At 36.1% G+C, this 71,775-nt stretch overlaps 5 protein-coding genes and 1 long non-coding RNA gene across 29 annotated transcripts in view; 3 read left to right on the forward strand and 3 right to left on the reverse strand.

The window, feature by feature from the left end:
• LOC116200931 (B3 domain-containing transcription repressor VAL1) overlaps window positions 1-1,096 on the reverse strand; it is a 6,702-nt gene extending 5,606 nt beyond the window's left edge. The window contains exons 1-2 of one of the 7 annotated variants that reach the window (XM_031531903.1): window positions 599-1,096; window positions 189-372 (exon numbers count right to left, since the gene is read on the reverse strand). In XM_031531903.1, coding sequence (XP_031387763.1) covers window positions 189-301 — 113 coding nt within the window. In that variant the 5' untranslated portion in view covers window positions 302-372; window positions 599-1,096. Of the gene's footprint in view, window positions 1-188 lie in introns of all 7 variants that reach the window. The other 6 variants (XM_031531904.1, XM_031531905.1, XM_031531909.1 and 3 more) reach the window with 6 other exon arrangements.
• A 705-nt stretch (window positions 1,097-1,801) lies between these two features.
• Window positions 1,802-8,864, reverse strand: LOC116200933. 12 transcript variants are annotated; one of them, XM_031531913.1, is made up of 16 exons: window positions 8,481-8,863; window positions 8,145-8,167; window positions 7,828-8,009; window positions 7,546-7,620; window positions 7,375-7,429; window positions 7,011-7,090; window positions 6,718-6,819; window positions 6,275-6,329; window positions 5,866-5,965; window positions 5,421-5,637; window positions 4,600-4,771; window positions 4,462-4,499; window positions 3,889-3,973; window positions 2,827-3,678; window positions 2,640-2,693; window positions 1,802-2,307 (listed from the first exon to the last, which is right to left on the reverse strand). In XM_031531913.1, coding segments are annotated over exons 1-16 (2,133 nt in total). In that variant the 5' UTR covers window positions 8,523-8,863; the 3' UTR covers window positions 1,802-2,306. The 12 variants fall into 12 exon arrangements, with proteins under 12 accessions (XP_031387773.1, XP_031387772.1, XP_031387775.1 ...); XM_031531912.1 differs by having other exon boundaries at window positions 1,802-2,381; window positions 8,145-8,864; XM_031531915.1 differs by having other exon boundaries at window positions 7,840-8,009; window positions 8,145-8,862.
• Window positions 8,865-12,531: 3,667 nt separating this feature from the next.
• LOC116199390 (trans-cinnamate 4-monooxygenase) lies at window positions 12,532-16,585 on the reverse strand. 2 transcript variants are annotated; one of them, XM_031529726.1, is made up of 4 exons: window positions 15,576-16,585; window positions 15,119-15,252; window positions 14,163-14,211; window positions 12,585-13,445 (listed from the first exon to the last, which is right to left on the reverse strand). In XM_031529726.1, the coding sequence occupies exons 1-4, from the start codon at window positions 16,358-16,360 to the stop codon at window positions 13,199-13,201; spliced, it is 1,215 nt and encodes a 404-aa protein (XP_031385586.1). In that variant the 5' UTR covers window positions 16,361-16,585; the 3' UTR covers window positions 12,585-13,198. The 2 variants fall into 2 exon arrangements, with proteins under 2 accessions (XP_031385585.1, XP_031385586.1); XM_031529725.1 differs by lacking the exon at window positions 14,163-14,211 and having other exon boundaries at window positions 12,532-13,445; window positions 15,576-16,360.
• Window positions 16,586-35,206: 18,621 nt separating this feature from the next.
• On the forward strand, window positions 35,207-47,669 carry LOC116199634 (ABC transporter B family member 25, mitochondrial). 3 transcript variants are annotated; one of them, XM_031530082.1, is made up of 22 exons: window positions 35,207-35,468; window positions 35,709-35,815; window positions 36,021-36,328; window positions 36,411-36,632; window positions 36,730-36,916; window positions 37,023-37,084; window positions 37,297-37,340; window positions 38,602-38,704; window positions 38,913-39,020; window positions 39,607-39,690; window positions 39,799-39,859; window positions 40,783-40,928; window positions 41,020-41,136; window positions 41,928-42,013; window positions 43,075-43,163; window positions 43,340-43,395; window positions 44,375-44,455; window positions 44,566-44,631; window positions 44,739-44,831; window positions 46,029-46,093; window positions 46,813-46,948; window positions 47,272-47,669. In XM_031530082.1, exons 3-22 carry the CDS (start codon window positions 36,053-36,055, stop codon window positions 47,407-47,409), a joined length of 2,220 nt encoding a protein of 739 aa, XP_031385942.1. In that variant the 5' UTR covers window positions 35,207-35,468; window positions 35,709-35,815; window positions 36,021-36,052; the 3' UTR covers window positions 47,410-47,669. The 3 variants fall into 3 exon arrangements, with proteins under 3 accessions (XP_031385942.1, XP_031385941.1, XP_031385940.1); XM_031530081.1 differs by having other exon boundaries at window positions 35,208-35,468; window positions 35,948-36,328; window positions 36,423-36,632; XM_031530080.1 differs by having other exon boundaries at window positions 35,210-35,468; window positions 35,948-36,328.
• Window positions 47,670-48,987: 1,318 nt separating this feature from the next.
• LOC116201790 lies at window positions 48,988-56,246 on the forward strand. Its single transcript, XR_004155944.1, has 2 exons — window positions 48,988-49,068; window positions 56,097-56,246. It is a non-coding gene; the product is annotated as an uncharacterized LOC116201790 (long non-coding RNA).
• A 10,774-nt stretch (window positions 56,247-67,020) lies between these two features.
• The window catches only part of LOC116200677, a 5,307-nt gene continuing 552 nt past the window's right edge, over window positions 67,021-71,775 (forward strand). The window contains exons 1-6 of one of the 4 annotated variants that reach the window (XM_031531521.1): window positions 67,021-67,443; window positions 67,847-68,026; window positions 68,506-68,634; window positions 69,664-69,852; window positions 71,367-71,531; window positions 71,712-71,775. The exon at window positions 71,712-71,775 is cut by the window's right edge and continues 552 nt beyond it. In XM_031531521.1, the coding sequence (XP_031387381.1) occupies window positions 67,219-67,443; window positions 67,847-68,026; window positions 68,506-68,634; window positions 69,664-69,852; window positions 71,367-71,531; window positions 71,712-71,775 (952 nt within the window). In that variant the 5' untranslated portion in view covers window positions 67,021-67,218. The remainder of the gene's footprint in view (window positions 67,444-67,846; window positions 68,027-68,505; window positions 68,635-69,663; window positions 69,853-71,366; window positions 71,532-71,711) is intronic. The other 3 variants (XM_031531522.1, XM_031531524.1, XM_031531525.1) reach the window with 3 other exon arrangements.

A 71,775-nucleotide genomic window follows, 5' to 3' on the forward strand; every position in this document is an offset into this window, starting at 1 on the left:
GGCTCTGAAAACACATCCACAAGAATTACATACAGGCGTCTGAGAATGAGAGTCAATTGGCTTACAGTAACAGTAACACTAACACTAACACGAATAAGGCAACAAAATGCAGTTAAATCCAAGAAAGAAAAGAGCAGCTCAGCTCACATCATAGATGAAGTGGAGAGGAGGGAACGAAATGGAGTTACCCGCACTGATCACAGAGATCAACAAATTTGCCGGATTCCAAGGGCCAACCTTTTCGCCATTCATGGACCGATGTCGTCCGACACGACGCATTGACACAAATCTTGGGCTCCATCAACCCTGGCCGGCCGCCTACAAATTCTACCTTTTCTGCGCCTCGCTGATCTTTTTCAATCTCCCGAAGAACTACTAGTATGAGGAATCAAATCAGAAAAAACCCCCCAAAAAAGAAAAGAAAAATCCCCTTTTGACCCGACCAGAAGGAAACCCAAAATAAAAAAGGGAAGAAGAAGAAGAAGAAGAGAAGAGATCCAAAAGGGTTGGCCGACTAAAAACGTGCATGCACATCATTCTATCGTCTTATTGCAGCTGATAAATAAGCGAGCGATCGAGAAGTAAGAAAAGAAGGGACCTAGAATCTTCCAAGGACTCAGCTCCACGAATTGAGAGATGCCCGGCCGCTAAGCTACTCATCAGGACAAGGTTTAGCTACCCTTGTGCGGACATTGTTTTGTACCTCTGCAATCAGCAAAATCGGAATAAGTCGGCTGAGCACTGAACTGGGTCAAACGTACTGGACAGGGGGGTTTTAGCAGGTGCAAAGAGTCCAAGGTGGGGGGCGTAGCGGCGAGCTTGCAGCGGTGGTCTTTTTGGTAGGGGAGGAGGAGGAAGAGTAGAGGAGAGGATGGAGGAGCCTAGTGGGCAGTGCAGACAGACAGACTGCGCAGATACAGATACAGATACAGATACAGGTGTGTATATATTTGCGTGAGAGGGAGGAGGAGAGAGAGAAGAGAGGAGAGGAGAGAGAGTGCATGCAAAGCAAACACAGATGCATAAAATGCATGCACGACACTTCAAGACACGCACACACCGCTCGAGTCTTAACAGGTCCTCCCTCCTTCCTTCCTCTCTTCCTTTTTTTTTTTTTTAATACACAACACTCTTCATTCTCTCTCTCTCTCTCTCTATCCGCTCTCTCATCTCACAGTTTCTTCATTCATATTTTTTCGCTTTTTTATTTTTCTTTGTTTTTTCTTTTTTCTCCCCCTTTTCTTTAGGCAAAGATTACTCGACCGACCGTTTCGCGCACACATTTCTCCGTCGACATCGGCCCATAGTCACTCATTCGATTGATTGGCTCTTCAACGGCCCAATTCTACTTCTTCGTCCAAAAATTTCACCTTCCTACTCAGTGATTGAGCGACCCCAGAGATAGGTAGAGCGAGACCACTTCAGGCAGGGGAGGGTGGGACGGGGATAGAAGTTAAAGCAGGTGCATAGGTGCAATTTGTTTACATCTACTATCAGCCCTGCTGGAGATAAAGGGTCAAATGGAAAAGTTGAAAGGTGATTTATGAGTTTATAAGAGACATGGTCCAACAATCTATTTGACGTAATCTTTTAAATTGCGGATTTACTCAAATACAGATAGCCCGTGGATTTTCCAACAAGCCTAAATTGCCAAATCCCCTCCCCGGGGCAATTATACTCCGACGCAGTTATAGTATTTGTAATAATAAATTATAATAAGCAGTTGCACTCATAAGTTGGTACCACTCATGTTGCACTTGCATGCATGGGACTCTTTAAGGTGAAAGGCACAACCCAAACGTAGGTACAACTCATGTTTCATCGAAATTTGCTCATCAATGCATACATGTTCACATATTAGCGAACCTGTTCAGTATCAATACGGACTAGAGACCAACAGAATGTTGACGAATGTAGCCTAGCCCCTCAAACGAGAGATGCACGAGGATATAGCAAATTATTAACGAAACCTTTTCTGTATCGGAAAAGAACGAAAGCCTGTTTTCTGCTGGATAAACCATTCAAGAGATGAACATTTTTCTAGTGCAAATTAAAACCACTGAAGGTATCCCTTCCTGCATATGGCAGTCGATATTGTGGTTTTGCCCCATCCTGACTGACTCCACCAAATTTACAAAGTGTCCCAAAACATCGCATTGAGACAGGATACAGACAGATGGACGCATAAAACAAGGAAATGCCGGACCCTCTCATACAGGTTCCGGTTAAGAATCTCCATTTGCATCATCATCATCATCATATTTACTTCTTTGGGGAACTCTGCATGGCCGCCTACCTCAATATTTTCTGCACACAAAAGTTGAAGGACACAGCTTTCAAGCATCATCCCCTTGTGGAATGAGCCACTGCCAATTTTGCTTCTACAAATAAAGTGAAATAGAACCCCTCAACTATTATTAAGCGCAAGGAGTGCACTCAAACAGCAAATTCACTAGGAATTTGATTTCAGAGTTAAAGTAACTTTGATTTTGATTTTGATTATGGAAAAGGACAAATGTGATGGTATTATAAATTTGACTTGGGAAACGTGTGTTTTTGTTGTGTAGTGGGTAGAGTTAAAATCAAAATCATGATTCTAAAATCAAACTCTGAAACCAAACGGGCCCTAACATTCATACCAGTTCTCTCCGTGTATATGATGGCCCCGCGGGGTTACTGCAACACCCAGATACCTGGAAAACCACATGGTAACTTCTTCATTGCACAGGTTCATTTCAAATCTTATGACTAAAACTGCCTGGGAAAACAAAGACTAACAGGAAGCCGTGGCCAATGAAAAGTTAAAACAGAGTAAACGAAACATACTTCTTTTGATCAGTGGTCTTGAACTCTCGGGTAGATATTCCTGCAGAAGACATCTTTTCACTGCAGCCTGCGTGACAAGCTGTTTTCACATCCCTCATTGCACCTGAAGCCTCATCTTTCACTTGGTTGATATCAACTGAGACATGATCATCACCTGACTGTCCATTCTCAGTGGACAAGCAATCTTTCGCTCCGAAAGCTTCACTCTTGACTTGAAACTCTTCAAATTGCTCAGGCAGGAAATTTGGTACATTTTCTCCACCAGCTCTCTCCTTCATTGACATCTCTCCACCAGAGCCAGCAACATGAGACAAGTTTGAAGCCATGTAATTTATCTCAGCATAAAGAGAATCAAATGCCGAGTCAGATCCATCTTTGGGAAGACAATGGAAATTGTGGTAGTTAAATTGTTCGAATATCTTGTCACATCCAAATGTGGCAGAAATGAAACGGCTGGAATGCTGACAGCTGACAGAATCTGGATAATGCTCAGACTGATCAAAGGGCAATTGGTCATCTGCACTGAAGTCAATCTCACGATATGCATTGATGGAATCTACATTCCAAGGGCTGACGCATGGGCATGCAGCCCTTTTCTTTCTGGCTCCATGGATGGAGCTAAAATCTGAATCTACAGGAAGAGCTCTTCCTTGCAACCAATTGCTTTCATAGAACAACTTCTTCTTCAGGTGCACACTTGAGTCCAGGTGTGTTTTTGATTTGAATGGAAATGACAGCTCTTCATGATCCGCTAATTTAGGCATGTTAGTTCCAAGCCAAGCAGCGTGGGCAAGTTTGTTACCTGGATGCCTTAAACCGGCGTCGGGGGCAGCAGCATTGGGCATGTTGCCCCTTACTAACACAAGAAGGGAAAGTATCAGTTTTCTTCTCATAAGATATTTCTACTTTGAATGACAGGGATATTTAATACTACTTTGAATAATTAAGATAACCTGCCGTGGAAGAGCATGACTCTTCACATCAAAAACTTAGAGATATTGGAAAAGTTAGTCAACTCAGAAACTGACAGAAGTTATTTGAGAAAAAGAAAGATATTCTTACCTCTTTGAGCTCAAACTATCTTTTGGCTCTTCCATCACTGTGCATGACCGATCTATATCTGCAAAAAATTTACGTGCAGAAGATTCTGACAGCCATTGTAAAAATACAGTTTAGGTCATAAACAGATCTTCAACAAATGCGTCCACGGAGATTCCATTTAAAAGGGGGTTAAAAGAGCATAAACAATTCGCCGCTGGAAAGAAAGTCAGGGAAGCACCACATGATATATTGGATAGGCTTGAGAAGAAACCAATCTCTATTATACAAACCAACTCATCATGACCCCAGAGAGAGAGAGAGAGAGAGAGGGAATAAAAACTTCACCCGTCCAATTATCAGGAATCTAAACATGCACCCAACATGATATTAAGGACACACATATGAATTACGGCCTCCTGGACACCTCTTTTCAACAGTATCCATAGTCTTTTACATAGAAGATAGAAGATAGAAGATGGCAGGTATACTGGCTAATCATCTTATGGAAAGCCCTAAGAAACATTCTATTGTAAGCTAATAAAAGACAAGTAGAAGTTATTTTACTTATATATCAAGAAAGAGACTAGGGAACACCTGGCTTGCTGAAGTTGTCTGTAGCTTTAGGAGTATCCCTGCATTGATTGCAAATTCATCAAATAATGTTCGGAAGGTAAAAAATTTAACTTAGTTTCCACCGAATAAAAAAAAAAGAAATTCACTTCAGCAACCCACCTTTTCTTCAGTAAGTGAACATTATTAAAAGCATGGTCAAATGGTCCCTGATTTCGATGATGTGTTCTTGTATAGTCACCAGATATATTATCCCATTTGAACAGACAGTCTATAGATGATACTTTGCGACTTTTTCCATAAGAGAGATCATCATCAGAGGAGACACGCGGGGCTGGTATTAGAAGCAGATCTTGTCAATCCTCATCAAAGAAAAAGAATGAAAGAGAAAAGGGAAGAATGGTAATAGCCTAATAGCCCAGCAGAACGAGGGTCTCTGTGATACTAATGGCAAGATAATCAAATTTCTTTAGTTTTAGCTTTCGATGCCTATGTTCTTCCTTGCATTCTTTGATCTAGGACTATGGTGATATATTTCCCACGGCTAAAACAACAGCATCCTTATCTACCCATATAATCTGGAATTGTAATCCCATGTTTACAACGAGGAAAATGGAAAATATTTTAAAATGAATCGCCAGAGAAAACTGGATTTTACCATGCATGACCATGGTTAATTGATATTCACTTGCTCCTTTACCTAGATTGTTCAATTATTACCATGCTGGCTTAGAGAGTGTACCCTGATTTTGGTATCACTCAGTTGAGAAAATTTTCTTTCTTATGAAAACCTAATGCTATCAAATAGAATTAGATTAGGACCTTCATTGGATAAGTATGGTTCTTTCAGTAAAACCAACTAGAATCGAATGTCAATGACACTTGTATTATAGAAGTGCGGAAAATCTCTTGCTACGCTCTAGTAAACAAAAGAATACTACTGGGGAATGAAATACAAAATATAAATTTTGATAAAGACTTACCATCCCATATATTTTTGCTGATGTTATCAGTGCCGCCATAGGATTTCCCACAACAAGATGAAAGCTTTTGTCTGCTGACATCCAGATTATGTTCGAAACTATCCAAAAATCCTGATGTCTCCTGCTCAGGAATGCTGAATGAATTCCAAGTTTGTTGTGAAAAGCTAGATCTTGGACTGAGGCTGCAGGCTACATTAACATCTGGAATACTTAAATCCTGCAGGAAAGACATTACAATTGACATCAACTAGTCTCAAATTTCATCACGGAGTCTTATAAATAGAATAATACGGACCTCTGACCAGAATAATCTACTATATAAATTACTGAAAAGGAAAACAAGTAGACTGCAGTTGCAAAACTAGTTGGTATGCATGATGCTAGGTGGTAAACAGCTGAAGCAAATAATCCTGTTAAATGGGAAACGCAGATCAGAAAGCCATACCACTTCACATCTGGATCCATATGGTGCATGACTACCGTCTGCAAAAAAATTGCAATCGCTAGGATTGTTTGATGGTGAGAAAACACTATTGGAAAAAGTTCTGCCGTCAAAGAGATTCTGAATTAGCTGCAAGCAACAATGACTTGCAAAACGAGAAAAATGTATACTTTTTTGTGCTGTTGCACTTGGATTTCTCAAGCAAACAACAAGAGCACATCCTCGGCAATCACCTCAAGCATACACGAGAACATTTTGACAATGGAAATAAATCTAGACTGGGTATAATAAGTAAACAACAATAATCAGTAAGCTGCTCAATAATTCCTCTTAATACATGTTTTCCATATCTCTCCAAATTCTAAGTTAAAATTGAGTGCTTGCATTTGCTCAACATAAGAATCCTTACTACCTGCTTTGGTGGTGCCGTGACTGAATTGGTGTTTCTGTAGCCACTCTACCTAAGCCTGACAATAGAGGAAATATTTGGAATATATTACTAGTACTTTTGAATAATATAGATATATTTCTGTAACATGCTAACCCAAAGCTAGTCCTCAAATGAAAGATGCCGCATTGGCAATACATAAAACTGAAGCATGAGATCTTTTTTTTTTTTTAGTAAGGCATGCATTCCACTACTTAGCTCAGTAATTGTCTTACATCTCATTTCTCGCTGGACAACATACAGTTAGAAAATTCTGCAGCAAATCTTCTCCTAGTTGAAGCAGGCAATAGCGAATTAAATTATGAGCTATATTCTTGGATATTATATGCAGTATCAGGGGTACAATCCAAAGCTATAGCATGCTCTGTCAAGCAAATGAGTAAATTCAGCATTCGAACAAACAGAACCTGTACCATCTACTGAGAAAGCCACGTGATCTTCATTTACTTGCTTGACTTCCGGGTTTTGATTGGACCCATCATCCCCAAGAAGATCCAGGACTGACATATCTGGAAAGGACAAAGTAAAAAGAAAAAACAATTTATTACTATATGCAGGGAGCCCATTTTACTGCGTCATGCATAAGCAAAAAATCTTAAATCTTAACATTGTTCAGCAAAAAGCTAGCGGCACAGGCATTGGAAAAGAAAAGAAAAGAAAAAGGGGGGGAGGAAATCCAAGGGGACAACTAACAACTTACTTGCTTCAGGGAATATCTCCCATCGATCCATCTCTTCACCAATTCTTTTGCCTGGGCCAGCAGGAGCTCCAAAACCAACTCTGTGAGAGATAACATACATTATTCAATTATAGAAAGAAAAGCACATACTTTAAGAAAATCATCATGGCTGTGAAGGTTATGGGGGGCAGCCATTGGAATCTGATACTTCAGAAACAGAGATGAATCAGGAACTTTGACATCATATCATTTGTAAACAAGCACGAGCAATCACCTGTCACCCTTCCCCTTTTGTTGTATTAAGGATGACAAGTTAAGAATGCCTTAGTCGAGCAGGAAAGACAATGTAATTTGATATAATCAGACGCATGAATTTCAAACTCACTTGTTGATATCCTTTTCAGAAAATGCAGTCTCAACATTGTGTGGAGATGCAGGACCTGATTCAACATAAAAAAAGCCCGAGCTAAATAAAGGATTAGAAGAGTAAACGGGATCAACTTAGGAAATAAATTTAATACTTGTGCGTCAAAATTGTGCCAAAACTTCTGTGTACCTGCTCTCTTCAACTCCTTGGAGCATATACGAGCATCCGTACTTGCAATAGTTGGATCATGTGCAGTAGGCATCTCTGTTAAGATGGTAAAAACCTGTATGGTTGAGCATATTGATTTACAGAAGAATGAGCGGAGTACCCAAAAAAAAAAAATCGACTGACTGCAAAGCTATTTTTCGTCAAAAATAGCATGATATGTGATGCTACTACATGACATATACGAGAAAAGAAAATCTGTTTTGCGTCAGCAGGCGTGTGATGTTTCAGATGCTAATTACTAATCATCTGGATGACCTGATCTATGCTGCTGTTGATTAGTTGAAAAATTTAGAAAGCTGAGGATATCCAGTGATCGACAACGCTCTTCCTGCTGTTCGCCATATCTAACCATTCCATCATCGAAGTTGTCCAGACCGGCCGTCTGCTGCTGTCGCCTTTTCTTTTGCTCAAAGTATTGCTTCTGCCTGATTGAAGATTCGTGGCGAATAAACTCACAGCGAATTTGCTGATAAATATGTTACTTACAGCTCCACGAAAGAGCTCTGCAACTATCAACAGAAAGAGAAGAAACAGACAGAGAGAGGACGGAGTTACGGTACCTCTTCTGCGTGGACTTCCTGGACTGTTGTTTTCCCCGGTCAGCACAATCATCGAGAGTGACCATGGGCAGTGGAAATGCACGCGTTTTCAGAACAACACAACAATGACAATTCCGAATATCGGCACAACTGTAATGACTGGATCGATGCTTTAGAACGAAAATAGTGGATCTAATCTACTGGACGGAACTGATGAATATGGTCGATTTTGCACGGAAGGTAATCTCAGGGAAGTTTAGCTAGAGCACACACGGACAGCAGAAGCATCGTAGAGGAACTCTCAAGGAAAGGAAATCTGAAGGAGCGAGGGAGAAGATCACTGATCACAATACATACAGTGGTTACTTTCCGACGCGATCCCCCCATCCACTGCAACATCTCGGCGCTGATCCCGAAGTGGAGTCTGACCGTGCGACTGTGAGTGCGGAATCTCTCATGCCCTCATCTCGCCTCATCTCATTTTAAAAGATCTTCTTTTTCGCCAAAAAGAAAAATAGAAAAAAGAGGGTGGGATGGTGGGCTGCACTGGAGATGGGACTACTGAGGATTCGGTAGTTAGGAGGCCCTTCCTTTCCAGTACCGCAAAATTTTCGGCTGCCGCCAAAAATTGAATGCGACCAATGACCATATGCCCATATATATTTAGATATATAGCCCATAGGTCATCTTTGGTCTCTAGAATATGGCGGATTTCGAAAATCCTAAACTTGTATTTGGTGACGGCAGGATGGGACGGGGGACAATTAGGGAAGGGGTGAATCGGGACAATACTTTGTGCTAAATAACGTTATTGTTCCTAATATGATTTCAAATTTTCGAAACCTACCACTCAACATAAGAACAGGGGAGAGGGATGGCAGCCACCTGACATCAGCCGCCACCACGCCCTAAGGGTTACCAGCAACCTCAGAACTACCACCGACCATGGTCGTCTCTCGGGAGAGAGTGATAGTAAGGAGATCGGGGCCATCACAACTGAATCAAGGTTGCACGTTGATCTTTTATGACTACATGCGGCCTTAATTGAGGCTATGCTGGCTAGATTTGAGCCACTGCAACCCCAATTTTACTTTCTAAAGAGAGATGACTAAAGGTAGTAAGGGTCCGACACGGCGACACCTACCACCGCTGCCCTCCCTTAATATCTAGATTTTGCTATCTTTTTTTTTTCCTTCATGATTTCAAAATTTATTATTTTTTAAAAAGTTAAAAATATTTATTTCAAAGGATAATTTTAATATCCTACTCTTAAATCCAAATACATTTCAAACACTTTATTAGAATATCATAACTCATGGGATTTTTAAAATCTCATTTCACTCCGCCTCGGTAATGGAGGCCCCACGCTGGCCACCATTGCCTCGGTTGAGGTGGCCATATTTTGTAAAGTCAAAATAGGAACAAGGGCATTTACCATTTTTGTTTTTGAGTCAATTAGTTACGGGGCACCAGCTGAGAGTGCTTAAGGGCCCAACCCAGGCCCAGTAGTCTCCCGACTCTCCCTCCCCATCTTTAGTTCTTATCTAATACGAGAAAGGAGGCCCATCGTGCCCGTCGCCCAAATATTCGTCATTTCTTCTACAGTAATCCTGCGCTGATTATATATATATATATATATATTATTTCTTTGGGTGGATTCGCTGATTATATATTTAAACATGTACTGTATATTTAAAAAAACTGTACTGTAACGTAGTCTTCTCTTTTCCTTCCCTACTAGAGAGATGGTCCATATTATGCACGGTCATCAATATCCACTAATTATAGATGATAAAATATAGATGTGAATGATATTATTTAGTTATTATTAAGTAATGGTATGTCATCAAAGTTAGAAATTTATATAATTGATATATACTCATTAAAATAATGATTACATCTTATATTTGAAAAAGGAAGAAATATTTGCTTTATTCATTTGATATTGCTGGTTGATAAGATTGTGCGCTGGCCATCTCAAAATAAGTTAAAAGATGAATTATGTGTGTGTATATGGGTACTACATATATTATATATGCCTCTTCCATTTCATACGAGCAATAATAAATTGTTCTAGTTGTACATTGTTTACATTTCATTATTTTGGTGAGATGTCAAATATTATTCAATTAAAATTTTATTGTTGACTCTATGTGATTTTTTTTTTTGCAGTTGATAGGGGGCCGAAGTCCGAGGACAAAACAGAAAGCAAATATACAAATAACTAAATCGAACAAAAACGGGGTAAGGCAGCCCCAATAATATCTCCAGCAAGTAAAGCTCTAACTTCCGGCGGTGGAATATGTTGAATGTGTAACCCCAAGGGTAGGCTAAGTGACCATCGTGCCATCCAATCCGCTACAGAATTCCCTTCCCGGTACTGATGACTGACTTCAACCTGCCAGTCACGCTCAAGCCACGAACGAATCTCCCGAACTATGGTTCTCAATTGTGGTGCTCTCGGCCCACTACCAACGATGAGACGAGTGACTAATAAAGAGTCAACTTCCAATACAACAAGCTGATAACCGATCTCCCATGCCAGCTCCAATCCTGAAAGCACTCCCCATAACTCCGCCACTACTGCCGTTGCAATCCCAACATTTCTCGCAAAACCCGCGATCCAGACACCATCCTCCTTCCGAAGGACTCCTCCCGCTCCTGCTGGACCCGGATTCCCTTTCGAGGCTCCATCCGTGTTTAACTTGATCCACCCACGTGAAGGTCGATTCCAACCCACGAGTTGCCAGTCTCTAACAGTTCTGCGAACTACAACCTGATCCTGCCATCCTACAGAGAAGGACTCGGCCGCCCGAAGAATGGACACATGCGCATCTTGCGGCCTAGAAAAGGTTTGGTCAAAAATTGACTTATTTCTCCACGACCACATAAGCCAGCAACCCACGCCAAACACCACTGCCCATGAGATACCCTTCTGATTTTTTACCTTAATACTCAAATTTTGCACCAGCCAATTATTCAAAGGCACAGAGAAGAAGGATTGCCACATGGAGCGCGGTATTAGCTGCTTCCAGACCGCACAAGACAAAGAACAATCTCGTAGAACATGGAGAGTATTTTCCATAGCAATATTACAACTAGCACACAGCGAGGATGAAGCTAAATTTCTTTTTACCCGATGTTCATTTGTAAGCAATCGGTCATGCCCGGCGAGCCAGAGGTACGAACGGATCCTTTGTGGTCCATCCCACTGCCATATAATTTTCCACAAATTTTCTGGGTGTAGACTAGATCTCGGGCATAGTAACAAATACGCAGATGAGACTAAAAACGAGCCTGAAGCCTCCTTCGACCAAAACAAGAAGTCAGTCTCCATGCTAGCCTTCGGTGGCACCACCGCTGCTACCTTCAACATCGAAGAGTGATCCAACCAATCCGAGAATACGTTCCAATTCCAGCTGCCACTGACATCTACAAAATCCGCCACTGGTCGGCCTCGCAGATCTGCGGGCACCTCCCTTCGCGACAAATCTAATAACGGTCGACAATTAGGAATCCAACTGTCCTCCCAGAACCAGGCCCTATCACCACGATTGACGGCCCACGTAGCACCTTCCGAAACCTGATTCCAAGCCCGCGCAATTGCTTTCCATAGCCATGAATCTTGGGGCGAAATCTTTAACTTCAAACCCTCATCTACACGCCCCACATACTTCTGTGTAAGTACCCGTACCCAAAAAGCCTCCTTTTCAGTCAATAGACCCCAACCCAATTTAGCCAGAAATGCGTCGTTAGCCTGCCTGAGTCTTCATAGTCCCAAGCCACCTTCGACCACAGGCCGTGTAAGGGTCTCCCAGCCTACCAAGTGAAGCTTCCTTTGATCGGCCAAGTGACCCCATATAAAATTCCTGCAAATACGTTCTAATTCATCACAGATTGATGCTGGGAATATTAGAACCTGCATTGAATAATAAGGGATGGTTTGAATTACTGTTCGGGCAAGAGTGATCCTGCCTGCTAATGACAAAGATCTACTCTCCCATCCTTCTAATCTAGCTCGGACCCTCTTAATCACAGACTCTATGTGATTTTAACTTAATAATTTTTTGAGATCTTGCGCGTGCAACGCGTACTTCTATACTAGTCATTTATAAAAAGTTTGAGTCTTCTCTTCGTGGTTCTCACATAGGTGCACATGCACTCATCGGTCTAGTAGTGTTTTATATATTTTGATTTTTAAATGAAAACAAAAATGTTGGTGCAGTGTAATTGCTGGTTTTTTTTATACTCTCATATTCAAAATCTCATTGGACCCTAACTAATTCAGTTCGAGCCGAGTCTACTCACTATGGATAAATAAGCACCGTAATTTTTGCAAATTAATTTCTCAAACATTTCCATTTTGACATGTCAAAAGAACGAAATAAGTTTGATGCAGTCGAAAGAATTTATTGGCAAATTGCTCAACAACAGGTTTCCTTCTGAAATCACAAGGCACAGTTCGCAAATTTACAAGTTAAATAAAATTCAACCAATTCCAAACAGAGAGTAAAGTAACAGTAACAATGCGGGTGCAACGAAACGATCATCATCATATTGAGATGGGGTTACCGTATGTGACCATCATCATCTCATCGCAGTATCATAAGGTTTTGGGCTCAAAATCCACATTAGGCCACTATATAAAGTACTGATCAACGGTTGGGAATTGAGGAAGCGCATGCAGGCTGATAGATATTATTCGAAGTCGGTCATTTTTTTTTTAGAAGGATCTTGGCTTCAGGACGATGGTGGAGTGCTTCAGTATGTGCAAGCTGAACTGGCCTCCCTTCTCGGCGGTATCAATCTTGGACTGCTCCGGCGGGGGGAGCAACTCGAAGTTCTGGACCAGCCGTCCCAGGGTGATGCCAAGGATGGGGAGAGCGAGGATGATGCCTGGGCAGCTTCTCCTCCCAACGCCGAAGGGGAGGTAACGAAAGTCGTTACCATTGGCGTCCACCTTGGACTCCTCCTCCAGGAACCTCTCAGGGCGGAACTGGTCGGGGTTCTTCCAGTGAGCAGGGTTGTTGGCAAGCCACCACGCATTGACGAGGATTTTGCTCTCAGCGGGGATGTCATAGCCACTGAGCTTGGCATCGTGGAGGTTCATGTGGGGGACAAGCAGCGGGATGGCCATGCGCAGCCTCAGCGTCTCCTTGATCACAGCCTGCAGGTACGGCAGCTTGGGAGTGTCTGGCTCTGTGATCTGCACTCCAGGCCCCAGGACGGTGTCCAGCTCCTGCCTCAGCTTCCTCTGGATCTCCGGGTGGTTCACCAGCTCCGCTATTCCCCACTCTATCGACCACAGCGTTGTCTCTATAGCTGTGTTCATTCATAATCAGTACGTACGTTAGTTAATTCATCAGCCACCCAGCCATCCCATCCCCGGCCATATGTTCAATTCATTCATCAGTAATATAATTCTTTAATTAATTTCACCAATCGATCAACACCTATCAAAACATGCCACGGTCAGTATCAGGTCTTCTAATTAACTTTTTTTGCTTGAACGCAACTAATTAATTATTCTAATATAATGATGCTTCTATTATATAATATTTCATTTACTGCTGTACAGTACTGCACAAGGTAATATATACACATATATATATATATAGAGACGTGGTTCAGGGGTCAGGTGGAGTTTAAAAAGGGAAGGGAGAGGGACCTATGTGTATTTGATTTTAAAATTAAATAGAGTTGAATTTTGATTTTGATTGAATTGTAATGATTGTATTGTTAAATTATGAGAAAAAATATAAAAATATAATAAATTAATGATTATATTATTGAATTGTGAAAAAAGTAATAGATAGTGAGAGAATTTAATATTAAAAATTGAATCGAATTGTTAAAATATTAAAAAAAAGAAAAAATTAATAATTATATTGTTAATTTTTGTTGTATATTGAGTAAAATTAAAATTTTAAAAACGTGATTGTAAAATGAAACGGAGCCACTTTGTGATAGGTTTTGGGTGGATCGGATAGTGATGGTAATGACAATCTTACTCAACCAACAACCGTACGAGATGCCTACCTCTGACCTAACTCGGCAAGAAACATTTCAGGCTTGCGTGGCCTCCTTCCTACCAACAAAAAAATAATAATAAATTCAACAAGAAACGTTACACCTAACCCGCTGGCTTATTATTATTATTTTATCATTATCAGTGCTTTTTTTTTTTGCTGGAATCAATAGTATCAGCGCTTGTGTATTTCTTGTTCTAATTACATTACCGCCATATAAAAGTCTTACCTTAGCTGCCCTAGACCTTGGAGTGGTCTTTATATATACTTATTCAACATGTGGCCGCTTACACGCCCTTACACTTCCATATATCAGGTCTCAAAATTCTCAAACTTATGAGAGGAAGAAAACCACATCTTACGAAAGAGCTAATAAATAAATAGTTACAATTATTCTGTTGCCAGATACGGCGTCTGGATTCTATATATGTGCACATATGACAGATCACATATTTGATCGATACCAAGATGGTATCCAATATTTATTTATTGATCATCTGTTACCTTTTTCTGTATATATCAATAACCATTGCAGCTAATAGAACAAATAAATGGCCCATATGATATAATTGATTAGGCAAAAGGGACCCGATCGAAATGCCTACAAGAAAATTTCAATCTAAACAAGAACCTTCCATGGAAATAGCGATAAGAAATAGATAGGCAGGTAGAGCAACGTCATCCCAACAGTAATTACTTTTCTAACACGTAAGAAAAGCCTACATACGTGTATATATATATATATATATATAGATGGATCCGAAATTTACCCAAAAAAGGAAAAAAAGAAAAAAAAAAGAAGGAAACCTAGGATGTGACAACCAAAAGCATGGACGGGATGCAGAAATTAATTCGATGTGAAAGCATGCAAAGCACGCATGAGGCCGGGTAAATTGAAGTTTCATTTCATTCTGAAGTCAACTTATTAAACTAAACTGGGACCAGCTTATAAGCAGAGGAACTTACCGGCTACGTTGATGTTCTCGACGATGTAAAGGACGTTGTCCTCGTTAATCTCCCCCTTTTGCTGAGCGTCCAGTATATGGTCTATCGCGCACTTCAAGCCTTCGTTGTCCATGCGCTTTGTGCTCGCAAGTTTCCTGTTAGTTTCACCAAATCCATGGCATGTTAATTAATTATCCGCACAGCAGATTGCATGGATCATGCCGGCAGGGAATTTGGGGAAAGTAGGGAAATGTCATGAAATGATGTCGAATTAATGTAGAATTTCCCATTAATATATGATGATGATGGTGAATTGAAGATTGATTGTAGCTACTTAGCAAAAAAAGAAGAAGATTGATTGTAGCTGGGCTGGTAGTGGAAGAAAGGAAATTAATTAAGTAGTTATTTAATTAATTAATAGCTAGGCTAGGCAAGGCAAGGCTGGATTTTAATAATAGTAATAATAATAATTACTTACTTCCTCTCGTCGACGAAGTAGTCCTTGAAGAGCTGCAGCCTTCTCTCCTTGACTTCCTTGCAAATCCTGAGGTAACCCCTGAGGAAGGGCCTGAGGATGGGGATGAAATCGCCATAGTTGTATTCAAAGCTCTGGGCGAGCCTGCTCCTCTCGCCGTTGAGTGCCTTGAGCTTGACGAAGAGAGAGTCATCCTCGCTCTCGAACCGGCGGTCAAACATGATGCGGTACATGTTGTTGTACATCATCAGCTGCAGCCGCCTCCTCAGCACGATCCCCGTGGTGGCAGAGTCCGGGTTTTTCCGGACATCCTCGACCACCCGGGCGGCCTCCTCCTCCCAGCCAAACCGGTATTGCTGGACCACCTTGTTGGTGAAGAAGGGGACGGTCATGATGCGCCTCATCTTCCTCCAGTGCTCCCCATAAACCGTGAACACCATGTCCTGGCCCTTGCCGGTGAAGATGTCAAAGACGACGTTGCGAGTGCGGGAACCGAACTCGACCCCCTGGGTGTGGAGGACATCCTTGGCGAGGTCAGGGGAGGAGACGACCACGAGGTTGCGCTGGCCCATGCGGAGGAGGCATATGTCGCCAAACTTCTTGGCGAGGTCGGTGAGGTTGCGGTGGTTGAGGTCATCCCCGACCTGGAGCCAGTTTCCGAAGATGGGGACAGGGAGGGGGCCAGGAGGCAGCTTGAAGCGCTTACCCCGCAGCTTGGAAACGGTGATGGCAATCACGGCGGCGAAGAAGAGGGCGAGGAGGGTCTTCTCCAGGAGGAGGAGATCCATGATTTGCTTCTCTAATTTAATCACCGGCTATTTGTGCGTGCAATACGATATGGAGATGGACTAATATGGAAGAAATTAATTAAGAGGGGGAGGGGGTGTGGAGCCGTGGAGGTAATTGATTAGAGAAGGACAGGAAGGAAAAGTTAGGAAGAGAAGTGGGTGAGAGTCAGAAATTAAGAAGGCTGTGAGGAAAGGGAATGGATTGGGGGTTTTATAAATAAGCCGACGAGGGAGGGGAAGGAGAGTGGTTGATGTTTGGGCATTTGCTTGATTATTGATGGAATATTATGGAAGCTGGGGCGGGTGGTAGGTGAAGCGTGCATGTGGCTAAGTCAGAGTTGGGAGGAGAGTTGAGTAGTAGAGATCAATACAGACAGACACATATATCGTCCATCTCATCTGATCAATGGTCTATTGGATGGGAACGCAGAGGAGGCCAAAAAAAACTCATATATATATATATATCTTAAATTTGATTGTGCTCGTTAATCTGAGAATGAGACGCAATGCTCGTGTTTATAAATAAATGATAACATATTTGCTAATTAAATCTGTAATTTACCTTATTTGTTGATTCGTATACTTAATTAATAAGGGCATAGCTAGGACAGAAGAACTAATATTGATTAGTTTTCTATTAAATTAAAAATTAAAATAAAAAAGGGGAACGGACATAGACAATCATCATCATATATAATGTATAAGCATGATGAGCAATATATTGTCAAAGCAAGCAAGGTGGAGGTTAGGGACGCACCCGCACCGCCTGCATGTGGAAGTGGAGGAGATGTTTCTAATTTTCCAGGAAAACTTACCTCCCGGGGGTAGGTGAGGTGAGGGCGGGGGTTGGTGAAAGAAGAAAGCAAGCTCCATTCCATACAAATACATACAAGACAAATACGACCCCACCCACTGCACGCATAAAATAATATAATCATAAATTTTCTTTTAATTATCATATATATATATATATATATATATATATATATTTTTTTTTCTTTTCTTTTCTTTTCCTTCTAGCGTACTTCTAGTGATATCTGTCCAAAGGCCCAATTACACGAGAGCCGTCGGCCCCAAGGCTCATCTTTGACAATAACATGGATCCGGTGCATGACAATCGCATCGTATACATTTATATTTACATATGCTTTTTCATAGGCATTGTATATTCATATTATTATACATATACATATATATATTCTCTGTCCTCCATAAATTGTAAATTAATGTACATATAGGGACGTGGTATAAAAATGTTCGTATGGGGACAGGGGAGTGGACCCTTTCAAAGCTAATATTCAAATTCCCGTCAGGCCTGACCTTGCAGTCATTTCCATTTCCCCCCTATAAAAATATTCCATCGGTTTGTGTATATATATAGATGATCATCCCTTGACATTACCAAGCCTTTCATTTTTGGTGAATTAGGGTCCAAATTGCAATAAAAGGATCAAATAAAAAGAAGAATAAGAGAAAACTATCAAAATGGTCATTAAAAAATTTTAAAACTAACAAATTACTACTTGAAAGATTTTTTTGAAATAGAATGATCATTGAAAGACCAGAATTCATAATATTTTGGTACCATCGTCAAAATTCCGTTAGTGTCGGTATGGAAAAATGATATGGACGCTTATGTGGCATCTAGTAGACAAACGACCTTGATTAGCGTTACATTTCATCCAGTACGATGTCATTTTTATCATACCAGTTATAAAAAAAAATAAAAAGCCCAAACTCGTCATCACCAGCATCCTTTCCCACCCCCATCTACAGTCAAAATTATGGCAAGCTATCCTTTATACAAAGCATAGCATTGAACATACGAGTTTGGGCAAGCAGAAAACAATCAAAATTAGGGCAAGCGGACTCAGACCAAACGAACCCGACGTCGCCTCCCATAAGAAGAGTCATCGGCGCCGTCGTGCCGAAGGTCGTGGACACGCGGAACTCCTCTGCTCATTCCCTCTTCTCATCAACCCCTCCCCCCCCCCCCCCCATCGAAATGTTAATGCAATCAAAATTATCAAAATTACGACAAGCTATCAACTTTGAGCAGATCGATAGTAAAAGCAAAACATAATAATGCAACAGGGGACCACAACTTCGAGCAATACCAACCGGTCAAACCTACCATTCATCACCAAATCAAGTGAAAATCGACTAACCTCGAGAGGGCTGATTCGGCTGAAGAGACTGCAGATGAACTCGTCTGGATTGCAATGGAGGCCGCAGATGAACTTCAGCTAGGGCTATAGGAAACCATAAATCGGACTTAAGGCTAGCAAATCAAACTCCAATCGGACTTCAATCAGATAATCTATAGTCGAGAGAAACTTCCGAGACTTACTAATTAGCTCTAATAGCTCATGCTATAAAATCCACCTCCTTGAGACCATCGGAGACGGAGACTCGGTACAGAGTTGCTAGTGGTGTCGAACTCAAGCTCGACGAGTTTGCATGTCCACGAACTTCAGGGCTGCGGCGTCGGCAACTCTTCTGATGGGGGGTTACGTCGGGTTCGATGGGGGGAAGGGGGGAGGGCACGTCGGGTTCGTTGGGTAGAGGATAGCTTGCCTTAATTTTGATTACAGATGAGGGAATGAGGGGATAGGAAGGACAACGACAGTGTCGTTTCGTCCAGATCTCATCTTTCTTTTTTTAAACGAGGGGCCATAAAAGACGTCGTACACGATGATGTGCAACGTTAATCGGGGCCATTTGTCTACTAGATGCCACATAAGCGTCCATGTCATTTTTCCGTAACGGCACTAACGGAATTTTGATGGTGATACCAAAATGTTATGGATTATGGTCTTTCAATGATTATTTGGTTTCAAAAAATCTTTCAAGTAGTAATTTATTAGTTTTAAAATCTTTCAATGACCATTTTAATAGTTTCCTAAAAGTTTGTACTTTAAGACTGATGTTTTTCTATCCTAAGGAAGTTTTTAATATTGAATTATATAAGTTTCATTTTAACTTTTTTTCAGTCCTACAACGTTTGCTTCATTAGACGCTTTTCGTCGTAATCATCATTGTCCATTAACTCTTTGTCCTTGTGGACATGATGTCATTTATTTTTGCACACTAGGATTTAAATCGTATGCGTGGCACATTTTTAATGGCCTGGCAATTTTAAGATAAAAATTTTAAAAACAAATTCTTGATAAAATAAAAAAAGAAATTGAATTTTTTTTAAAAAAGTAATACTATTCATCTTCTTCCCATGTTGCCGGAGCTAAGTAGCTCCAGCGAGCTCGCAGCTAGGTAGCTCCACTAGGCACGCAGCTATTCATGGCTCGTGGAACTCATGGCTGGGTTCACCTTGGACTTGTGAACCGAGCCATCATGTCCAGGATCCCCGATTAGGTGAACCACTATCTACCCGATCGCCTATGTCGTCACCATCGATGAGTGTCACGCCCATCTTCTTCTTCGCCGAATCAGCGGGCAGTCCAATTTGAAAATTTCTATTCAAAATGTCGCCCTCATCTACACTTTCATTGAAACAATCTCTACCTCCCTCCGTTTCTCTCTCTCTCAAGTTCTTATTAGTTTTTTCGATATCTAGGTTTGTTCAATTCTATTTGTTTGATCATGGAGGCGGGATCTGAAGAAGCCTCCAAGAACCAGGGAGCCTAATGAAGGATCGAGCAAGCCCAAGCACCAGATGAACATGCCGTTTCAGCCCGAAACCCCAGTGAAAGCATGTCCTAATACTCACTCTATTGTTGATTTTTTGTGCTTTAATTGATGAAAACTTCCTTTTTGTTTCGGTTTCTGGTATTAGGATTAAGATCGTCGCTTTATTTTTTTTTATAAATTTTGTTGGGTGTAATGGTTGTTGCAATGAGACCTACTCATCTAAAGCAATGTGAGTGTGAGTTGTCGGAGAAATTTGACTCTTAGAATGATAATCACAGAAATGGTTTGATCACAAGAAGTACAAGGACAAAATTTCAGCCGGCGGGGCCATATTTGGGCTCCTTGAGGTTGAATTTGGTTTAGTTGGCTTGAGAACAATCGGGAGAGGGTCGTGATAACCATGGATGTGGATATCCGGCGACGTCAGTGGGGCGACTGCGGAGGGTTAGCGAGGAACTAACGATGGAGTAATGGCTGATTTTGAAAATTAGATGATTAATTAGGGGTAAGTTGGTAAAACTACCCACTTTGTTTCTTTATTTCTTTGAAAGATAAGCCATGTCATTAAACAAAATTGGCCATGAAGATATTGTTTATGACACTTGTAAATTATTTAACTTCGTTACATCCACATCAGCATTCGGTTGACAGACAGTAACAATTAGGACCAAAAGCGTATGACGAAGTAAATGTTATAGGACTTATAAAACCAAAGTGAAACTTATAGAACTTGATGTCAAAGAATTTAAAACTTTTACGACTATTGTTGTATTTCTCCCAATAAAAAAAAGTGAATTATGGTGGTTTCTATAATGTCACCAAACAACAAAAAATCGAGTTCAAACGGGCAATTGCTCAATCTATCAATACCAATAGGCAACAAAAGTGCGTGACTCACTAGCCAGTCTATACATTTGTTCCCTCTATCCCGCTCCAATAGACGTGCTCTACCCCCACTATCCAATCACGTTGAGTAAAGGGGAAATATCCTTGTAATAACCCTTTTTTAATATATATTAGAAACGAGAAATAAAATTGTAAGATTAAAATAAGGGATTGGATAATGAAAGAGGGTACAGTGAAGTACATTTTCGTTTGATAATCAAGATGTTCCAGATTTGATACTTAGTGGGACTGCTTGTACATTTTTATTATTAGTTATTATGAGATTTTTTATTTCTTTGTATTATGTTTATAGATATCGATTGTAACAAAAAAAACAAAGATATATAATCTCTTATCGTAAAAGGTAAATGACCAACTTTTTTTTTTTACCAATGTCACACTTTACTTTTCGACTATAAAGGAGGCCAATAAATTAACACAAGGAAACGGTAAAGCACACAAGTAGTTCTACTTGTCAAATTCGAACCAAGAACCTTATAGTTCTTAAGCGAGAACGAATAAGTATGCCATTGCACTTGTTGGGGTGTCTTGCATTAAGCCCCAAAACTCAAAAACCCGAAACAAGCACAAGTTCAGTCGAAGACAGAAATACAGAATCTCAGATTCTACTAAGATTGTATTTCATGCTTTCTAGATTTCGTGTAATCTGTGAATATACTCAAAAAGAAAATATCTTAGGGAGAGATATCTCTGGAGAATATCAAGTTATATCTTTTAAGGGTATATTTATAGGGGCCTTGTCCGAGAGAGAAAATCGCCTCGGTGCCACGAAGCCTTGGAGGCCACTGGGGCCGATTTGAGAGAGTGGTTAGCCACTTGGGGGGTTGATGGAATAATCTCTTCGAGATTCTCTGAAATGTTTTCTCGGAGACTCTAGGATTCGAGTGAGAAAATGAATGAGAGAATGAGAGATTGTAGACTCTTCTCGGTATGGGCTTGTAAAGGGAGTTGGGTTAGGATCTTTGAGGAATGTAATCTCCTGTTTATCTAGTGGATTTTCCATTTTGTCCGTAGATATTTCCCCCCTTGAGGTTTTTACCACGTATATTTGATATTCGATTTATTATCTTACTTTCGTATCTCACTTTTAGGTATCTTCTTTTCCCTACAGCACTAAATCTCTTTTCTCTGTTTCATATTTTCATTTGGCCATAATATGGAAGAAATGAAAGAGAAGGGCTATCATTGCATTCGGTTGTTTTTGGATCTTGCCAATAAAACACCATCATGTCCATGCCTTAGCCCACCTGGACATTTTTTGGTCGAATTTTGATTCCCTACATTTATTTGAAGCTTATCACAAACTGTTGCCTAGTCCTTATTTTACATTAATAAAGTATTTATTTACCGAAATCAACATGGATTGGTTCAAGCGATCCGCACGCTTATTCCTCCTTAAATAAGGTCTTGAATTTGTATTTTGTAAAGGGGTAAAGTTTTTTAGTAGGTTGACATGGCTAGCGGGGACGGTTGGATTTCAGAATTTCAAAATGCACATTGGAAAAAAGTATTCACTTACTCAAAAAGATAATACAGAATCAATTATAGCATTTATTTTTACCAAATTATACATTTATACAATAAAAGTCTTCTTTTCCCGTGTGTGGTACATGTAATTTTTCTACAAAGATTTGTTAAACCTTTTATTTTAGAAGTGATTATAATTTTATTTCCCGTGGATAATTTTTCTTGCTTTTTAAATTTAACTACAGTATTATTTTGAGTAACTTAATTTTCATAAACTGTTCAAAATCTAGAGTACATATAATTTTATTATTGATTATGCACGTAAATGATTAATTTGTTATATACAATATAAATTTTATTTGCTATAATAAATTTTCCAACATAAATTTAAAATGATAGGAATTTTGTATTGCAATATATCAATAATATATTGAACTTTGTACTTATAAGTTTTACTTCGTTTATGTAAATCGTATAGTTAACCTATTAGTTGGAAATTATTTTTTTTAGAAATAATATTTTCCAAATTGAGGGCAAAAATACTCACACATTAATTCAAGTAAAGTTTATGCATGATCTAAAATACAGATAGTTGTAGTTTTATGCACATAAAATAGTTAAATTGTTATATATAATATAAATTTTATTGGCAATAATTAATTTTCGAACATAAATTTAAAATAATAGGAGATTCGTATTATAATAATCTAATAATATATTGAAATGTGTGGCTATGGAGTTTTAGTTTGTTTATATATTGTACGGTTAACCTACTAATTAAAAATCAATTTTTTACATATAAAAATTTTCAGAATGAGGGCAAAACTACCTGCATAAATTAATTTGAGTATAGTTTCTTTACTAAATTTGTTATTTTCGAGGTAAATTTAATATAATATTAAAATTTATTTATTTAATACTTAATTGATCTTTCTACTCCTGTATCATTAGAAATTTACTTCTATAACCATATTTATTGTAATGGTTACAACTTTATATATATATAGATAGCTATCTGACATTTACCTCCTACCATATATCTATACTATATATAAAAGTATGAGGTGTTTCTCTAATTTTTATTATTCCAAAAATGCATTTGTATCCTCATGACTTTTTCTCTCATCTTTTTCTGATTTTTGGTCGCACACTTTCACTATAGATTTATAGCTCGTTCTATTTATTGCTCATTTTTTACATTTCATTGCCTCTCATCCGTTTCAACCGAGTTAGCCCTTCACCATAGGTACGTTTGTCCTATTTTTCGCACCTTCAACATCTGTTGTCTTGTCATGTTCACCATTTTTGTCTTATCGTTGTGCCTAGTTCTCTATGATGTCATAGATAGAAAATTCCACACATGCCAATATGACTTACCAATAAATCTAAATGATCTTTGACGAGAATTTCTTTATGTAGTTGGTAGGAACAAATTTTTTTTTTTTCAGTGATATGATGCTAAGAACTTTAAATGCTATATATAAAATTACAATCTCCTCTACATTATTTCTCCAACTTTTCTTCCTAAAATACACTCGCCCTTTATTATTTTTTGCCTTTCTATTTTGTAGATTAGTGACTCATGACCTTTCACTAAATATCATTTTCAGACTCATTCCACGCACCATATATAATATGGCTATTTGTCTATAAAATCTTGTCTATCAATTAATTGGTGAACAAAAATTAATTATTTAAATTATCGTTGCTCCTGTCAATGAAAGAATACTTTAATATGTGAATGTCCATACTCAAATATAAGCGTGCAGGTTTTAGTATTGCTTGATTCAAGAATTAATTAATATGTTAATATTTATATATTCTATTGGTTACGTGTAATTCTATTGTTGAAATCATAATTCTCAAAGTATTGAATATATCTTGTTGGTATTGTTCTTTTCTTTTTTCTTATGATCATCCTCCATTAATATGATAAATATAATTTACTCATAAAGCAGAGATATTTTTGTTTTCTTTATTATTTTTCATTTTGATGATTTAAAATTTAATGTGTTCATGAAAGATGTATTCATGTCCCTTGATCGTCTATAGACATGGTTCTTTGAGAGTTTGGTGAATATCTTTTATGAATTCATGATTATGTATCTGCATATTGAAGAGACACGAAGTTCTACAAACTATAAATGTTGATTATCTCATTTCGAATAAACTTTTCGCTACATTATTTGGCGTTCCAATTTCAGAAATTCGTTTCTTGCCTCCCATTGAAATTTTCTATTCAAGTATTATTAGATTCAAGAACTCTATTCCTACTTCTAAATTCCTTCAATAGCATCTGAAGATTTACAAGTTCATCAAAATTTTCATTTGAGTGCACATTAGGAAATTCTCCAATAGTTCGTTAAATCTTGGGAGTTGCAATCATTGAGCTATTTGACCAAGATTGGTGATGAGATTTACTTTGAAGTGAACGTCTTGAACTAATTTCACTTTGAAAACTCATTTATATTTTATTTATAAGTATTGTTGAGTATGCTTTTTTATTTTTTATGTATTATTCGTTGTATTTCCATATGTAGAGAGAAGACACATTTTCTACATCTGGATGACTAGCATATTGTTATGACCCGTGATAATATGTGCATCACGTGATATAACATCACTTAAATATCCACTGGCCTTGAAATGTTTAGCAAAGGAGCAAGAGGAAGAGGAAGATGGGAATGGCCTGGAACAGTTAAGGATATTGTCACAATTATATAGAGTCCCAAACGTGTTCAATTTTGTTTCTTAGAATAGGTGACTAATAAAGGGGAGAGGGAAAGTGGAAGAGAGAAAAAATGATGTTAGTGGATAGGTAGTCATTTTTATAAATTTTATCTTAATTTTGTGGTTTATGTCATTTTAGGTTACGTTAAAAGGATAATCTTGGTAAGTAAAAGTGAGACGAAATGAAGATATCTCTATTTATAATAGCACTAGATGAGGGATTGTACTACACACTGCGATTAAAATTGAAATAATTGAGTGACAAATTAAAATAATAAAAATATATAGCTAAGAAAATACAAGTCCGAAATCGACTCACTAAACTCAAGAAGCCTTCGGGTGATATAAATTTTTTAATTAAGATAATTAGTGATATAGTTAAAATAAAAAATTAAAATAAATAGGATGAGTGAACCGTTGAAGGTAGGATAAGCGAGGGTGGATGAGTAGGAGAGAGAGAAATATGGTAAATTGGGTGATTACTAAAGCAAAATCACCATTTTAACCTTAAATTAAGTGATGTCATTAATTAAAATTATTTCATTCAGGGCAATATAGGAAATTGAAAGTTAGACCAAATCTTTCCTTACTTTGGTAATAGTTTAAATAAATAAATAAATATATAAATAATAGTATAGATATAGATATAATTTTCCTCCTTTTTTTTTGATTGACTATGTGTTGGAAAGTCTAACAAATATTTAAGAATTTGATGAAATGATTTTCGTGATTTTTTAATAAGTAGATATCTATGGAGAAAAAATTATACTCGTACATATTACGTTAAATTTTAAGTTTAATTTAATAAGAAGGATTTAGAATTATAAATATAAGATATACTTTTTGAAAATTTATTTAGTCATATTTGTCGTTTGATAATATCTAATGTAAATGTGGCATGTATATCTTCTTTTGGGATTTTGATTTAATTATTATTTTTATATTTATTATTAAACACATCTACTTAATGGTGTGATAAATTTATTATTATTATTGTTGTCATTATTAATATTATTATTATTAATAATATTATTATTATTATATTTATGTATTTTTTCGACAGGGGTAACTTTCCAATTACATTGATTTTTTTTAGTTTTTAGAAACTGTAATTATGTTTTATTAAAAATAGATTTTTATCAATTGATTTAAATAGTTGGTTAAGTAATTTCATATTTATTAATTTGATGCACTATAATTACTATCCAGTAAGATAATTCATAATATTAGATATAATTATAATTTTCTTATAAAATTTAAATTATATATATTCTTAGCATTTTAGTAGTATGTGTTATAACATGATAAAATAACTCTTCACGTGCAAAGCGCGTGTATATTTACTAGTATAATATATACATATATATATATGTATTGCTAATTAACAGCGTATATTGATTGATATTTCCCTCCCCCACAAGAGCTCCGTTTTGTTTTCCTTTTCTTTACTTTTTAAATTTTTTGCTGACTGTTTTTCGTTTCCTTTGAACATAGAGTTTTTCCCAATATTAGACTTACTTTTTAAACTTATTCCCATACTAGATTTATCTTGAAAATAATTCCCAATGTGGATGATTTTTTTTTAATTCAATCCCTATTTTTTAAACTTTTCTGGAAACACCCTAAAAAATAGTCTCATATTTTTCTAACCAAATATAACTATATTTTCCTATTCGGTTAATCGGCCAACCGAATTTTTTAATAAATATTAAAACCGAGATATAAGTTAATCAATTCAATTACCTTGGATGCAATTGTTAAGAGTCGAACATAGATTTTTGTACCCTTAAAGATACTTTAATACCTTATTTTACCAAATACAGTCATTTTTCGAATTCAATTATCGGTTAATTGAGTTTTTTAGAAATATTAAGACCTAAATAATAATTATTCGGTTCGGATACATTGGAAGCAATTCTTAAGAGTCAAATGTAAAATTGAAGCTGGTTTTTGTACCCTTGATGATACTCCTTTGTTTTATTATTTGATTTTTAAACTATTTTGGTTATTTTAGTGAATTTAATTATAGTTATTTTAATACTTTATATTTTTTAAGCTAATTATAATTAAAGCAGTTCGGATATGTGAGCTATGGCCGACTTGGATTCAGTAAGTCATGAACCAAAATTTTTTTGGCTAAACCCTGAATTAAAGAAGAACTCATCCTCAACCCAAATTCCTTAAATCGCGTTTCAACTTCAATTAGTGCACCATTGTAGCCTCACAAATAATTTCTCATGTGGAGGACCCATTCGATGATATCTTATTTTTGGGTCAAGGAATTAAATAAAACAAATCAAAATATTTTGGGGAATATAAATAGAAAGAAGAATAGTGTTAATTATTTTTTATTGGACTAAAGACTTAAATAAAACAAATCAAAATGATTCGAGATATATCAAATAAATAAAAGAATAATGTAAGTCTATTATGGGAATTCATTTTTTAAAAAATCTATCGGAAAATATATTGCAAAAGAGATCTAAATTGGGCAAAAAGTCGTAAAAATAGTTGTTAGGTGCCGTGGCCTTTTAAATTGGTCAAACAATTGACATTCCAGCCAATTATATTGGGACAGGTGTCTGAAGACGTTTGCTATATCCCCTCGCCCGAAGGGAAAGTGTGTGTATATAAGACTGCATTAGGTTTGGGAGTTGAATTTTGATTTTAATTGATTGGTTTTGATTTTAATTGGGCTGTAATGATTATAGTGTTAAATTATGAGAAAAAGTGAGAAAAAGTAATGAATAGTTAGGAAAATTTAATATTAAAAATTGAATTGAGTATAATGGAATTGTACGTGAGTTTATATATGTGACTCACATTTTTTACTTTGAAGAATTGATTTTTGTTGTATAGTGTCTTGAGTTAAAGTTAGAATTAAAATCTTAAAATTAAACTCTGAAAACAAACGGAGCATAAATATATATATACTATTTTGAGTTTGACCAATCATTATGACTTTATACACGTCTTTTCCTGTGCATGAACGTATTACGCACATCAATTAATCAGAAAAATGTTCCTTTTGCTGAACGCAAATGTATGTTTTCCAAACCATCTATCTATCTATACATACATACATACATATATATATATATATATAAACTTGGATACTTTTTTTTTGACAAATATTTATAAACTTATATATAAACTTGAATACATGTGCATTAAATAGCGCCCTAATTGTAAATGTATACAATTAATTTACATTAACAAAATATTCATCAAAAAAATAAATAAATGATAAAATAAAATAAGTATATATGTTTTGAAAAGACATATACATACGAAATCTATTTTGGTAATTGTTTTAAATTATTATCGGTAGACAAGTGATTGTATATTTGTTTACATATACAAAAGGTTTATGTTTGTTAGTTTATTTGAATTTTTATATTACTAAACTATAATGAAATTTTCACTTCATTTAATTCTACACACTTACTGAAATTATATAATTAATAAATAGATCTGAAAAATGTTCATTTTTAGAGTCAACTATTATAATATAATTTATATAATCATCATAAGATTTAAGAGAATTCATATGATATATCTGAAATATCCTAACATATGTACAAAGTAAGTATAATTTATTAATATTATGTAAATGTAAAAATAATGAAGAATTTCAAATAAATTAAGTATTTTCATATCATATTAAAATTTATATAGTATAAAAAATGTATGTTATATAAATTTGTAACTATAAGACCCACATTAATAAATATTACTAAATTCAATTTTTTATATCATATGCAAATGGAATTTTCTATTGTAAACTTTTGTTTTTGGAGCCTGTGCAAAGCACGAGTCTAAAAACCTTGTATAACTTAAATCTGTATTCTATAAGTAAACTTGACTCTCAAAAACAATTAATAGGGTTATATTTAATAGAGTTAGAATCGTCAATTTGCTTTATCGATAAATAATTCTTGTAAAAATTTCTTATGTTATTATAAAATTTTAAAAAATGCAAAAAAAAGTTTATATATTTTTATTACTTTAGTCACTATATTTGATATAATAAAGATCCGAAATACAAATAATTTGAAACTACTCAAATAATTATAAATTTATAATTTTAATTATAGTATTCATATATCCACACTATGTATAGAGTAAAATACACTATTTAATATCTATAAGAGTAAACTCCTTCAAACTAATATAATTTAGCAACTTAATAAGAAGTGATAATACATGTAGAAAAATCGATTTGTAAAAAGAATTTATTATATATACATATAATTAAGCTAAAATTGATTTATATAAATGACAATGCATAATTTCATAAATATAACAATTTTTAATTAATATCGTTCAAATTATGAACATAACAAGTAATCAACTAAATGACTTAAAAGTAAGTTTGTTTTCAAAGATCTAAATAAATTATCTAACTTTGAGGTAACGATCTAGTGCATTGTAATAGATGGTATATTAAAAGAAATAATTTATTAATTGTTTATGTAATTTTAAAAATAGATTATTGCAAGTCACTAATTAATGATATCAAGGTCATTTTAAAAGTTCAAAATCAATCACAAAATCACTGATTTCATGAACTTATGATTCACAAAAAATAAAATATAAAAACAAGCATTTGAAAATTAAAAAGATCGCAAATTAGTGTATTTAGAGTAAAATAAATTTATCAATTACTAAATGCATGAGCAGAATATCCATGATAAGTCTTTGTAATATATAAATGATTTAATAGATAAATAGTTCCTATTGAATAAGTCAATTACTTGTAACATTATTATTGGATTATTTATATTTAGTCTAATGTTATTTGAAAAATATTGTTTTCATAGGATATAATGAACCTGTGAAATACATAGGATATAACACAAATACAAATTAATTTAGACAAAAATTTTAACGAATTGATGCCGTCGCTCCTTATCGGGACTCTAATTTGGCATGAATTTCAGCATAAAAGTCAAAGGAAAAATAACAAATTACTAAACAGTCTAATAACTTTTTTTTTTCTTGTGAAAGATAGGGAAAAAAATGTAGCTAATGACCGATTCCACCAAAAAAAAAAAGAAAGTTGAACTGCATTGCCAGTACGACAAGTATAGATATATATGAAATGACTTCTTTTTAAGGTGACTCGAATATTACCTCGTACAACATTGTATGACAAACTTTTTCATAGCGCAGTACAAATGGAAATAATTTTATCATATATCACAAAATTTTAAAATATTTATACTACATAGCACGCAGTTATAATTCCATCAAAGAATGAACGGCTTGCTGACGTAGCTTCAATTTTTATGCATTTGTACAGACGCGGACGCTCTGGTGGATGCATGTGTAACCCGCCTCCTCTTTCTGTGAGTGAGCTTTATCTCTTCCCTTCCTCTTTCTCTCACTTCCAGGGATGGATTAGGGGGTCGCCGAGGGTAGTCGCTCCCCTTGAACTCCACAAAAATTACGAAATTTCTATTAAAATGAGTTGAGTTTATCAAAATTTTCAATGAAATTATCCTATTTCACCCACTTAACTTTACGATATAAAGTTCCTTTGAACTTCACCCTCCTTGGACAAAATTTCTAGATCCATTCACGCTTCGCGCGGTTCTATATAAATTTGGAAACTCTTATTTTCTTCGTCAACAAGATCCTCTTATAATAGAATTTGCAATAAAAATGTTATTAAGATTAGTCTTCCAATTATGTAGAAAACTTATTGATCAAAATGTACAAAAAGGTTTTATCGAAAAACGATATGTATAAAAGGGAAATTGAAAAAAAAAATATAAAGTTGGGAACGTGCGAGGGGCAGAGAGAAGGTAGGAGAAAAAAAAAGTGGAGTGTTCAGGGAAAAATGTGGAAGTGGGTGGGTAATTAATAAAGATATAAATTGACACATTTATCCTCAACTTCTATTCAATCAAGTGATTCTATACTTTCTAAAATCATTTACAAAGGTATTTTCGGAAACAAAAGTGAGACCAAAAATTTTCTTCTCCTTTATGTAATGATATAGAAGTGTAGATATAGGTATATAGTTATAGATATAAATATAGATATTTTTGGACAGTTTTGGTGCTGAGAATATATCTTTTCTGTGTCGTTGTTCTTCTCCTTTATGTAATGATATAGAAGTGTAGATATAGGTATATAGTTATAGATATAAATATAGATATTTTTAGACAGTTTTGGTGCTGAGAATATTTCTTTTCTGTGTCGTTGACTTTTTATTCGACGAACGCGGATTGGATTGTTTGACTTAGGATTACAATATGGAATTAGGTTATTATTACTCGTCCGGAATTGAATATGCAGTAAACATGATTGCTTGCGACCATGAATGCCTATCTTTTTTTTTTGAAAAATAGATAAATATTTGAGAAATCCTCCTGATCATCGTCTTTATTGAACAAAGCAACAAGAATAATCGACCACCTATCAAAAAAATAAGGTTGATCGACCTATTGCCAGTATTTAATTCTTATGTACATATGTTTTTAAAGTTTCAATAGACCTATAAGTGATTGGGTATATTGTAACACAAAAGTTAAAAATAATTAAGTGGTGGTATGAAATCTTTTTGTAAATTCATAGTATTATTTGTGTATTTTCCAAGTGGGATGATAGGTTTCTTGATATATATATATATATATATATTATATTTAAAAGGATTCTGAAGACTAAAATACTGTATTAATAAAATGAATGAGAATAGAATACCAATAAAAATATTGATTGATTTAATTATTATATTATAAAAAATTTAATAGGAGTAGTTGTTAGGGGCCTACCTACTACAATGAATAAAGGGGAATTTATCCTATCCCGGCCTATGCTAATCTGGAATCCAAATAAATACAATCGATTGCCAAAAAATATATAATCAATAGCATGCTAAAATCCTTATATCCAATCGACTATATTATATTTTATAATCGTTATTTCAGGATGATACAGTACTGGATCCAATAAAATTCCCAAATAGGAGTGCATATAATCCCACTCCCACCTAACCCTGCCCTCGCTGCATATCTGAAAAAGTCAACGTGCGCAATCCTCATTATTACAATTTTCATTTTCATATATATATAAATATATAAATAAATAAATATATATATATACAAGTTTTGGTTTATCCTTCTACATCCTCTGCCTAATTATCTTGCTAATACTCATGTATAATAAACAATATTAAGATATTGATGAAACTAGTTGATCCCCGCGCGTTGTGTGGTAATATTTTTTTTTATAAAATAAATAATCAACACATGTGACGTACAAATGAATATAGATAAAAATATATAAAAAGGATAGCCACATAAGTAAAATCATGATCACAATAAAAAAAACACATAATTTAGACATATAAAATGAACAATATGTTTATAGAGAGACCGCATTATTGTAATATGTATAAATGCTTAGGAAAAAGTATAACGAATAGAAAGATGATGGATAAAATGAAATTTTGTCGGATATTTATAGAGAATTTAGCACATTGAACTTGAAGTATATTGCGTATTTTGATGAGTTCTTTTCGATTATCGAGAAATTTTTTAATTTTTCAACGACAATATATTATATATTATTACATGCAAATAATATAGATAAATTTTTAACATTCGTTGAATATAATACCAATAAAATATAATATAAATTCATTTAACTAAAATGAAATGTCAATTCAAGTGGAACTGCGGGTTATCAAATGGGATGATTTGAGCAATCGAGATCATTTTACTAGGAGCTGAGGGTTCTCATATAAAGCTTCCACGATTCTATTCTTCCGCTTTTATATATTACACATATATATATATATATATAGATCACAAGGGTTGCCATCGTGAGAAATTATAAGGATAATTAGGAGAATAATTAAGAAAATATAGCACAGATCATGGAAGAATTTTTTTGCTAAATCCTCCTAATTATCCTCCTAACTACTTACAATGGATTGGCAGATTATTAAGCACACTAGAAGAAGTAATAGCTACCACAACCTAATTCGCATGCGCCACATTTCAACTATAATGATTTTTTTCAATACGCTTATGGATAGACTAATTTGGAAGAAGAAAAAAATTAATGGTAAGAAAAAAAATAAGAATTAGAGATAAATTTTAATAAATAATAAATAATTTAATAAAACGTGGGATTAGGATGTTGAGAAGGTAGAGCAAAATAAGGAGAAAATATGTGGGAAGGAAACAAACTGGAGAATAATCAAGTGGATATTATTGTCCTTTAACTCCTCTATTTTATTTTAAATTATATCATATTTAAACTAAAAATATATGGTCTCTTAGACTTTTCAACTATATATATATATATAAACCGGAAGTATTTTAGAAGTTTGCGAGAAGAGTATGTTCGTATTTCATACTCTCGAGTTTCTCTTTTATTTTTTAAGAAAATACTAATAAATTAATGTAAATATAGACATTATTTAACCATAAAGCAAGTAGTAATAATATAATATAATATAATTGTTCTTAATTTAATCTTATAAGTCGATTTATAAAGTATTTAAATAGAAATTGTTACTTATGGAACTTGAATAAGTCAATAATATTATGGATAAAATGCATCAGTATAATATCACAATAAGAGTCGGTCAAATAATACATCATATATTTTAATAAGGATATTGAATTGTCAAAATTTTCAAATGCTTTATAATGATTGTATTAAATTGAAGTAGAATTTAACGATGAAGCAAGTAATATATGTTTTTTATTATATATATATATATTGTGCATGATTTTATTTATTAATTTTCCCATACCAATGATACCATACATTGCATGGGCAACCCTACTAGTATCTTATAAATAATGTCATAGAAGAAAATCGCTTTTTCGCTTCAAGAATTGTAGAAAGTGTATATAAAATATTTAGGAGGTAGCTCTTATCTTTTAATTAATTTAGGTAAAAATACCATTTCACTCCCTAAACTACGAGCCCGGGGCACTTTTGCCCATTAGCCCCCTAAACTATATGGTAAAAAAAAAACCACCCCTACCATTACAAAATTCAGTAAACCCGATGGAGAAATCGCAGCCCGCGATTCACAGGTTTTGTACATGACCAATGAAAAATAATTGAAAATTTTAAAAATTGAAAAGTTTCAAATTCTAGGGGGCCTTTTATGTCTAAAAGATATAAATAAACTCGGATAATAGAAATGTCATTCTACAATTTCGATGTCAAAAGTTAAAAAGTTCTCTTCACAAACCATAAAGAATAAAAAACATGTTAGTTTTGGATAAAATAACTCTATTGTTTTGAATTTACTATTCACATTTGCAAAATGTATAAATTTAGTGCTACTTTGATGTAAATAAAGTACTTTAATAATTGGGAAAAATATTTTAGTAGAAATAACTCATGAGATTTGTAAATGCTATTAATAGGTAGCTTAAAAGTGAGTAAATTCTATGATAATAGACAAATTACCAATTTTTAAGACCAAATTAAATTAAATAATAAATATAGATAATTTTTCTCACGGCTAATAATCAGTACAACAAGCACAGGTGAAGTGGCTAATTGTTATATATATATAATATAATTCAAGTTACCCCATGAGATCCTTCCATGTAGATGTTTTTCTTAAACCCCGAACTCATGGTAAAGCGTCCCTTCACAATCCCGCGTTAAGACATATACACGAATGTCAAGTCAATAATTATCCAATCTCTTTTTATTTTTCTCACTTGTCGTAATGAACTTAAATTTTAACATTTTTATTCTATTTTTTCCCCCTCACTAGACCTGCGCAACGAGAGGGTAAAAAATACTAGTTACATATGTGTAACGTCATAATATATAATCACGCTGGACTGTTCTGGGCCTGGACAGGATAATCCCAAAGTTAAGCGAAATTTAAGTCGTATAAAAATATTTCTCTAAAATCGGCCCAACCCAAACTCTACTAGAGTGACAAGCGGAATAAATATTTCACTAAACGGCAGCAGGCCCATCCCAATGATCCCATCCATCCCCTAACGGATGAGAATGAAAAACACACCCTGGACAGCCCAAACTCTGCCGTGCTGCTCCTCTTAACGGAACGGAACATACTTTGGACAGGAATACTAATGATAAAGTACTGGGACCAAGGACAATTTGCTTTGCTTTGCTGTGCTTTGCTTTCCTTTCCCTGCTCACTCTCTCTCTCTCCGTCCTTACCGGTGCCGGTTCCGGCGGCACTGCCTGCTCCTGCTCCCGCTTCTGCTTCCCTTCTCCTCCTCTGACGCCGCTGCCTAATTCTGTTTTCCCGATTATTTATCGCGTTCTGGTGCGCTGCAGCTGTGGCGTCGCTCTCCTCTATGTCGTCCTCCAGTCTCACTGACTCTGTCCATGAGTGAGTTTATCTATTCTCTGTTCCTTCCTTTCTCCTTCACTCTGGTCTGGAGAATGCATTCGACTCGTTGCTTATCTCCCGTCTGTCTGCGGGCGGGGCGGTTGCTTGCTTTGACGTGTGACTTGGGATCTTCATCTTAACCCCTAGCTCTGTCTATACTCTTGTCAGCTGAGCTAAATTTTTATTGTATTAGGAATTCTATTCTAATTCTGTTCTGTTCTATTTATACATATATTACAGGGAAGCAAGGACGCCTCAGTCAGGGCAGTAGTACAAATAGAATAAAAGTTAGCCCTTGTTCTGTGCCAAACCCTGCCAACAGAACAGAACAGAACAGAACAGAACAGGTATTTATTTATGTTTGTGTTCTTCGCGAAAAAACTCCTCATCCCATTGCCCTGGTGGATTATTTTGTCGCGAAAAACTCCTCATCCCATTGCCATGGTGGATTATTAATCTCATTGCCAAATTTCTTGTAGTTCTCTTCTTCTTTGCGACCTTTCGAGCCAATGGTTCTGGAATAATCCAAAAAGAATTGGATGGGGTTTGTAGGTGCATCGAGGTGTTTGAGAAGTGGACAGGATATGATCCTCCGACGCTACTGTACCTCTCACTGTCCCCCTTTCTTCTCACCCCGCTGCCTTTATTCCCCTTATCATCACTTCAATGGGGGACAGGCTGATCCAGCGTCTGCTACAACCCGCACATCTTGTAGCTTCTGGGGCCGCCGCTTATCCCCAATTAGAAGAGAGTGCGTCAATCCCTGCAATGTCAATCTCAGAGGGAGTGGCAACTTGTTCACCCACCTCAAGGCTTTCATTTCCGATTCTCCTGCCAACCGACCTTCCCTGGATTTACCTGTGAGTGCTCTTGTGTTGTGGGGATCATCATAGTATCATCATCATTACCCATTATAACTTTGATATGCTATGCTTGACTAAGCTCCATAAGCAGCGCTCCATGTCCAATGGCCGCGCGCTTTACTCGACATCGTCGGGAGCTGCGTTCGAAAGGAAACTGTCAGGGCCGCAGAAAGGAAAGGAGGAGGACCAAGTTGCAGACACCAAAATTCTTCGCACTCTTGCCGGTTACCTGTGGATGAAGGACAATCCTGAATTTCGTTTAAGGGTCCTTATGGCTTTGGGTTTTCTAGTTGGTGCTAAGGTGAGTATAGCTAATTAAGCTGCTTCATTATCCCTCCTCTTCTCCCTTCCCATTTCGCTTATTTGCCCTCTTCCTCCTCATTCATTCGTTGCTTTAGGTTCTCAATGTCCAAGTGCCCTTCCTGTTCAAGCTGGCTGTTGACTGGCTGACTACTGCCACGGGCAATGCCGCTGCTCTCGCTTCCTTCACCACTGCTAATTCCAATCTTATAGCCCTCTTTGCCACTCCAGCATCCCTTCTGGTTGGTTATGGAATTGCACGTGCAGGATCTTCTGCCTTCAACGGTACTAATATTACTACTACCATGTACTGGAGTTCTATTTCTTCTAGCCACTCCTGCTTTTTCCCTTGGAAATACTAAAAATTTCATGACATATTGGTTGCCCGCAGAACTGCGTACTGCAGTGTTTTCTAAAGTAGCACTGAGAACAATCCGGTCAGTTTCTAGGAAGGTATGCTCGTCTTTCAATTGTCATCCTCCGTTCAACAGCATGGTTGACGTTCCTTTGGAACCTGCATGGCATGGTTTCTTACACCGTCCCTTTTATGTTGTTAGTGTTGTTATAGTTCTCCTGGCGCATTCTACTGACTGTGAATCCCAGACACCTAAGATGCTCACTTTAACTCTCTTTCGCTGAGTATCCCTGCACTCACGTTCTTGCAGGTATTTTCACATCTGCATGACCTTGACCTTCGTTATCATCTAAGGTTTGCTGCCTGATCCTCATCAACTTTATGCCTTATGTTCTTAGAAGATTTTGTTTCATGGCCCGAAATCGGCTGGAACATTATAAGCTTCTTCAGTTCCATCTGTTTATTTTGATTTTATGGTTTATAACTAATTCAGTGCTACTAATTGGTTGAGCAACTCATGTTCGCTACCATCATAAATTTGATACGGAATAAGAATGCGTGAGGTCCAAAGGTGCTAGTTAATAGCAGCTTACCACTTTCACTTGGATTTTAAGGGCTAATGGCCATTGTAGATGGCTGAGGGAGATAGTCATATTTTCGCAATAGGAGAATGACAGAACAGATATGAAAAAGTGAGATACTGCAATTGTAAAAGGTTTTCATGTTTTGTGTTTTCTGGGATGGTGGATGCGCTCATCACTGTTGTGTTGAGTTATCATGCTTTCTTCGCTTAGCTGTTGGCGAACTTCTTGTTCATACACTCACAATTTTGGAATGCATTGCTCTTTTGTACATGTTCATATTCTGAATCTTGAAATCTGACAGCAGCAATCAAAAACCGTCTTCAGGACCCCTTTAACCTAGCAGTAGTAGGAAAAATGAAGTGCCAGCTTATAGTAGTAGCAGATGGCCATTAGGTTGGCAGCTTCAACGTGGTCCTAAAATGGTTCATGCAAAGATTATTTTTCTTCTAATGTAATTGCGAAACTTGGTGCAACATCAAATATTTTGATTGGCAGTTCTTGGTCAATGTTTCTAAACACTAGAGTGTTGCCAGCGCTACGTGCGTGATTATACATACATATGTGTATATATATCATCAAGCTTTATATTTCATAGACTTTTCATCCATGCTAACTGCGTTTAATTTCCAAATTTTCAATTCTTTTTATTTTTAGTTCTATTTATATAGGTCAATTTGAAGAGAAAATTGAAGTTAAGGGGGTAAAAGTAAAAAAAGAAAAAAAAGGGGGAATATTGCTAGGTTAAGTGTAAGAAATTAATGACCATTTCTTTTCTTGTCTTTTCTTTTTTTTGAAATTAATTAATTAGTTAGTCTTTATAATGTATATGGATTCTTGGGTGTTAATAAGACTCTCTCTAAAAACAAAGGAAGGGCTATCATGTAAATTCACCTCAGGTCTGGTCTCTCTTTACAATATAGATTGATTATAATATCTTGATCATTAAACTCTTTTAATGCAATCTAGTTAGTTTTAATTAGGCATTGATTGAGGGGCAAACTTATGTTGGCTATTTTGCCCATTGCTTTCAGCCGAGAAACAGGCGCATTGAATAGGATAATCGATCGTGGTAGCCGTGCTATAAACTTTATCCTCTCCTCTATGGTGTTCAATGTTGTACCCACTGTATTAGAGGTACGTCTGGACCTGCTTTTCAGCTTGTTGAACTATTAAAGGTGCTTGCTGTTAAAGGATGACATGAGCAAGTTCAAGAATCTGACTCTAACAGTTCACAAATAGAACTTTCTCCAAAACGCATTTCACTGATCCGTTTTCCACCGTATTGAGCTCTGCTTATAACGTTTTTAAACTAAAAGGTCCAGTTTAACATATGCATTTCCAGATATCTATGGTATCAGGTATACTGGCATACAACTTTGGAGCACCTTTTGCATGGATCACATCGCTCTCAGTTGCTGCATATGTTGCCTTTACATTAACTGTGACACAGGTACGAGTTTGTCTAACACATGAATATACAAGACTTCAGCTCAAACTTTGTTGCTGTTCATGTTCTCTTGCTCGCTGAGAGAAACTATCTTCCAGGCAAAACGAAAACTGTGAACTTTGGTCAATATATAACTCTCTCTCTCTCTCGCGAGCACTAGCTGAGTGCCCCTCCTTTAACATTTTCCATTTTTTAATGGAAGTAATTTTATTTTACGAGTATCATCAAGAGTAATCCTTGAACTCTTCCTTATGATTAGGTCATAGACATCCTCCATTGCAACTCTTAGGTTCTGAGGAGAGTTCGGTTATTCAAATGCAGTTGATGTTCTTTTTACTTATTTAGACCCCATAATTTTGTTCCATGTACGGAACTCCCCCCTGCTCCTTGAAGCAGTTCTTTCTTATCCATTTTGAGAGGGATATTCAATCCTGCAATACTCCATATGAGCTTACTTGCTGATTTTTTTTTTGGGCCAAACTGAAACTTTTCATTTTAATTCTGTTTCCGTCCTTATATATAGGTTGGGCTGGGAATATGATACTAGTACTGAAAAAATTTTTATCTTACCATTCGCTGTCTTTCACAGTGGAGGACAAAGTTTAGGAAAGTCATGAATAAAGCTGACAATGATGCAAATACCAGGGCAGTTGATTCACTTATCAATTATGAGGTGAAGAACTGTTGTTTTTTGACTGATTTACCGTACTTTTTTCATAGCCACATTGGATTATTTCATGTTTTGTTTAATATGTAGTGTTAATTTTGCTATTCACTCCAGACTGTCAAATACTTCAACAATGAAGCGTATGAAGCTGAGAAGTATGATGAATTTCTGAAGAGTAAGTTCTCAAGGCATAATGGGCCCGACAAAAGAACAAGAAGAGATTCTTTAGTCATTTGTGTTTGGTTTTAGAGTTGAGTACAGTTGAGTTTTGGTTTTAATTGGTTTGTAATGATTGTGTTATTGAATTATTAGATAAAGTGTGAAAAAGTAATGAATAGTTGAGAGAAAGTAATGATTGTGTTGTTGGATTATGGAAAAAGTAATGAATAGTTTAGAGAATTTAGTATTAAAAATTGAATTGAATGGTTAAAAAAATTGAAGAAAAAGGGAAAAGTAATAATTGTGTTGTTGAATTGAAGATAAGTGGAGTTAAGTGGATTAGAGTTAAAAAATTTTGTGAAACCAAACGGCCCTAGCAAAAGCTGAAAAGAAAGTTTAAATACATGATCTTTTTTTTTTTGGGGCAAATCTACAAATTCAAATTCAAAATCTGTTAAATCTGAAAGGTTCTAATGATTAAGTTGCTTCTCATTTTTAAACTTGGCCATTTATTGTGGACATTGTAGCATGTATCCATCCAGCTATCAAATAATAAGTACAATTTCAATCATGCAGATAACACCCCAGTCGGAATTTATTGTACTTTGTTTAAAGTTCATGTATCCTCTGAAAGATGTGTTTTCTGAGCACTAATTAGGAAGTACACTGCGACTCTCAAGAGCTTTCAATATGTCTCGTCTTAGCAGCATTGAGTTTTTGCTAATTTGTTCTATAACAAAAATTTATAATTGTTTGGGGGTGGCCAATCAAGTTCCTTGTTCATAGTATTGGAGTATCCCAAATCCTTCTTCAAAAGCAAGCAATTCTTGGTTTATATGGAAAGTGGAGCATGCTTTAAGTGAAATTTTACTCTGCTCCAATAGTTATTATTCTCACGAGAATCCTTATTGTTCTTCCCATTCTGATGTTGCTCTTCAGGGTATGAGGATGCTGCATTAAAAACACAACGAAGCCTTGCTTTACTGAACTTCGGTCAAAATGTAATATTTAGCACGGCTCTATCCACAGCGATGGTATTATGTTCTCATGGAATCATGAATGGCAAGATGACAGTTGGTGATTTGGTAGGATTTTCTCATTGTGAGACGCCTTTCTTGATGTATGCATCTATATCAGTTTTTGTCCTCATAGCATTTGTGGAAATTTTGGACACAGGTTATGGTAAATGGACTTCTTTTCCAACTTTCTCTGCCACTAAACTTCCTTGGCAGCGTATATCGGGAAACAATACAAAGTCTTGTTGATATGAAATCTATGTTTCAGTTGTTGGAGGTACTTTCTTGGCGACTGCTCAACCATTACAAGCAATTTTAGATTTTGAGTGTTCAGAAAGAGGAAGGCACTTACTGAGGTTCACTATTGTGGATTGAATCAAGCACTGGCAAATGATAGGGCCTAGGGTATTCTATCTTAAGGCGCCTGCCATCGCACCCATCCTCCTCTTGAACGCCATGTTAAGAAAATCAAGCTTATAAATGGATGCCTAGTATTCTCCCCTCTTCTGCTGGTTGCACATTTAATTAAGGGGTGTTAGATAGTATTGAGTAATATAGGGAGGTAAAACTCTCGTTGTGATGGCATTGAGAGGTTTCTCCAATTATCCAAGCTTATTAGAGGTTCATAGAGGTCTTACAATGTTAATCTTCCCAGAAAGTAAGCAAAAGGGTGGATCGCTATAACTGAAGCATAACTCTTTCTTTGACTGTGAAAATGGTGGGGATGGGCCTACCCAGCTGTACCAAAACGTTAGGCATTTTCTAGGGCCTGAAATTTGTGGTGTGATGGTAGCTGACCTGGGTCAGCTGCCTGACCTTGCTGAGTTCAGCCTATGCATAGGCTACACAAAAGCCTTGCATCTTAGGTGATAAGTCACTTAATTATCAGGAGCAATGGAGCCTCTAGGTGTCAAACTCTTCGTGGTACAGACATATTAATGATTACTAGCAGTGCCAACCCCTTGTGTGCTAAGTTTTCTTTTATTTCTTTTGTTCCTCTCCTTATGTTCTTCCCCCCCAAGCTGTTCAGTTCAATGTACTGATCATGAAAGTTTTCTTTCCACGCAGGAGAGAGCTGACATCAGAGATAAGGATGGGGCGAAGCCCTTGACATTAAAAGGAGGCGGCATTCAGTTTGACAATGTGCATTTCAGGTGCTTAGAAATATCGAACTACTATTTTAAGAGCTACCACGTTCATCTCAGAAGCACACACTTTCAGTTAGTAAATCTTCTTGCCATTTAAATGGACCTTTTGATATGTTACTGGTGCTTAATTAAGCATCATGAAGTGACAAATTGTGAACCATGCTTTCTTCTAGCGAGCTTAAGCTCTTAAAACAGTTTTCCTCTTAAAACAGTTTTCCACTTAAAATTTCACTAGGATTAAATGAAAATTGAAGTCTTTAATTTCATGGAAAATCGTAAAGTTTATTGTGTGCCTTCTTGTAGTGAACATCGTTGCACACAAGTAATATCTTTTACAGAGGACGATATGCAGTTCAAAAACTGCCTAGCTACTGACAGAAAGATGATGGATGGCACTATATCTGTAGTAGTCACCTCTGCGTCCACTATATGATAAATTTTAAATGAGATGTATGTTGATTGATGATATGCGATTCTTTTATGATTCATTTTAAAGAATAGGTTGGAGGACAAAGGGCATAAGCAGTTGTAGGGGGAAAAAATGTAGCCTGCCAAGAGATTGACTTTTCCATTGTTAATGGTATATCGGTTTCTTTCTTCCTCTTTGATCAATAGAGGGTTGTTTTAGCAAAAGCACAAAGGGGGTGCAAACCCATATACAAAGGATATACAAAAATAGAACAGAAAAAAAAGTAAGAGGGAGATTACATAGTGTCAAACAAATATTTAAAAACAGCATCATCCCAATGCTAACATCCATTGATTTGGAAACATTCCGTAGCCTTGTTAATTAATCCGCCAGTGAATTGCTAGATCTGGTCAGTCTTAAGGTTGAAATTCATGAAGCAGCTTGTTGGTTTATAAATGTTCAAATGATATGAAACTTCCAGGATAATGATTGAATATTCTTTTGCTTGGAGAAATGATTAAAGTTCTTTTTTTTAATAGATATATTGAAAGTACTTGTATATGAGTCCACTCATTAATTGATACTGATAAAATTTTGTTTCTTTTCCAATGATATATTTTATCAGTTGTTGAGACACCTTCTTTTCCACTTGCTACAGTTATCTGCCGGAAAGAAAAATCCTTGATGGAGTATCTTTTATAGTTCCAGCTGGAAAAAGTGTAGCCATTGTTGGGACTAGTGGCAGCGGTAAGTTTTGATGTGACTTCTGTCGCTATTATCTTCACAGCTTCATACTCAGATGTTCCGACTCCCAATTTATGGTTACTCATATATTGGATATACATCAATATATCCCTGATATGCTGAAGTGAGTTCTTCCTTTTGACATTACTGATGAATCTAAATCTGAAACTGTGTTGCAGGGAAATCAACCATTCTTAGATTGCTTTTCAGGTTCTTTGATACTCACTCTGGAACTGTAAGAAATGAGCCATTCCGCTATTGGAATATCTTCTCCTCCTATGCCACACATTTTTTTTGCATTCTTAAGCCGATTGATGCCATTATTTTCTCTTTCTTTCTAGTGAAAAAAATTTACTATGAGCACGCCTAACCTAACCCTAGATTTTCGAAAAATCAGGATTTACCTTTCTAGCTATCTCCCCACAGTTGAACCTTTTACATGCCTGTGTGTCTGCATTTGGTGAACACCATTGAATGTTCCGTTCTTATCAGTCACCATCATCTTAAAGGGAGAAAATAAGGGAATTGCATGCTAGCTTCATTCCAGATAGCAATAAGTTTTCTGGCCATCCTGGATATTAATATTATTCTTCCTTTTAAACCACTGCTGTGGTCGTACTATTCCCTCATAATTGTTCCATCTAGTGTCCTATCCTACACCAAGAAGCTTCTTTTAACATTCTTCAAATTGTGACCTGTAATACTTGAACTAATGCGAAGAATGAGATATGATTTCTTCCTTGTAATTCTCTATGCCGTCTCTTGTACTTACCGAGTGAAGGATCCAAACCTTCACATCTAGAAATTTAAGATATGTGAAATCATTGTTGCATCAAAGTTTAGATAGCTATCCACATTAAAGATTGGAAAATCAACTCCAGTTTGCCAATCATGGAGTGTTCGTGCTAAGAGGAGCATTAGGTTCTTTTGGGGTGTTATACAGTCGATGGTGCAATTAATCAGTTATTTTTTCCATCTTTTGTGGTTTCTCTTCTGAAAATGATGTTATACATCTTCTCTTCCTGTCAAGATTTGATCTTGTTCCCTAATTAGTAGTGAATTAATACTGCAGAATAGACTACTGTGGTCTCTCTCTTGTTGATATAAGAGGCAAAATGGACAGCTGTTCTCTCTCTGTAATATCTGCTCAGTGGTGTCATAGTTCTGCTTAAGTTTCCTCCAAATGATTGTGTTAGATATGCCTCTGTCAACAGATAAAGATTGACGGGCAAGACATCCGGAATGTGACACTGGAAAGTTTACGAAACTCTCTTGGTGTGGTGCCTCAGGATACTGTAAGTTTTGATTATGCTTGTTCACACATTTTCTAGAAGTTCTTTGGTTTTATGGAAGTGCATGTGGATTTTTTAACTTTCACTTGCCATGCAAATCACCGATACGCTAGGTCCTTTTCAATGATACGATATTTCACAATATCCATTATGGTCGTCTGTCAGCAACAGAAGCAGAGGTACGCATGTTTCCTACCTCTCTCATTTTTCCATTGAAGGAGTTCTAGTTATGTGTGCAATTTTAATGTTTTACAAGGTTGCATCTTAGTCTATGGTTTCTTTCTAGGTGTATGATGCTGCTACACGCGCTGCAATCCATGACACCATTATGCGGTTCCCTGATAAGTATCGAACTGTGGTAGGAGAGCGGGGCCTTAAGGTGTGAGATTATCTGATAAAATATCTTTTGCCTGATATTTTTGGTGATGTTTGATTGGGCTTGAAAATTTTGTGTCAAATTTTGAAGTACTTAATAAGGTAAGTGCTGAATGATTTAGTAAATATTGTTTGTGTCGAATTTTATGAATGGCATTGTCTTTGCTTAATGGCTCAAAACTTTTACCTTTTAAGACTTTTGGCATACAGTTTTGAAATATTATTATAGAATTTCAGAATAAAATGGAAATTTTGTAAAAATAAAAAGAGGACAGTGAATGACTGAAAGAGAGATGCGGTGGCTTGATTGCCGGCCACCACAGGTAACAAATCCTGGCTGTGGTGGCTCCTCACCAGCCATGACCGTCTCAAGTAAGGTCGTTGCGACCTTTGGGGCCGTCATCGGCCTCATCCTAGGTGTCGTAGCTGCTGATCGAGTCCCTGTCGCTCATAAACCCACACCCACCCAAACCCCATCCCCCATCCCCCAACACCCCTCCACCCCCACCCCCACCCCCCCAACAACCACCCCCACCAAACACCCTCTTTTGTCATTCCATAATATAAGAAAACCAGAGTTCTTTGTAATCACGACAATGACGGTGCTACTCTAAACAAGCAAAATATTTGCCTCCAGCTGAGTGAGAACCCGAACAAAAAAAAAATCAGGTAGATTTCTGGTTTTGTCATTGTGTGTTCTTTTGACTGTAACAGTTAATTTATTTTTGTTTACTAAACTCGGAATTATCAAACACCACTTAGTGGGCGCCCCTTTTTGGGCCTGCAGTGGTGGTACAAAGTTTATGTGCAGCGGTAACCTGGTGTTTATCAGAGCGTATAGTTCAGTCATCCAAAAACTGAAACCACATGAGTAGAGAAACACAGAAGAGCATCTGTATTTTAAGTGTGTCACAACATCAAAACAATCAGTCAATTATTGTTTTGAGATTTTGTGGCTGCCCTGGTCCCCTTTAGCCTGTAGATAAATGCTCTCAGGTTGAGACAAAGCAGGATACAGCCCTAAATTAGTATCAGGTTCTGTAACTATGTTGATGGTTTTTTTGACCTAAATTTGAATTGTCACGTTACTGTGGTACTCAACTCAGCATCAGATCTGATGTGGGTTCACAAGGCTCTTTTTTTTTTTTTTTTTTTTTAAGGACCCCAGCCTCCTAAGGATGTAACTGACTTTTCTGTGCAGTTAAGTGGTGGAGAGAAGCAGCGGGTGGCACTAGCACGTGCTTTCTTGAAAGCTCCCCCGGTCTTGTAAGCAGTCTTATAATCTTCCCACTACGAAGAATTTCCTTGAACTTTATGCGGAAACTTCTCAAGCACCATCATCATAACAATAGTTTATATCGGCACTTTGCTATAACAAAAGTATTTAGGCATAGAGGATGGATCAATTGCAAAAGGCCACCCTGAAATTCTGATCAAGTTTCAGTGTACCCCCTTAAATTTATACATTTGCGACTAGACCCTTAAAATTTCGAGGTTGCTAGGCCATCTGTATTAAGTTTGAGTTTTGACAATCAATCCCCTAATTAGATTGCATGATTTCAAAAGTCACAGCCAAAATCTTTTCTTTCCTTTCCTTTTGGTAATCAAGAAAAGCATTATCTTTTGTAGTCCCTTTACCTCTATATGTCGTGCAACTAGGTCCCTTTTCAAGAGACTGATTTCCTAAGAGGCTTTGACAAAATATGTTTTGGACATGCTCGTGATTCTATAGATGTATGAGTTATTGTGTTCCCAAATGCTATTTCCACTTCCAATGTGGTCATTAGGTCACCACTGTATTTATGCAACTACTTGCTGATAACGGCTTCCTGACAAGCAGCCTGACACTTAAATCATTGCTTAAAATATGCTCAGCATTGTTCAGTCATAAAATTATTCGGGACAATACGCTGCACTTCATATTCCCAGTGCTGCCTATAATGAACTTTGCCTTTTTGGGCTTCACCTGAGTTTATTATTGACAGGTTGTGTGATGAAGCAACCAGTGCACTTGACAGTACAACAGAAGCGGAGATATTAAACGCGCTGAAATCACTTGCTAGTGATAGGACTTCAGTTTTTATTGCTCATCGTCTTACTACAGCAATGCAATGTGATGAGGTAAAACAATTTTGCTCATGGCTCAGGGTGTTACTGACTAGGTCGAGGTTGGCATTTTAAGGAAGAGGGTAGAGTAGGTTACAATATCAGAGCATCAGAATTACTTGGAAGTGGAGAGTCATATAGATGAGGGAGTGCTAAAAATAGCAATGGTTTCAGATCTAGGCAACAATAACACATCGCTCTAGGCAAAGGCAAAATTTGCAGTTCCATTGACCCTCCTGGTGCTAGCCATGGAGGCACATCTTTGCATTCTTTTTCCTTGTTGCTGATGTGTTATGATGTAGTAACAGTTTATAGTCGTCCTGAAAATTGGCTTTCAGATAATAGTTTTAGAGAAGGGGAAGGTGGTGGAACAGGGACCCCATGAAATGCTTTTGTCACAAGCAGGAAGATATGCACAACTGTGGGCGCAGCAGAACAGCTCTGTGGATGCAGTTGATGGGACCATTAAGTCGTAATTTGACCGACGCTGATAGACTTCTCGTCACATGGAAAGCATCTTCGAGGCAAGTCCAACAAAGTGGACATAGAGCACGTACTATAGGCGTATAAATAGGAAGGAATAAAGGTTCAACTTTAACTATTCGTATTCCCCACCATTCCATTTCTTTACCCTGTCTAATAGTAATGGATGGGGTTAGCTTGTCATTTTGGTCCGTATTTTACATAAATTGAACCATATAAAGTTTGAGCAATCCGATTCTCCTCTCTTAGCCAAGTGCATTCCATATATACACATATATATATTTATGTAAACTGTAATCAGTCGTTAAATTTTGTATGATTCATTGAATAGATAACTAAATTAACAATTAATTAATCTCCAAATGTCGACTTCAAATCATTTCAGTATATATACCTAATTATGTTATATTCAGGCTGGGGCTATTTCCACCCATTTTGGCTAATCCACTCCCTTTAATTATCATGGCACCAAAATGCCCTCAATAGCTCATTAACTACTCTAATTTAATATGAATAAACCCCTATCACTCTTTGATTTCGCGTACCTTTCTTTCTTGATTATTGCATTAAACTTTTCCACGTGAAATTTTTTGCACTTTACATTACACTAGTATTTTATCATGTCCATTACACGGGTTCATTATCATATGCATGTTATCATTTTTATGAGAATTATTGATCACATTTTAACAATAACATTTCTTATTAATAAAAATAAATGATTAATTTGAAACTCAAATTAATCATTTATTCATATTTTTGCAAACCGAACTTGTTTTTAAGCCATTTAATTAATGAATTATTATGTTGATAATTTGAACAATATTAATCTAAATTTGTTATATATATGAAATTATGCATTGCCATTTATATAAAAAAAATTTAGCTGAATTATATATATATATATATATTAATCTATATATTAGATAGAATTCTATATAAAAAACAATTTCTACATTTATCAGTTCTTAGTTATTAATTTTTTAGATTATATTAGTGTGAAAATTTAAATTTATCATATTTATGATATCATGCATTGTCATATGTATTAAAAATATTAGATGAATTATATATATATATATTAATTTATGTATTGGATTGGATTTTATATAGAAAGCGATTTTTGCATGTACTATCACTTCATGATTAATAATTTTTTAGGTTATATTAGTTTGCAGGAGCTTCCTCTTATATTAGATAAACTCCTTTTTGTATTTTTAAAATTTTAAAATAATATAAGAAATTTTTACAATAATTATTAATAGATGAAGCGAATTGACCATTCTAACCCCATTAACTATAACCCTATGAAATGTTTGTGGGAGTCAATTTTTACTTATATAGTAGCTTTCTATCACACGCGTTGCACAGATTCATTTTCATATATTTCTATATCATTTCTTAATGTAATTATTTACATGTTAAAGCACAAATTTTCTGATTAAAAATAATAAAAAATTTCAGTTATTAATTATAATTTCAAATATTTATCTTTACATTTTTGATAAAAACTAGAGTGAATTAATTTTTTTTGCAATATAGCAACTAATCAAATTTGACATATTTCGTTCAGGCATGGAAGACTGGGTGAAGAGCCCTATGGAGTAAGGGGTTGGGAACGCCCCAACATTATTGAGGACGATGGCGAACGGGTAGGTGAATAGACTCATGAGGAGTCTGAAATTCAATTTCTTTTTACTCTAGCAGACATGATAACTGTAGCGCAATGCTTTTTCAACATTGGTCAAAAATTATTTTAATAATATTTTGAAACTATTTATTTCAATTGATATGCATCATATTGTTGTGAATTATCAATATAGATTGACATTTAGTAATTAGAATAAAACTTCATTTCGCTCATTTCTTAAACAATATTTATGAGATTCTTATTTTCTAAGCGCATTAGCACTATATTGTAATATTTTTCATTTATAAGATCATAACTTTTTGGAAAACGCATTGCCTTTTTAACATAATAAAATATTTTTGATAATAAATTTCAAGTTTTATACAATAATTAAATAATAAAATTAGACTAAGTTTACATGGTTCAATATATATTTTGTAGCAAACAATCTCAATTAGTTAGCAATATATTATATTACATTTATTTAATAGTAAGTATATTAGAGAGATGTGTTGTAAATAATATCATAAGTTCATATATATTTACTTCAGTAACAATTTTTTAAATATGCAAATTTTGTGACATCCGTGTTTAATTTTTTATATTATCATAAGTTCATAAATAATAATAATAATAGTTTTAATCTCATAATAGAAATTAGGTTAACATCCAATTAAATGAAAGAAATTCACATAATTAAATGAATTCTCTTAAACTTTTTAAAATTTTGTTCACTAATGAGAGATCATTTATTAGTGTAGGATCCAATTTTAGTTATATGACCATAATTTCGTAAAATTTGTGATTTGTTATTATTTTTTGGGAAATTTTTATATGAAAAAATAATTATTTTTTTAGTTTTCTATCTTTGTATTATACACGATTTCATCCTTTCATACATTTATTTCATTTATATAATAATTATTTATGTTTTAAATATAATTTGCTTCTTAAGAATTAAAAAAAATATTAAGAAAATAGTTTAAAATTTTACCTAATAATCTTTGAATAATAACCTTCGATAAAGTTGGATTAATTAACTTATTCAGTATATATTTTTTAAAAAAATTTCTCTTACAATTCGATTTATACATTTTCATACTCAATTTTATATATGTTAATTTCTTTTGCATGCCAGTAGTTTATGGTTTAGTCCTATATATGATCAATTAATTGTTTATCAATAGAATTTATATAGTAATATCCAATTAAATATTTCATTGTTATGAAATTATAATTTGACCATTTTAATCCTACTAATTAAGACCCTATTTAATGCAAAGTGGAGTTTATTTTACTATATATATGGATATCCACTTATCTATGATATTACTTTAAGAAATTCACATTTCTGTATATACCACTAATTCGAAATTGATGCGGTAAGGAACTATAGAATATATGAATACCACAAAAAGAAATCTTTTTGTGAGTTGTATTCATTCAATTAATTTCAAATAAGTCGTATCTTGGTCAGACCAATAAATAGAGCTGAGGTTATAGTTAAAGCCGCTAGTAGAAAACCGAAAAAACTAGTTATAGTAAGCATGAAGATGAATGAGCTAAATGAGTTCTTTTTATACATATGCTTATAAAGCACTTTCCTAAGTTTCAAGTTTTGAAAGATACTAAGAAAAAATACCAATTCAAATGAAAGAATAATGATAAGAAATTTTTTTTATTTCTGGGAGCCTTTAATATTTTTTTAGCATATTATCCTATTAATTGGTTGGAAATCTTTTTTTTTTGTTATAACCAGGATATTTGGGTTTTACTTGACTAATCATACCGTCCACATGAATACCTTGCAAGCCTATGGGACAAGTAAGTTTGGCCAAGGTGACACAATAGGAAGTATTCTCCTACATGATTTTCGAGGTGACTTGAACCTGAAACTTCACTAAGGAAGTCACACCCTTAACCACCATGCCAAGCCTATTGGGTTAATTGGTTGAAAATCTTGATGTGCAAAAAATAAAAACACAACCAAATATATATACGTATATCTGCAAAAATAATTTCTTTACTCAAAATGTACCAAACAAGTTTTTTTTAATAAAAATGTGTACTTCTATGAAACAATGTTCTTGCTTTTTGCCCAAATATTTAGGGTAGACAAAATTTCAAATGAATTATTAGGAAAAGACAATATACTAGATGCTATTTCTTTGCCATTTTACTTTGTTTATTTTATTTATTGCCATAATATATAATGTCAAATTTTCATGTAATATAGCTAATTTAATGCCAACATATTATTCGAATTTGAAATTCATGAATATTATTTAATTAATATTTTCACAATTGAAAAGATTTTCTAACTAAAAATTTTAAAAAGTAAATTAAAAAACAATGATTATATGAGCACAACTATCTGTTATTCAAAAAGCACAAACTCATCAATTATATATACGTTTTCTAAAAAGATAATAATCAACAAGTAGTTAAAAAAAAGTTACAATTAATATAGGAGTCATTTTGTTTGAGTATGAAGATTCGATTCTTTTTTCTTGGCGAGATCTATAAATGAGTAATAGAACACTAAACAAATAAGATTTTGGTTTATAAAGTAGGATTGTATTTTTTTTCTCAGTTATCGGGCAAAAAAAACAAGAATATGTCTTACAATAAGTAGTGTTTTTGGCCTGTGTGTTGCGTGGGTTCCTTTTCATATATTTTTGTACTATTTCTTATTATAATTATTTATATTCTGAAACACCAATTTCTAATTAAATATAATAATTATTAATTTTAATTTTCAAGTAATAATCTTCAATATTTTTTGTTAAAATTATAGTAAAATAGTTATTTTAATAATAGTTTGAAACAAATTGTTTCAATTAATATGCATCATATATTTAAGTTAATTGAAAACATAGATATATCATATATATCAAGTTTAGTAATTAAAATAAAAATTTGTTTCGCCCTGTTTATTTAAAGAGTGCTTAAGGTATTCTTATTTTTTGTTCTATTTATGAGCTTATGTTCATAGTATTTTCATTAGTTTTTCTATAGGATATACTTTGTTATGGAAATCCTATACACGATTAATTAAGTTTTTTGTATTGTTTATATTCTCTGCATCGTATATGTTCATTTTAACACATTTAAATCTTATACATAATATTTAATTTATGAAATTTAGTTTTTTTACAATATTGAGTACATTTATTACGAACATTTATTACAAGCGTCGTCTAATTTACTATATATTAAATCTGTGCGTTGCATGGATTTTGTAAAGAAAATTTGTTATGAAATGTTAGCTATTAAGACAATTATCTATAATTGATTTATAGTTCATATTAATATATATAATAGAAAAATTGTTCTTATACAATATAAACTTTAATGTGATAAATTTCATACTCACGCTAGATAATATTAATTAAAGAGCTCATGAGCAAATAATTCATGTAAAATATTTCACGGACATGATCTCAATAATCAATTCAATTTCTAAGAAAATAGTTATATAATCCACAAAAAAAATTCCCAACTAGTTTATTATTAATGAAAGATTAATAATCATGGAGATAAAATTTTAATATTAAGTATTCGTAGTTGTCTTTTTCTCACTCATATTTGATATATTAAGTTTTGTAAAATGACTAATCACTCTGATGAGAGATTTACTTAATTTAACTTTTATAAGGCTAATAATGATTATTAAAATTAATTAAGTAAAGTTTAATAATTCCTAATGTCTTTAAAATTATTTATATATGTATTTACCAATAAAATAGCAATTTTTTTTATAAAATAACAATAAGTTATTGGAATTCTTCTTTAATGTTTTTGGATATATTTTCTTTAATTACAATAATAGTTAATATTATTCAATTTCTATATAACATACTAATTGATTAAACATTTACGATTCTACCCCTATTTAATGTGGTGTGATACAACTTTATATTCTTTAATGTTTTCTGGATATATTTTCTTTAATTACAATAATAATTGATATTATTCAATTTCTGTATAACATACTAATTAATTATACATTTACGATTCTACCCATATTTAATAGGGTGGGAATTTCTATATATATATATATATATAGATTTTTCGTAACTGAATATTTAGAATAGAGAGGAAAAATGTATAAATAGTAATAAATTGTGTGTTGAGTAAGAAAGGAAGAGATGAGAATTGGGAGAGTAATTTTAAATGTTTTATCCGTATGAAATTAATATGTTCTCAGATCATTTTGGTAAGATGAACAACAAATGGGGTAAATTAGCCAAAGAGGGGGTGAAAATAGCCCTAGCCAATTATTTGTTATTACCTACCTCAATAATGTAAAGCGGTATGATAAATTGATCCCAATAACGCTTTAGGCTCCGTTTGTTTCAAGGAAAATAAGTTCATGAAAAAATTAAATTCCACGAAAATAAGTTCATGTTGCGTTTGGTTTGCAAGTAACATTTTAAAATCAGATTTTGATTTTGAAAAAGAGTTGTATAAATGGTTATATATGGGGCCCACCATTTGACTTTGTATGAGTTATTTTGTTTCGTTGTGGAAAAAAAGTGAGACCCACCATTTGACTTTGTATAAATTATTTTATTTTATTGTGGATAAAATTAAGTTAAAGTGTGATTTTAAAATCACACTAACAAACCAAACAAAACTTTTTAAGAGAGTTCACTTTCCAAACATTTCTCTTACTTTTTTAACAGAAAGAAAATTTTCCTGTTGACCACACTTATTTGTTACCAGACATGAATTCACTCTACGTAAAATGTTTTTCCTGAAACAAATGGAGGCTTATTTTATTGCACAACTCCTGTATATGCACATTAGTAAATCTCTTAAACTCAACGAGGCTATCAATGATGACCACCCTAAGTTTCATAAAAAAAATGATTTATCAAAAAAATGACCATCCTTAATTCATGAGGACAGCATAATTCAAGAAACATTATAGTAAACAATGAAAATTGGTCCGTCCTCTCCAATGGTAGAGTGGGGAAGTTTGCCCTACTCTCACTCTTTTTTCTTTTTTCCTTTTTAAATATTTTTACTTTTTATTTTAATATATCTATATAAACCTTTTTTTTCCCTTCTCAGTCAACCGCCTCATATGCAAAAGTTTAACGGACCCGAATAATTTGGGTTCCAGCAAGGTTAGTGCAATGCATGTCACGATCATAGACTTTCTGCAACTACAAAAACTCACAACTGAGACTTTACTCAAGAGAAATAAATGACGAACTAACTAAAAACACACCACGATGGTAAAAAGCCTATTTCAATTTATCACCAGTTTATTTAAATAGTCTCTTTTTTATATACCACATGCTATGCAAAAGTTCAATAGGTCAGATTAATATATGTTCAAGTAAAGTCGGTCTATTAAAGAGATAAAGCCATGCATAAAGTGGATTTTCTCTAATCACAAGACTTGCACCCAAGATCTCGTTTTATGGGAACAAGCACCGAATCACCTAAAACCACCAATTTATAAAAAGTATATTTCAATTTATTACCAATATAAATAGTCTCTTTCTATTTAACGTTGGGTATTGGGTATGAATTTTATTTTTCTATTAAATGCAAAGTTACACTGATTATGAGATACTTTTCATGAAAATCGAACCCTATTGCAAGTAAAGTTCGTATAATTAAAATTAATAGGGCACTCAAGGCTTATTATTTGTGATCTTGGTTTTCGAATTACAAACATTGACAATTTAATTTAAGATTAACGTGGAGAAATATTAGTTTATATACCATATGAAATATCAATTAATATATATATATATATATATATTAAATTGAAATCATTCACTATCAAATGAGAGTTTATAAGTGATAAACATAAATAGTTTTGTCATCAGTTTCAATTATATTTTATATTGGCTATTGCCATACTACCCCGATAATGCAATACAATTGATGAGAAGGTTTTTCCGCGACAAGGCCCGGATAGTACCCTAGTAAGTATAATAACAAATATTGAGAAGACATTATCTCCTTTTCTTACAAAAAATAATTAGGTGGTTCATCAACAAAGAAGAAATTCACTATTAACAAAACCAGCTATACAAATTAGGGAAAATGACACCAAAAATCACAAACTTCCCACTTTTTTTTAATTTTTTTTGTTTACCACAAACTATTTTTTTCTCTAAGAAATACACAAACTATCGATCCGTTATAAGTTTTACCACGCCTTTAACTTTCCCATTAATTTTAACCGACGTATTAACGTTGCACTAAACGGTGCTACGCGGAGCACACAAATTGACCGAGTGAGACCCACATAAACTTTTTAAAAAATATAAATATGAAAATTAAAAAAAGAAGTGGAGGAGGCCGATTGGTGGGGCCCGCCACTGGCCACCACAACAGTGACTGGCGACCCCGATGAGGGGGTTGGTGGCTGACGGTGGGGTCCCACCGATCGAAAATGAAGGAATCCCCTAACTTTAATCATAATTGAGGATTTTCTCAATTCCGATCGGTGGGGCCTCGCTGTTGGCCACTATCCCCCCAAACAAGGTCGTTGGTCACCGTCGTGGTAGCCGGTGACCCCGATTGGAGGGGTGGTGGCAGGCTGCGAGCCCTACCGATCAGTCTCTTCCCCCAATTTTTTTAATCAATTTTTTTGGGTTAATTGTTGAAAAAATCACAGACTTTGCATTTTTTTCTTAAATTTAGAACGAACTTTTTTTTTCCCATCCAATCCGAGCCATTAAGTAAAATCCATTAAAATTAACAGGAGGATTGACGGAATGGTAGATGTGAGGACGGAATGTGAGTTGGTGATTTTACGTGCTATTCAAAAAGGTTCGTGCAATATTTGAGAAAAAGTATAAAGTTGATGATTTTTTTCAGCCATTAATCCCATTTTTTAAAAAATTTGAGATTTTTTAAAAAAGTTTATGTGGATCCCACTTAGCCAATCTGTGTGCGCACGTGGAGTGCCAAGTCAAGAGAACATAATATATTCGAAATCGATTGCTGAGAGGTCTTGGCACCTCGGGCCTCTGTCCGATCAATGAAGCTGACCTTGAAACTGTGATGCACGTTTTGCAGGATTGTTTGAAGGTGAAGGCGGTGAGGAGGCAGCTAATTCCCATCAACATCAGGCGGTCATTCTTCAGGGATGACAGGGAGCCATGGTTGATCAAAGAGTTGTCTTGCTCTAAACCGGGATTGGATGGTATTTTATTGCGCTTATCTTTGCTATTAGCTGTTGGATGTGCTAGTTTCACGGGATCTACGGAAGCGAAAAAGGAACAAAAATTCAAAATTTCCTACCCGTGAAACTAATCCCAAGACCTACTAGAAAAATAAGAGTAAATAAAAGCGTACTTGGAATATTTAAAATTGTCGACCGAGCGTCCCACGCGTTACGCCTCTACCGGTATCCACATCGACTTTGTCGAGGAGTTTTCGAGATCGGCGGTGCTAGCGACCAACACTCGAAAGAAACACTGATGCGACACCCGAAATTTTCAGACTAATGGACCTAATTTGAGTTGAACAATTCAACCCAAATTATATATATTTTATATGCATACACATATATGCACGCACACATATATGTATCAGCACATATAAATATGTGTGTGTTTTTATATATATCCCTTTAGCTGTATATATCTATATATATAGAGCTTGGGGGGAGCTTTTCAAGTCCCCAAACCGGTGTGGGACAAGAGGAATTAAGAATTCCAAATTGCCATGTGTCCTCACATGGATCGTGCATCAATTGTGTCCATTTAATCTAATAAATCGAGTCTAATTAATCGACAAATTTAATCTCATTAAATATCCGATTAATTTATCGCACCATAAATCATCTAATCTCTATTAGACGATTTTATTATTTCAAAATATCTCGTCAATTTAGTCGTAGTGTGTGACCCTGTAGGTTCCCAATTACGTTGATAGTAATATCGAAATCTCTATTTCAATATTATAAACAGTGAGCGGCATCTAGCAATACATCACTGTTACTCAAGTAATCGGAAAGTCAATTTCTCGACGAACCTCGTGACCTATATTACCGTGTAATATAATCCATTGTCCTCTATATCTCTATTAAGCCCAAGGCATGGTCGATGACATTTTTGTATGACTCAATATTTCTCTTTCTTGGTTTACCGGGTAAGTCTATCAGAACAAATGAACTCGATATCGTTATATCGACTCATTTGGGTATGCATACACTTTTAGACTTAACCACCAAGTGGCCGTGAGATATCGCTCCCGTTTCGTAGGAGGGACAAATCCTATCTCGGTTACTCACATTCCTCTCCGTGCTCTGTGATATACCCAATAACTGTCTTTATAACCTGTTACGGTGACGTTTGACAGTATCAAAGTATATGACATTACATGTAGGAATCCATGGTGACCTCAAGTCAAAGGACCATTACACTATAGTCACTTTGAGATATGCTAATGACAGTCACGTAACAACCCATGTAGCAATCTCATGGCGGGTCAGTCCAATATACATTACTCTTAATGTATACATGTGGTGTGGCTTAATATCTCCATATCCATGACCTGTAAAACTTGGTCATCAATCAACACCCACACTAGTCCAACCGTATTATCGTTGTCCTAATTAACGATAATACTTTGACTATGGACATTTAAAAATAACATTCGGTAATTATAGGATCTCACAATCAAGTCACACTTGATGCCTATTGAACCACTATTCCAAGGACATTATTGTGTAAAATCATATTTAGCGCAATTTATACAATAACAGAAATGTCTCGTATTATAATGAAATACATATCATATTACAGAATTGATGATAGATTGCCTCTAGGGCATACACCAATTCCCAACAGGAAGTTCTGGAAATGGTGCAATAAGACCATATTTGAGCAGGGGTTTGAGCGTCCCTGCGAGTGTGTGGGTGCCATTTTTAAGGGGGTGAGGGGTTACGTTATTTCCACACACGAGTTGTGTAATCACATCTATAGGGGAGGTTGGGAATTAAAACTCGTGGGCTGGAGGGCTCCTAATGATGGATGGATGAAATTGAATATCGATGATGCAGCCAAGGGCAACCCGAAATTTGCTGGTGCTGGATGCCATGTTTGCGAGCATAATGGTGTTTGGGTACGAGGATTTGCTCATAATATAGGCATTGCCACATTTGTTCTCGCCGAGCATTGGGCAGGGAAAACGTGCGTTGAAATGGTGTGGGACATGGGTCCGAAGAAGGTAATACTTGAGGTTGATTCTGAGGTGGTCGTTTCACTTCTACGGTCGCCTAGGGAACAAGTTGGGGTCAATGATGCACTTCTACGGTCGCCTAGGGAACAAGTTGGGGTCAATGATGCACTTGTCAGAGATATCTGAGATTTACTACATCAGGACTGGGCAGTTGTGTATACCGAGAAATGAATAAATGTGTGGACTGGCTAGCAAACCACGCACTATCATTGCCTCTTGGCAGCATAAGTTTAGTCACTGCCCGGATGGGCTCAATTTTACTCTTTTTAGGGATATTGTAGGGGCACCATGACTCGAGTGTGTATTCATTAATTTCTTATTAGTGCATTGGGCCTACCTAGCCCTGTATTTTCACCAACAAAGAAAAACATAATATATCCTCATTTAGAACTTAGGAGCAAAAGGAGATAGATATGTAAGATTAATATTTAATCTAATAGCCATAAATTACGCAGCGGAATAAACCGACCTCCAATTATTACCTTGATGACGTCGATGATTTTTCACGTGTCTCACGATAGACCTGCAAATAAGACTGAGAGTTTCTTCTAACTCCTAACCTCTCCGTATTAGACGTCTAGATGGAGACACATGCCATTTTAATTAGGCAGAGCTAGGGATCCCTTGAAATATTATTTCCTTATATATCATCCCATCAAAAGGATATGGGAAAAAGACAAAAACCCCCATTGTGCTTTGGAGTTGGGACAAATCGCACCATGTTCTTTTGTTTGGGACAAATTGCACCATGTTTTTTGCTCCGTCAGACATAGGGGTTACGGCATCAAATTATTTTTCATTTTCAGTCCTCAATCTTTGGCCTTTTAATCATTTTAGTTCTAAATTTTTTTCTTTTATCATTCATATCCTAAACTTTATATTTTGTTCCATTTTAGTCCTAAACGAAAATCGAAAGGGGAGGAGGGGTCGGAGCCGCCAATCGGTCACCCCGACCCCTCCATCGAGGTCGCGGGTGACCTCGGTGGAGGGATCGGGGTCGCTGATTGGCGGCCTCGAACCTCGAATTGATCGGGGACCTCCGACTTGTCCCCGGTCGATTCGGGGTTCGGGGCCGCCAATCGGCGACTCCGACTCCTCCACCGAGGTCGGCGGCGTCCTCTGTGGGCACCGGCGACCTCGGTAGAGGGGTTGTGGTTGCCGATTGGCGGCCCCGACCCTTCATCCCCTTCAATTTTCGTTCAGGACTAAAATGAAACAAAATAAAAAGTTTAGGATAGGAATGATAAAAGAAAAAGTTTTAGAACCAAAATCATTAAAAGATTAAAGATTGAGGACTGAAAATGAAAAATAATTTAATGCCGTAACCCCTTATGTCTGACGAAGCAAAGAGCATGGTGTGATTTGTCCCAAACGAAAGAACATGGTGTGATTTGTCCCAACTCCAAAGCATAAGGGGGGTTTTTGTCTTTTTTCCAAAGGATAATAATTGTAATCCACAAGATATGAAATATCTTACTCAAATAACCGAATATTTTGTGACATGAGAGCCACATAAATAAGAGATTATTTCATTAATTATGTAAATACATAATATATTCTTACATTCTCCCACTTGGCCCCATGACACATATCTATGAGTGATAAACTTTATTTGGCCAAACTTGATATTCCCTGAATTGTGGAAACCTCCCATTTACCCTGAGAATGCTACACACGAACTATGGTGGTGATACCTGGTGAGAGAATACTTCCCATCCATGTGTCACAATGTACAACACTCCCAAAATAAGCACTAAAGGGAAAAATTTGTAACTTAAAATAAGTTATATGGGTCCTATTTTATATCTCAATGAATTAAATACTTTATTTGCGCAACTGATGGGAAATAGAATTCAACTTTATTCTCTAAAATAACAAAAGTAATACATAATTGTCCAAAACATATCAAGAAAAAACTACATTGCGTATAGGCCCATACATCCAACATGACCAATGATTTGTTTTCCCGGTAAACCTTTGGTCGTTGGATCCGTAATCATAGCATATGTACTGGTGTGTTCAATAATCACCACGCCATTCTTGATATATTCCCTCACACTGAGGTACTTGATATCGATATGCTTACTTCTGCTGTCACTTTTGTTATTCTTACAGAAGAACACAGCAGCTGTGTTATCACTATAGATCTGAATTGGTCTCTGTATGGTATCAACAGCTTGAAGACCACTTACGAAATTCTTCAACCATAGTGCCTGTGTCGTGGCTTCATAGCACGCAATAAACTCTGCCTCCATAGTAGATGTAGCCACCATAGATTGCTTGATACTCCTCTAGGAAATGGCTCCTCTAGCAAGAAGAAACACATATCCTGAAGTAGACTTTCTGGAATCTACACATCCGGCAAAGTTAGCATCCGAATAACCAACCACCCTCAAATGGTCGGTATGCCTGTAGGTCAATCGGTAGTCCTTGGTTCCCTGAAGATACCTCATCACTTTCTTTGTAGCAACCCAATATTGGATCCCAAGATTACTCTGGTAACGTCCCAGCAATCCAACTGCTAGACATATGTAAGGTCTCTTGCAGACCTGAGCATACATTAAACTCCCAACTGCGGATGCATATGGGATGTTCTTCATCTGCTCAAGTTCTAACTCATCCTTAGGTGACTGGTCATTATTGAATTTATCCCCTCTGATTACAGGCGTTGGAGAGGGCCAACAGTCTTTCATACCGAATCTCTGCAATATCTTATCAATGTAGACTTTCTGAGATAGTCCTAAAGTTCTTTATTTCTTGTCTCTGTGAATCTCTATGCCAATGACATAAGAGGCTTCACCCATATCCTTCATTTCAAAATTAGCAGAGAGAAACTGCTTAGCCTCTTCCAGCAAACCCAAGTCACTGCTTGTAAGGAGTATGTCATCTACATATAAGACTAAGAAAATAAACTTACTCCCACTGACCTTAAAGTATATACATTGATCAACAAGGTTCTCAGAAAATCCGAATGAGGTGATGACCTTGTGAAACTTTAGATACCATTGGCGGGATGCTTGTTCTAGTCCATATATAAATTTCTTTAACCTGCACACTTTATGACTATCATCATTAAACCCTTCAGGTTGCTTCATGTACACCTCCTCATCAAGATCCCTATTAAGAAAAGCCGTTTTCACATCCATATGGTGTAACTCTAAGTCCATATGAGTCACCAATGCCATAATTATCCTGAGCGAGTCCTTCTTAGAAACCGGAGAGAAGGTCTCGTGGTAATCTATACCTTCCTTTTTGAGTAAAACCCTCAGCGACAAGTCTAGCCTGATATCGTTCGACATTACTAGAAGCATCTCTTTTGGTTTTATATACCCATTTGCAGCCAATTGCTACCGCCCATTCTGGTAATTCGACAAGATCCCAGACTCTATTCTTAGCCATATAATCTAACTCATCCTTCATGGCATCTAACCAAAATGAGGAGTTATCCTCACTCATGGCCTGTGAAAACGTTGTGGGGTCTTCCTTAGGTTCAACATCGAAGTCGAACTCCATAAGTTATACAAGATAGTCATCAGAAATAACAGGTCTCCTAGTTCTTGAGGATCTCCTTAAATCAACTTGTTCAGCGCCCTGAATAGTACAAGTTGGCTCTTCTGGTTGAACCATAACTTCAACAGGAGCAGTTTTTTCCTGATTTGGTTGCTCTCTATGATCGACCGATCGATTATGCCTTAATGCAACCAAAGGTATTGTAGGTACCGAAACACCTTCTCGAGTTTCTTCAAACTCAATAGTTCGAGTACCATTACTCCCACTAGGTTCAACATCCTCAAAAAACCTTGCATTATTCGATTCGACAATTCGGGGAATGTGTAAAGGGTAATAGAAACTGAAACCCTTGGAATTTACGGAGTAGCCAATGAAAAAACCGCTAATGGTCCTTATGTCCAATTTCTTTATGTAAGGATTATAAACCCTTACTTCAGCAGGACAACCCCGTACGTGTAAATGATTCAGACTAGGTTTCCAACCGCACCAGATCTCAAACGGTGTTTTAGGCACTGCCTTGGTAAGAACCCCATTTAATATATACACAGCGGTCTTTAAAGCTTCACTCCATAATGACAGTGGCAACTTAGAATGGGCAATCATGCTTCTTACTATATCTATAAGCGTTATATTCCTCCTTTCAACAACACCATTTTGTTGTGGTGTGCCAGGCATTGTGTATTGAGAAACTATACCTTCACTTTCGAGGAATTTCACAAATGGACCACTTATTTGTCCATTCTCTGTGTACCGTCCGTAGTACTCCCCACCTCTATTAGATCTAACGATCTTGATTTTCTTGTCTTTATGTTTCTCTACTTCTGCCTTAAATGATTTGAAAGCATCAAGAGCTTCTGCCTTTTCATTTAGAAGATAGAGATACATATATCTGTAATGGTCATCAATGAAGGAGATAAAATATCTCTGACCATTAAAACAAGGAGTAGGAAATGGACCACACAAGTTTTTAGAAATATTTCTTGTCTTGTTGTTTTGCTTTCCCTTTATGCAGTCCACACAAGTCTTAAAATCGGTGTCGTCCAGAGTCTTTAGGACTCCTTCTTTTTCCAATCTCTTAATCCTCTCTAAAGAGATATGTCCCAACCTCTTATGCCAAAGTAGAGAGGAATTTTCATCCACAGGATTTCTCTTAATACCAGTAGTTGCATGCAAACATAAATAATTCTGCTTAAAGTCGGGATGTAAATCAATTTAAAGAGATTATCAATCATGGTACCACTACCAATTTCAGAATTATTTCTAAAAATTGTCAATTTATTCTCAAATAAAAATTTGTAGTCAAATACAACCAATCTGGAAATAGAAATCAAGTTTCTAGAAAAGTCTAGAATGTAAAAGACATTATTCAAATCTAAAACATATCCCGAAGACAGAATTATCCTAAATGTCCCTATTCAGTGACTTGAGAGCGTCTCTTATTTCCTGAGTAGACGAATCTCTCACTTTCCGTCGGATTCCTTAGGTTGAGAAAGCCTTGCATGGTGTTTACAATATGGATTGAAGAATCGGAGTCAATCCACCATGTATTCTTAGGAGCTTCACCAAAAAATGATTCATGACATACTAAAAAAATTGAGATACCTCTCTTTTCAAGCCACTTCTTATATTTGGGGCAATCTTTCTTTACATGCTCGTCCTTCCTGCAGAAGAAGCACGTCACCTTACTGCCATCTTTCTTGGGTGGCACCTTATACTGCCTCTTCCCATGATCTTTCTTGCCATTACCCTTTGGACGGGTAGCCAGATGGACAACTTCAGACTTGTCATGCTTCATCCTCTCCTCCTCTTGAACACACATGGTTAAGAGTTCTGTAATGGACCACTCCTCTTTATGTGTGTTGTAGGAGATCTTGAAAGGTCCATGCTCGGCTGGTAAGGAGTTAAGAATGAAGTGAACCAAGAATGGCTCAGAGATATCAATCTTCAGTGTCTTGAGTTAAGTTGCCAAATCTCTCATTTCCGTAATGTGTGCACGCACACCCTTTGAACTATCGAAGGTCTTGCTAGTCAATCTCTTCATCAAGGTACTTGCCAAGGCCTTATCTGATTTGGCAAATTGTTCCTTAATTGCCTTCAGAAAATCCTTAGCTCTAGTCACCTCACCAACAGCTCCCCGTATGCTTTTACTTACACGGGACTTCATGAACATGAGGCTTAAGCGATTGGATTTCTCCCACCACTCATACTTCTCCTTGACCTCAGGCGCATTTGTATCCGTGGGAGCAGGTGGCTCCTCCTCACGGAGCGCATAGTTTAGGTCCATGTACCCTAGAATGAAAAGAACCGACTCCTCCCAGTCAGAAAAATTTTGTCCATCAAGTATAGGAACATAAGCAATATTTTCAAGAACAGATTGAGGAAGTGCTGCAAAGATCAAGGACATCAATTAAGTGCTATGCAAAATAAGAAATAACCATATATAGTAAATTCCTCCTCCCTTTGGGGATAGGCCGCAAAAATGCATGAATTTATTAGTGAGGCAAGCGAATTTGATAATTATGATGAAACTATTCCTTAATCCTTTGGGCATAGAACAATCCCACCATAATATCAAAATTTACCTTCTCAGACTAATCTAAGTCCCAGACTAATAACTACCCTTCGAGGCAAAGCGATTAATCTCACGACTCGATTACAATTTGATGCTAATAACCATATTGTAGTTTAACTATACTTGATTTGCCTTATATAGGGTGCTTTGGCTACTCCTATATCCTAAAAATTACACTACATAGCATCAGAACTGGACCAGAAAATAGCTGATCCAATCAGAACTGATCAGAGTTACCCGAACTGGTCAAACCAGGATCTGCCAGTCAAACTAGTTATTAAACCGGTCAAACTGGGTCAACTGGGCTAGGTTAGCTTTAATGGGCCTGAGCCCAAATCCAGCCCAGTAAAAAAAATGATTAGGTTGGACAAAAAATGGTCGGTTCGGACCTAATTGCTTGGGCCGAAGTGAATTGGGTGTAACCCAAGGCATAGTTGGGTCGGATTAACTTCAGATCTAGCTGAATCGGGTAGGCAGAAGGTCGGGTCAGGCTGCATCTCCTTCACCCGACTCCTCCCGAAACCTGCGAAACCCTAAGCGCCTCACCTCCCGAGAACCCTAGCCACCGCCTCCTCTCACCGGAACCCCAGCCACAACAGTGCCCGTCATGGTCACCTTCTGCGACGGCAGCAACCATGCCATCGCTAGCCATGATGGTCGCCGGCTCGGCCTGAGCTCGAGAAACGAACTGAGATTGTGAGGAGATTTGGGATGGCTCGGGAGGACAGAGACCGAGCTCCTCCGCGACTGCAGATAGCAGAGGTTACCGCGGACTCCAACTCACCGGGGCTGCGATCGAGATGTAAGACGCGAGGCACACCCCGTGACCTCTCACAGGTCGCTGCGGCAGAGGCCACGATCGTGGCCGGTCTGGTTCGCGACCACTAGTAATCGGGTTGCGACTGATTTCTGTCGTGAGAGAGGCACGCCCGAGACTAACGTGCTTGTTGGCCGCCTCCTTCAGCCGCCCCAAAGGGCTGCCCGCAGCCACCATATGCCCCAAAAGTCAAAACCCCTAATTCCGACCCAATTAACTTTAATTGACCTTAATCTGGCCCGATTAAGGCTAAATTCACATTAACCACATAAATAAACAATAATTGCAATGATCGAAACCCTAATTGCAAGAATAAAATTCAATCAAGCTTAATCGACAGGTAAATCGCAAACCCTAATCGCATGATACTATAAAACCATCAAGCACGATTATAGCATCAAAGCATGGCATGAAGGTTGGCTCTGATACAACTGTAAGATTAATATTTAATCTAATAGCAATAAATTATGCAGCGGAATAAACTGAAATTCAGCCATTGCCTTGATGACGTCGATGATTTTTCACGTGTCTCACGATAGACCTGCAAATAAGACTGAGAATTTCTTCTAACTCCTAATCTCTCCGTATGGGACGTCTAGATGGAGACACAAGCCCTTTTAATTAGGTGGAACTAGGGACCCCTCGGAATATTATTTCCTTATATGTCCTCTCATTAAAAGGATATTAACTGTAATTCACAAGATATAAAATATCTCACTCAAATAATCGAATATTTTGTGATATGAGGGCCACATAAATAAGAGATTATTTTCTTAATTATGTAAATACATAATATATTCTTACAAGATACTCATTCACTGTAAATAGAAAATTTGGACTTCGTTCAGATGAAAATATTTGGACTTCATTGAGATGCAAAGACTTCTGGTCTGATATAGACATTTGGACTTCTATGAGTTAGAATCGTGCAAACTTTCATTAATTAGGCTTTTCAATTTATGTGAATTAGGACGTTTATTTTTTGCATGTTCATTTGCAGTATCTCAAAGAATCACTCAATCAGAGCATAGTTTGATTTTTACTGGGCACTTTCCTATAAGTTAATACTCCCTTTTTATACTGTACGTACGTAGATTGATTGCATTGTCCAACATCAGAATGAAGCACCAATAAAAATAGCCTCGTCTATTTTACTTTATGTAATACTAGCCCTCCCCTGCACAAGCCACGTAGTTTTCATGTTTTTATGCAATGGACGAGGGTTGATTAACCTATTCGATACCTTTTTTTTTAATCGGAAATAAACCGATTCGATACTTTAACTTTGTAGACTATAAAATAATAAATTTCATCTTCAAATTAATCAGGTTTAAGTGAAAAATGATTAACTCCTTTTTTTAGCACTTTCCACATAAAAAAAGTGGTGATTCGTTAGATTAATTGAACAAAAAAGGAATGGAGTCGCGCTATTTTTTCCCCCTTAGGGAGGGAGAGTGTATAAAGAAACGTCCACATATATCTTTTTATTTTTATTTTTAAACCTTGTCAATTTATTTCCACTAAAGGTGTCCCTATTAAGCATCAAATCGTATATAAGAACAACTAACAAATCAAATAGTTTTCAGATGATTTTATATTTTTATGAAAATACGTTTATTTAAATTGTCAATGATTGATTTTAAAGAAAGAATAAAATAAATATTGAATTATGGAAGAGGTTAATGCTGAAATGCAATTCGGATCGAAGCTAGAAGAAAAAAAGGGCTGGGCTTGGCTATGTTGGGTAAGGGGCGAAAGTGGAAAGGAAAAGAAGAGGGGGAGGGACTACGCAATTTACTTTACTTATCGTATCTTTGGTACGGACAAATCTTTTCTTCTTCTTAAACCGCCCAACTCAGGTGAACGCTGTGTCATTGCTTCGTTGACTAGAAGATCTTACCTTACCCCCTTCCCGTCAGATTACAATTTCTAGGGTTTCTTATTTACGCCACTTCATTCTTGTGTTGTTCGACTTCAAGATCTGTCGATTCATTGACAGAAAGAAGTGCGACTGGTTAAGCAAATCGTTAATATAAAGAGTCTGGCGGTCAAAGATGGCATATAGGAGGAAGCAGCAACTCCCGAGGAGGCCATTGGCATCGGTACCTGGTGAATCTGACTATGAAGCTTCAACAACAGCTTCTTCTTCTTCCTCTTCTTCTTCTTCTTCTTCTTCTTCTTCCTTGGCAGCCAAAGCGATCAGAGCATCTTCTGCTCGCATGGACTCTTCACTTTCCTCCGCTTACGCCGCCGCTCCTCCGTCGTCTTCTCCTTTCGAGGTTCTTTCTCTTTCTTTTCTAGTATATAGCTTATTATTCTTGTTCAGTACCAACAATCAATGCAAATGTCGATCAACATCCTCGTGAGCGATTAAAGAACGGATTGAGCCTTTATCCTCTCGTTTCTGGTGCTTGCCGCAAATCCTGATTTTTGATAAGGCCTTGTGCTACCACTGGCTCAATCCATATCCTCCGAAGCAGTGGTAGTTGCCGGCCTGCCTGCCCATACGGATTATGCTAGTCTCTTTTGCCGTACTTGACGGACTCATAGTGCAATTTTTTTGCACCATTTGCCATATCTTTGATGTTCTCACCGTGGAGATTTCATTGGTGTCCCCTTAATCTTCAATTCCCTAAACCATTGACATGTTCTGACCATTATGTGACGCTTGCTATAATGCAGGATTCTAGGTCTAGTGACGCTGATTCAATGAAACATTCTACCGAACCCAAGCATGGATTTTGGGGAGCTTTGGCTAGGAAAGCTAAATCCATTATAGAGGACAATAATGTGTCACATCAACAGGAGACTCCAGAGGGGGAGGTGAATCCACAAATGGCGGATAAAAATGTAGGGGACAGGGTTAGTGAGGACACCCTTCTTTTTTAAACTCAATACATTAAGCACATAAAATTGCGTTGGGATTAATTGCTGCACAAAATGGATGGAGGAGTAAAGGAAGAAAGAGATCCAAAGAGGCAGTTAGTTCAAATACCAAGTTAACGACTAAGTAAATTTTAAATTTGACCTTATTTATTTAATTACTGGTTTTAACTTAATTGATGCTCTAGACTCTTATCTGCTCACTCTATTGGTTCCTTCCGTTTCTCCCTTATATTGTACCCTAACAAACTTTTTATAAACCCCTAACTAACCATTACGCACCAAATCAGATTATGTTTTATCAAAAGGCCCCTTACCTAAATATTATATTTATATATATATATATAAAACTCCACACCCCCCCCCCCCTCCAAATGTTAAGCCTTCTCATAATTAAGCTTGCATAGACACTTCTGAACTGTCTTTGGAATTCTGACATATTGTTGATATATTATTAGCAGCATGGTCATTCTCATCAATCATATCGGAGTCGGCGAAGATCGGAGAATCCAGCCTTACAGAAAGGACTAGATGCAATTGCTTCCTCTCTTAATTATATTGGTGGTACCATTGGTACTGTTGTGGAGGTAACGTTATGGAGGAATTGCTTTCCTTGAATTTACTTTGGTTCTTTTGGAGAATGTTTTCTTACTTACTTATTATTTATTTATTTACATATTTTTGTTTTTGCTTTCTTCCTGCATTCTAACATGTAGACTTGAGAGTGCGGTTGCTCTCTCATGTTTACCTGTAAAATATGTGCTGTAACTGTGTGTTAACTCATTGTCCATGCATGCATGCATGTTTAGAAATTTGACTGGGGCTTAGGGATAGGTGGTAATGTCACTGATGTTTACAGCTGTGGAGACTTCTGGTAGTGGGGACGGTGGGGGTGGCCGAGAGGGATTGTTTACTCCTGTTTGGCACACTATAATTTAAGAGCTTTACTTGGTGTTATTTGCTTCTAATTTTTTAGGTATGGCAAGCCCACACAGTAAATAGGAGCCAATTACTTCTGATCTACTCAAAGAAGTCAGATATCACCCACAAGCTTCTCAAAAGACTGAGAATTCCTAGTCTACACCTCGACAACATCACCCTCTTATTACCATTTTATCTTTATATAGCTTTTTGGATTAAAGTTCTAGATTGGCTTGAAGTGGACGGCATAATTGTTGAAGAATTGGTAGTATATAATGGATGATTGAGCTGATAGGACATGGTAAGGATTTGCTAGTATGACTACCTAAGTGCAAGATATAGGCCTTCAATCCCACCTCGGAAAATCCGTACTTTGATGTGGGATTTATATGGCCTTAGGTTAATAACTATGAACTCAGTTCAGGTTGAATGGGCTCCATCAGGTTTAAATTTTTTGGCCACTGATCTTTTCTTTTCTTTTTATTTTTTTTTTTGGTTATGTGTAAGTCTATAAACTGCTGAGAACCTTTGAGATGAAAAAAGTCAAGTTTTCCCAGGTTGGTTTTTCTTTTCTCCAGTTTTTTCTTGCACCCCTTCTTCATTGTAGGAATTATTTGCTCTGTACCTGGGTTAATTAGGTGAGATTCACTCATTTATTACACACACACACAGACACAAGCGGTTTTATTTTTCAGGAGGGCCTTACTATTGTGGAGAACAGAGCAGCTGAAATAATTCATGATACAAGCAAGACCATAAAGAAAAAGCCCAGCAGATTTGAGGAACATGATCCTACATATGGCCAGCATTGTCCAATTCAACAATCTCGAACTGAAGATGAAAAGCAGAGTGAACAGGAAATTCAATTGAAGGCATCCCGCGATGTAAGGTGGCAACTTTGTAGTGCTTTTTCATGTGATGGCTTATGTGGGTTCTCGTTACCTATATTTCGTGCATCTTTTAGATTCTTCCACCCCCACCCCCCCAACCCCAACCTCCCCCCCCCCCCCCCCCACCCCCTCTCTCTCTCCCTGTGGCCAAGTGCATCTTTTAGGTAAAAAGCCCCAAAGTGGCAACTTTGGCAATTTTGTAGTTTGTGGGTCTTTTGTATTTTTAACCACTCAGGCAAGAGGTTAACACAAAATTGCGAATCTGAGTACTTTTACTGCAAACCTTCTCTACCTATATTTCGTGCATCTTTTAGATTTTTTGGGGCCAAGTGCATCTTTCAATTAAAAAGCCCCAAATTGGCAACTTTGGCAATTTTGTAGTCTGTGTTACCTTTATTTATTTATTTATTTATCTTATTTTTAAGCACTCAGGCAAGAGGTTAACACAAAAACTGCAAATCTGAGTACTTTTACTGCAGACCTATCTATATAATGACATTTCATTATCCTCATGCATGTACATTTGCTAAAAACTTGATAAAAGAGCTGGATTCTTTTTATGTGTAAATGCGGCAATTGTCAATTATCTGCGTGTGACAACACTGGGCTCATATATTTGCAGGTAATATATGTGATACTTGTTGCTTGATCTGGACCAACATATCTAACTTGTTTTCAGAAGTAACTAGTCTTTGCTCTGGTGCTGAAATTATTAGATGATGTGGGGACAAGAATTAACTTTTAACTTACTAGCTGTCTTGCAGTAAGCATTAGCTTGTCTCAAAAGGGAATGGGTAGAAATAGTTGTGCAAACTGCATTTTTAGGAAACACACTAGAAAAAAAAAAGTTAATGGGCTGCCGCTGAATAATTTTACTTAAAAACATTTATATTTGGAATTGACATTCTGATTACATAAGTTTCAAAATTACTGTAATTTTGTCAAGTTTGTTTTTATTTATAAAATAATATTCACAAATATTTCTCAAGATCTCATAATAAATAGGAGAATTATATCATATTATTTAAGGATAATTCATGTTGAATTATATCTTATTATTTATTTGACTTAAAATAGATTTATTGAAGGCAAATCATTTGCATTTTAGATATATATATGTATATATATATATATATATATATATATTAGTTTAGGATATTCACAATAGCGTGATACATTATTGTAATGATTGCTAGAGTAAGATCAAATAAAAAATACTCTGATAAAAAAGTAAGAAATAAATAACCATGTGGTCAAGATTGATTGAAGTGAAACAAATCAATTCCTTGAAACGTAAGCTAATGCTCGAGTGCCAAGCTAAGAAGAGTTCCAACTTCCAAAATTTTCCTTTTTTTTAAAAAAAAATTGTGAAGAAAGAAGAGAGAAGGAAGTTTTAGAAAATCCTTTGGAACTCTCCTTAAGCTTGAATATATATGTATATATATAATCATCATCTGGTTCGACAGGTCTTGATAGCAAGTGATGTGCTAATTTGCCATTCATTGCAGGTTGCAATGGCCATGGCTGCAAAAGCAAAGCTTCTTCTTCGGGAGCTGAAGACTGTCAAAGCAGATTTGGCATTTGCAAAGGAGCGTTGCGCGCAGCTTGAAGAAGAAAATAAAATGCTTCGGGAGAATCGTGGACAGCTTGAGAGCCCCGAGGACGACGATTTGGTATGGCCATGGTGGAAGTTATTCCATTATGTAAACATGCACAGTTTGAGAGCATAATCTAATTCTGTAGGGGATGGATGTCGTAGTTCATGATAGAGGAGATTAACATTGTTGCAAACATGAGGTGTGTAGTTTTGGAATCTGAATAACGTGTTTTCCTTCTTCGCCTCCACCGACCAGATACGACTTCAATTGGAGACGCTTTTGGCAGAGAAGGCGCGATTGGCACATGAGAACTCGGTGT

Source organism: Punica granatum, chromosome 3 (assembly GCF_007655135.1).
Source record: "Punica granatum isolate Tunisia-2019 chromosome 3, ASM765513v2, whole genome shotgun sequence".
NCBI lineage: Eukaryota > Viridiplantae > Streptophyta > Magnoliopsida > Myrtales > Lythraceae > Punica > Punica granatum.

What these genes read in the sequence shown, in the direction of transcription:
- LOC116200933 (XM_031531912.1), bottom strand. Translation starts at nt 8,209, where the DNA reads ATGGTCACTCTCGATGATTGTGCTGACCGGGGAAAACAACAGTCCAGG. An exon ending in CAAGGAGTTGAAGAGAGCAG is followed by an intron (nt 7,430 to 7,545) that starts GTACACAGAAGT and finishes ATGTTGAATCAG; the next exon opens with GTCCTGCATCTCCACACAAT. An exon ending in ATGGATCCAGATGTGAAGTG is followed by an intron (nt 5,638 to 5,865) that starts GTATGGCTTTCT and finishes TCTTTCCTGCAG; the next exon opens with GATTTAAGTATTCCAGATGT.
- LOC116199390 (XM_031529725.1), bottom strand. Translation starts at nt 16,360, where the DNA reads ATGGATCTCCTCCTCCTGGAGAAGACCCTCCTCGCCCTCTTCTTCGCC. An exon ending in TACTTCGTCGACGAGAGGAA is followed by an intron (nt 15,253 to 15,575) that starts GTAAGTAATTAT and finishes TGAAACTAACAG; the next exon opens with GAAACTTGCGAGCACAAAGC. An exon ending in CGAGAACATCAACGTAGCCG is followed by an intron (nt 13,446 to 15,118) that starts GTAAGTTCCTCT and finishes GAATGAACACAG; the next exon opens with CTATAGAGACAACGCTGTGG.
- LOC116199634 (XM_031530080.1), top strand. Translation starts at nt 36,008, where the DNA reads ATGGGGTTTGTAGGTGCATCGAGGTGTTTGAGAAGTGGACAGGATATG. An exon ending in GACCTTCCCTGGATTTACCT is followed by an intron (nt 36,329 to 36,410) that starts GTGAGTGCTCTT and finishes TGCTTGACTAAG; the next exon opens with CTCCATAAGCAGCGCTCCAT. An exon ending in TAGGAGAGCGGGGCCTTAAG is followed by an intron (nt 44,832 to 46,028) that starts GTGTGAGATTAT and finishes TTTTCTGTGCAG; the next exon opens with TTAAGTGGTGGAGAGAAGCA.